Source organism: Rhinolophus hipposideros, assembly GCF_964194185.1.
Source record: "Rhinolophus hipposideros genome assembly, chromosome: 21".
NCBI classification, from domain to species: Eukaryota; Metazoa; Chordata; class Mammalia; order Chiroptera; family Rhinolophidae; genus Rhinolophus; species Rhinolophus hipposideros.
Window position 1 is genome coordinate 39,240,836 of NC_138067.1, and position 63,341 is coordinate 39,304,176.

A 63,341-nucleotide genomic window follows, 5' to 3' on the forward strand; every position below is an offset into this window, starting at 1 on the left:
AGTGTAGAAACAAGAAAAATCACAAACCAGTAGTTTATCCTTATTCTTAAGGGAGCTGGAAAAAGAACAGCAAAATAAGCCCAAAGGGAGTACAGGGAGGAAGTAATACAGATCAGAACAGAAATAAATGAAATAGAGACCAAAAAATAATAATAATGATACAAAAGATCAATGAATCAAAGAGCTGGTTTTTTGAGAAAACAAAATTGACAAACCTTCAGCCAAACTCATCCAAAAAAAAAAAAGGACCCAAATTAATAAAATCAGAAATGAAAGAGGAGAAGTGACAACAGACACCACAGAAATACAAAAACTTTTAATAAATTACTATGAGTAACTATATGCCAACAAATTAGACAATCTGGAAGAAATGGACATTTTTCTAGAAGCATATAACCTTCCAAGCTAACTCAGGAAAAAATGGAAAACCTGAATAGACTGATTACTAACAGGGAAATTGAATCAGTAATCAACAAGCTCCCAACAAACAAAAAGCCCTGGACCAGATGGCTCTACAGGTGAATTTTACAAAACACTCAAAAAAAGAATTATCACCTATTCTCCTCAAATTATTCCAAAAAATCCAGAAGGAGGGAAGGCTCCCAAACACTTTTTACAAGGCCACTATCACCCTGATCCCCAAATCAGACAAAGACATTACAAAAAAAGAAAACTACAAGCTGATATCCTTAATAAACATAGATGCAAAATTCCTCAACAAAATATTAGCAAACAAAATTCAACAATACATTAAAAAGATTATACACCATGATCAATTGGGATTCATTCCTGGTGTGCAAGGCTGGTTCAACATCCGAAAATCAATTAATGTGATACACCACATTAACAAAATGAAAAATAAAAAATCATATGATCATATCAGTAGATGCAGAAAAAGCATTTGACAAAATCCTGCAGCCATTTATGATAAAACTCTTAAGAAAGTGGGAATAGAGGGACCATATCTCAACATAGTAAAGGCCATATATGATAAATCCACAGCTAACATCATACTCAATGGGGAAAAGCTAAAACCATTCCCCTTAAGATCAGGAACAAGGCAAGGTTGCCCACTTTCTCTGCTTCTATTCAACATAGTTCTGGAAGTTCTAGCCATAGCAATCAGACTAGAAAAAGAAATAAAAAGCATCCAAATTTTTAAGGAGGAGGTAAAATTGTCATTATATGCAGATTGACACAATACTATATATAGAGAACCCCAAATACTCCACCAAAAAACTATTAGAACTGATAAATGAATTTAGTAAAGTAGCAGTATACAAAATTAATATTCAGAAATCAGTTGCTTGTATATTTGGGATATTAGTCCTATATCGGAGGCGTTGTCTGCAAAAATCTTCTTCCATTCAGTTGGTCATCTCTTTATTTTGTTGATGGTTTCTTTTGCTGTGCAGAAGCTTTTAAGTTTGATGTAGTCCCATTCATTTATTTTAGCTTTTACTTCCCTTGCCTTTGGAGTCAAATTCATAAAATGCTCTTTGAACCCAAGGTCCATAAGTTTAATACCTATGTTTTCTTCTATGCAGTTCATTGTTTCAGGTCTTATGCTTAGGTCCTTGATTCATTTTGAATTAATTTTGGTACATGGTGACAGATAGCAGTCCAGTTTCATTCTTTTGCACGTGGCTTTCCAATTCTCCCAGCACCATTTATTGAAGAGGCTGTCTTTTCTCCATTGTATGTTTTTTGCTTCTTTGTCAAAAATTATCTGTCCATATTTATGTGTGTTTATAGGTTCTCAATTCTATTCTATTGGTCTGTGTGTCTGTTTTTCTGCCAATACCATGCTCTTTTGATTATTGTTTCCCTGTAGTACAAGCTAAAGTCAGGGAGTGTAATACCTCCAGTATTGTTTTTTTTTTTTCTCCTTAAGATTGCTTTGGCTCTTTGGGGTCTTTTGTGGTTCTATACAAATCTGATGATTTTTTGTTCTATTTCTTTTTTAAAATGCCATTGGGATTTTGATGGGGATTGCATTAAATCTGTATATTGTTTGGGGTAATACGGCCATTTTAACTATATTGACTCTTCCAATCTATGAGCACAGAATGTCTTTCCATTTCTTTGTGTCTTCTTCAATTTCCTTTAAAAATGTTTTATAGTTTTCAGCATATAGGTCTTTTGCATCCTTGGTTAAGTTTATTCCTACGTATTTTATTCTTTTTGTTGCAATTGCAAAAGGAATTTTTTTAAATTTCTTTTTCTGAGATTTCATTGTTAGTATGTAGGAATGCAATGGACTTTTGTACGTTGATTTTGTAGCCAACAACTTTATGGTATTCGTTTATTGTTTCTAATAGCTTTTTGGTGGAGTCTTTAGGGTTTTCTATATATAGCATCATGTCGTCTGCAAAGAGTGACAATTTAACTTCTTCATTCCCAATTTGGATGCCTTTTATTTCTTTCTCTTGCCTGATTGCTCTGGCGAGGACTTCCAACACTGTGTTGAAAAGCAGAGGTGATGGGGGACAGCCCTGTCGTGTTCCTGAACATAGAGCAAAAGGCTTCAGTTTTTCATCATTAATTATGAGATTAGCTGAGGGCTTGTCATATATGGCCTTTAATATGTTAAGGTATTTTCCTTCTATACATATTTTATTAAGTGTTTTAATCATAAATCGATGTTGTATCTTGTCAAACGCTTTTGCTGCATCAATTGATATAAAAAAGTAAAGTACACGTAAACCACAGAATGGTTCATTGAACGAAAAAGTATTTTGTAAACTGTAAAGTACCTGGTCAACTTCAAAGAGCTCTGTCAGTGACAAAGCTTTATTATAAGTTACAAATCTCTACAGGGGTGGATTTTTTTATTTTTCAGACTGATCAGGACAGAGGTTGTTTGTTTTCCACCTGTCACCCAACCACCTTTCATCATGGCCTCAGAGAACCTGGTTCTTCTCTGCCCCCACACACCAGGTGCCCAGTTTACCTAAGAGATCAGGGTTCTTAAGCAGAAGAAACCCATAGTGCAGAGTGGGGCTGGAGGCCTCCCTGCCAGCAAAAAACAGCTGGACCTCCATGTGGATGAGTTTCTTATGGTAGAACACACTCTCAGGCTCAGAGAGCGCCTGGGGACAACAAAGGACAATCCTTAACTATTCCTCTTGCAAAGATTCGAGGTTTTGGGGTCTTTCTTTTTTTTCTTTCCTCCTAACCCCATGTTATTCCAAGCCAGTTATTCTTTTTCCTGATTTCATTTTTTGTCTATTCAAAGCCAAAAGATTGGGGCCTGGAGCCAAACTGCCTGGGTTCAGACTCAGGCCCTACCATTTACTAGATGTGTGCCTTTGGGTAAGGAATTTAACCTCTTTGTGCTATAGTTCACCATCTGGGGTTGTTTTGATATGATGTATGTAAGTGCTCAATAAACGTTAGGACTTAAGACATTTTGTTATTATTATCTCCTTAGGTGTCTTTGCTTTCCTGATTGGCCCTTGCCACTATCATTTGGAGGGTGATATCGAATAGATTTAACTCACTTGATTGGTTACTCAGATCGACCAGAAAGACATCAGCTTCCAACCAACCGGAACTGACATCAAAACAGGCTTGGGCCTCTGACCAATCAGAACATACATAGGTCTTGGACCAATCAGGATGGAAGGGCAAGCATCGTTTCTGAGCCAACCCCCCCACCCCCCGCTGTGAATTCTTTAATAGTTGCTACCTTTTAAAAAGCCATTCCAAAAGGCAGTCCATGGGAGGCTGAGGAAGGACTGAGGGGAAGGGGGTTGGTCCAATGGCTTTCCTATCAACCTTAGGGAAGTATGTCAATATTTAAACAACAAGAACTTTGTGCTCCAAACAGACTAGTTCAATGTCAGTAATGTGTCCATCACTGTGTTTCCCAACACACACCCCAATCCAGCAGTCCTTGCGTAGTCCGTGGGGAGCAGAAAGGAATCAATGAGGTCCTTCGGGGCACTAAGGTCCAGGGTTTTCCAGTGCCTCTCAAGGACCTCAATGACAAAATCTTCCACATTTTAACTAAGGCTGAACAAGTGAATATGGGTGCCAGGGAAGTGTTTCAAGATGCCAGGGAAGAGTTCAAACATCTAGAGAGAAGCAGGAAAGGCCCCAGAACCTGTTCCAGTCGCTGGGCTTGTGCTGTGTTGAGGTTGTACATTGCACACAGCAATGTCTGAAGGGTCCCATTCACCCCAGGACTTGGGGAATGAGCCTCCCACCTGAGAAGACCCAAATGCATACATTCACACCCTCTCTGGTGCACGAACAGCGGCATCCTGTCCCAGTCACTCTTATATCCGCTGAGATTTCTTCTCTCACAGTCCACCCTTGTAGAAGACCTAATTGCTACCTCCAATCTGACTCATCACCTCACCTGACAGGGTGCAGGGGGTGAAGTGTGTGCCTAGAAAACCAACCTCTCGATGCCTTCTTGCTTTGTTGTTCAGGACAGAAAACATGTGATCCCTTCCTGGGGTCCACCCACCCTGGCCACCCTGGAATCTGTAGCCTTACCTGGATGTAGAAAGAGCTGATAGTGGTGAAGATTTCATTCAGCAAATCTAGCAGCTGTAAGAATCTGGAGTCCTGGTAATTAAAGCACACTCCAGAGACATTAGAGCAGACAATATTGGCTGTGATGAAGTTAAGGAGGGAGGTAGGATCCAGAGAGGCCCCTGGGGAGAGAGGATCTGTTAAGGGGGCTTTCCCGCATTTTTTTTCTGGGTTGCTCTGACCTGACTAGTGCAGTCTTAGCGTGTTTGATTGGTTTCTTTCTCTTTCTCTTGGCCAGACTGGCTTTCACTGGCCTCTGCATCTCAGCTTTTCTTTCTGGGAGTCTCCTCCACCGTGACTCTTGTTTTTCTTGGTCTGACGTTCTTGGTGCAGTGGTATCTGATTCTGGTCTTGTCTCGGACTCCTTTGAGAGGCAGCCTCTTCATGCTCTGTCTTTTTAAGCCCCATCTGTCTTTATGCTCCTTCTCCGTGGCCTCACTGACACTCTGTGTTTCCCGACTCTATTTCTATCTTTACCATTTTCAATCTAGATCTTTTCCTTGTAGTCTCTGCTTCTGAATCAATCTATGTCAGTTTGCTCAGTTTTTCTGTCTTGTTTTCCCTCTGTCTCTGTTCTCTGTGTCTGCCTGCTTTTACTGCCTCTCTCTCCTCCCTAGTCTCTGTCTCTCTATCTTCCTCATTCTCTTTTTGTCTCTGTCCCCTTCTCTCAGTCTCTGAATCTGTCTTTGCATCTCTCTGTTTCTGTGTCTGGGTCTGTCCATCAGTCATGTTCTCTCACTCCCTCTCTGTCCCCATCTCACCTCCACCCCCCTGTCCTGGCCCCAGGCTCACCCTGGGATTCCTGCAGTTCCTCCACCAGACACTAAGCCTCCTCCTGGATTTGCTCTCAATGCTCTACTTCCCCATCCCAAAGTCCTGCATGGTGGCCAGAGAGAATCGCCTAAGGGCCTTCCAAGATTTTTCACTGGTGAAGACCACACCCGATTGGTGGGGCGTGGAGGGAAGGTTGGAGAAAGCAAGGGATGTTCCCTGTTCCTATCCCAGTCCCCACACCAGTTCCCTGGAAGATGGGGCCAACAATGGCGATGTGCCCTCGGCCAGAGAAAGCCTCAGCCGATCCCCCAGGGTGTCCTTCAGTGCCTCATACCCACACAGGACAATGACAGGCCAGGGCCCCAGGAATACTGTGAAGACATCCCCATATTTCTCCTGCAGCTGTGGGAAAGGGTCCAGATCTCACTCACTAACTCAAGAGAAGGGTCTCCATGCTCACACCTGGGTTACACTTCCAGTGTGGCTTAAACCCCGCTGGCTGCAGTCCCATCTGGGTGGAACAGAGACTTGAACTTCATGGCCCCCAATTCTCCCACACAGCCCTCACTCCAAGTGTCCTCCTCTCTCAGCTTTTCCAAGAACCTTCCCAGGTTCTTCCTTTTTTTTTTTTTTTTTTTTTTTTTTTAGATTTTATTGGGGAAGGGGAACAGGACTTTATTGGGGAACAGTGTGTACTTCCAGGCCTTTTTTCCAAGTCAAGTTGTTGTCCTTCCAATCTTAGTTGTGGAGGGTGCAGCTCAGCTCCAGGTCCAGTTGCTGTTTTCTAGTTGCAGGGGGCGCAGCCCACCATCCCTTGCGGAAGTCGAACGTGCAACCTTGTGGTTGAGTGGATGCATTCCAACCAACTGAGTCATCTGAAGGCAGCTCAGCTCAAGGTGCCGTGTTCAATCTTAGTTGCAGGGGGCGGAGCCCACCATCCCTTGCAGGACTTGAACCGGAAACCTTGTGGTTGAGAGGACGTGCTCCAAACAACTGAGCCATCTGGGAGCTTAGTGGCAGCTCAGCTCAAAGTGCCATATTCAATCTTAGTTGCAGGGGGCGCTGCCCACCATCCCTTGCGGGACTCGAGTAATTGAACTGGCAACCTTGTGGTTGAGAGCCCACTGGCCCATGTGGGAATTGAACCAGCAGCCTTCGGAGTTAGGAGCATGGAGCTCTAACCGCCTGAGCCACCAGGCCGACCCAATACATTAATATGCCCAGCTTCTATTTTAAGAATTGCAGAGACTCCCCACATCTGAGCTCTAGTCCCTCTCCCTCCCAAATCAGAAAGACCACAGTTCAAAGCCTCAAGTCTATCAGTACTTCTCCCTCCAGTCTCCCTTTCCTCCACTCTTACTCATAGGAAGTCCAAAAGCTTCTCTAGTGGGCACATTGGCCAGATTGTGGCTGAAAGAAGATAATCCCCAAGCCAGCCTGTGAAGTCCCTTCAAAAGTTCGATTTCCAACTGCCTTGCTGCCCATGAACGTTTCCCATCCACACATCTCCTGCTTCCCCTCCTCAACGCCTGGAAGGACTTGAGAAGGCCTTTGCAGTTTATTTGCAAAATGTTCCCCAAGAAGGACAGAGGCTGAGGTCCAGGAGGGAGGCAGCCCCTGGAGGTGGGGTCGCCCCAGAGTCGCAAGAGGCCCTATGAGGACAGTGAGAAGCAGGATGGTTCAAAGCGTCATGGTCCTTGCTGTGTCTGCCTTTCATCCTGCTCTCCCTCTTGAAAGGTAGGCTGCTCTGTTGTTGGTTGTTTTTTTCCTGTAGTTGGTGGGAGACAATACACCAGACATTTACCTTGGCAGAACTTCTTATAACTCTCCAGAGGCAATAGCCAGCTCAAAGTTGGCAGGTGCTGCAGAGGCCAGAAGGTTTCGCATCTCGGTTGGGTCACACAGACGCTTCCGCATTGGCCCCTGGCTGGCCTGAGGTATCTTAGTGGGCAACACCCACGAACAAAGAGTGCCTCCCTCAGAAAATGGGGAGCTGATGGGACATGTGAAGGCTGGTTTCATAGTTTTTGCAAGGGTGGCTTTCAGTCAATTTTGTCAAAGGGTGGCATTGCTTATGAGGAATCTGTCACATCCAGTGCAACTCGGGCAGTGAGAGAACAAGAAGGGGAGACGAAGGGTTAAGAAAGAAACAGAAATAAAGAAAGTTTTGAAACAGGGGCCAAGGGTCTCACAGCCTCAAAGGACTGACAGCTCCAAACCAGGCCACCTTGTGGCTTTTATTGGTGCACATACAAGGAAGTAGCGTTGTTTTCCCTACGGTCTGTGAGTCCCATACACCACACCAGAAAACTGGTTCAAACCAATCACCCTTGCCTGCCGAAAGTCCCATGGTGTATAAATAATTATTGTTTGTACCTCCCCAGGGGACAAAACCTTTATGTTGAAAACTTACTGACATGGAGAACTGATGTTATCACTTCCCAAGCAGGTTGTGGAAGGAATACAGCCACAGAGGCAGAAGCTCTCCTTAGACGGGGGCAGGTGTGGGTCAATGCCCACTTCTATCAACCCTGTGAGTTCTCCTGGTGGTCCCCACATGACTGTGCCTGTCTTGGGTTGTTCCTTTCTTGAGGAATCTTACCTGTCCTTGGCTAGCCAGCCATCCTTTGGGGTCAAACAAGGAGATGGCATAAAGGTGAAGCAATGTCCCTGAAAGGAATAGTCTCACAGACTCTTTTTTCTTTTTAGGGGTAGGTATGAAGGGACAGGCAGGCATGCTGCTGTGTGACAACAGGGATGGAGAACAGGTGGTAGGCAGAATTGGGCATCTGAGGACTAGGATTCTTCAGGGCATTAGAACAGAGAGAGATATGGAGCACGCATGATCTGATGGGGAAACCTAGCTCCATGTTGGTAGTTTTGGGGATTGCTTACTTTAGCCAATCCTCAACTGATGTTTTGAACATTTATTATATGCCACACACTGCTCCATGTACTGACAGAACGGTGATGAAGAATACAACAGGTTTGCCTTCATGGAGCAGGCATTGAGGTGAAGGAGATGTATTCACGTTCTGGAAAGATCCCTTGTGACCTGACAATAAATGGGTCACACGTAAAATGGCACAGATCACCACCTGACCCAGATATGTCAGGCTTTGGATGTTTTTTTGAGTCTCAGAGGACTTCAAGGGGAATATAAGGGAATCCAAGGCACCAGTTTATAATCACACAGATCAGGAAGCCGTGGGCTGAGGACACACTTTCATGTTGGACAGAAAAAGGAGAGGCAGTAAAATGAGGAGGCAGGAGGACTATGCTGGGGCACAACATGGATGAACCTCAAAAATATCACTCTAAGTGAAAGAAGCCAGTCACAAAAGATCACATATTGTGTGATTCCATTATGTTAAAATATGCAGAAAAGGCAAATCCAGAGACACAGAAAGCACTAAATTACGTTCTTTAAAATTCTTGATTTTTTTTGTTCTGTGAATTTCACTTTAATTTAAAAACATATGGGGAGGGAGCTTTAGTAAAGAGTTTGAGTTCCACAACCAGAAAGATAGAGTGTGAATCTTGGTTCTCCACTCACTAGTCATGTGACCTCAGACAATTGACACCTATGCCCGGCCTCTGTTTACTCATCTATACAATAGACATGATCATTGTACCCACCACGTGGGGCCATTGAGAGATTCAAGAGAGATCATATCTGCACAGTTCATGGAGCACGGATTTGATAAATGGAGGCTATGGTTGTTCTGAGAAGGGAGAAGTCACTCAAGGTGAGCTGTGGCCTGGATGGCAGAACTGTAGAGAAATCCTGAGTTGAGTTTCCCCTTTCAGCCTCCAGTTTCTGTATACATACCACTCCTGGAATTCCAGAGGAAAGGAAAAACCTCCTTGAGTGTTTAGAAGAGCTACAGCATGAAGGAAGGCGATGAGATTACATGGAGGAGACAACCAAGGAGGGGGATGGATACTGGCTTGGAGCAGGTCTCTCAGACGCAAGAAAATGTGGAGAGTTAGGGAGCGTTCCCTGCAAAGGTGGGGATACTTCATGACCCTGGAATCCTTTGACCCCTTCCTTTAACCCCCTCGGCGGGACAAGCAGCGGATCTGGTAGTTTGGGGCCACTTTGCCCACTCCGTCCTCCTAGGGTGTGATGTCAATATCCTCAGAGGCCACGGGGCTGTCCAGGGAGAAGTTCTGGAGGATGGTGGGGAAGAAGAGGAATAATTCCATGCGGGCGATGCCTTCGCCAAGACAAATGCGCTTCCCTGTGGGCATAGAGGATCACAAATGTGGATCACCCAGAGTGCATGCACGTTTTTTGCCCAAAGCCCAGACACCTGTGTCCATTGCAACCTATTTGCATGGGACTGGTCTTTAACCTACAATTCAGGTGGACTTTTAGGGGTGTCCCAAACCCTCTGAAACCAGGTGCAAATCTTTGGGTGGATGTGTGTTGCTCATTTTTCCAGGGGAGGGTTTGTAGTTTCTGTCAAGGGTTTTCAAGGGTTCAGTTGGTCCCACAGAGTCTAAAGACCCTCACCTGGTTGGATGTGTGAGTGTGTGTGTCTCCACATGGGGTGTATAGGTGTGTGCTTAGTGCTGACTTAGCATTAGGAGAATGGTACCTATCTCATAGTCCTATTGTGAGGTAAAAGAAGTTAATATTTGTGAAAATTCTTAGACTAATACCTGGTCCATACTAAGGATCCTTTAGGTTAGTTAGTACTTTGTGTTTTGTTCTGGGTGCGTATGGTGGGGAGTGAGAGGTGTGTGTTTGGCACTGCATGTGATTGTCTATCTTCTTATCTCAGTCTGAAAGTCATGGGCTTCAAGAGTTCCCTCCAAACTCCATATTGTCTATAAATCTGTGAATGGGACTTACGCACATGAGATGGGAGTCTATACCCCATCACATTCTCAGAGGTGTAAGGTTTCCACGTGCACACCTCTTGCCCCACCAATAGGTTGTAAACCACTTGCTTGGAGAGAAATGAGGACAAATGGAGCTGAGGCAGACACATGGAGAGCCTCTCCCCTTACTTAGCAGTTCTTCATCTACAAGCTGACAACCTTGGAAAGGCCATTTCAAGGATGGGTTTCCAGGTATTTCTTAGACTTTGCAAGTTGTTAGATATTGTGCATGTGTGGAAGTGCCTGGGGGAGGGTCCACATTATCGGCACATCCAGAAACTAGGAGACATGAGCTCAGAAATCCTGGGGATGGGGTCTGGGCTGGTTCCTCTCTTGTAACCGGCTCCATAATCTACCTCTTTCCAGAACAGCCTGTTAGCTCCCTCCCACTCCATCCTCCCATCCCTGGGCTGTCCTTACAATACCCTGTGGTAGATCTTTGGCTCTCACCTTTGTGGCTAGGTTTGTCTTTCTGCCCATAGCAGTCACCACAGTGTTTTTCTCTGACCTCTTGTCAGGCACTGGTTCTCTGTTCTTCACTTATTCTCTTCTTTTCTTTTTCCCCCCGCTTTCTTCAATCTTGTTTGATTCTTGTTCTCTATTTGAATCTGATTCTGTCTGCAACTCTCTCCCTCTCATGTTTCATCTCTTTCTACAGATCCCTTTTCTCTCCTTCACCGTTTCTTCCTCTCTATTTACTCGTATATCCCTCTCTTTTTTCTATCTCTTATTCTGCTTTTCTCCTTCTTTTTCCTCCTCCTCCTCCTTCTTTTCCCACCTCTGTTGTCTCACTTTCACCCTCTGTCTCTTTCTGCCACTATCTCCCCATATCTCTCTTCTTCTGTGTCTCTCCTTGTCTTTCTCTCTGTTTCTCACTCACTCTATTCTTATTTGTCTGTCTCTGTCCTTATTGCTCTATATTTCTATCTCTCTCTAAACTTAGGACAATCCTATTGAATGAAGGAATTGACCCTCACCCCACCACCCACATATCCCCAGCCTCTCATTTAAGATGAAATGAGAGAGGAGGCCATTGCACTGGGCAGAGCCAAGGGCCCTGGGTCACTGAAGTTGCTGATAGACCTCAAGACTAGGAACTTGATTCTGGGATCTTCCTGTATCCCCCAAAAATGAGGACCCTGGGCTTGGATTTTCTTTGGATGGGGCCAAAGAGTGCAGAATGTGGATAGAGACAAGTCAAGGCATGTCAAGACCCTCCCCAGCTCCTCATGCCAACAGGATAAATCCCAACTCCCCTCAGCTCTCAAGACCCTCCAGCTGAGCTCTTCACCTTTATCCCCTTTTGTAATCTACAACCCAGTATCCCTGGGCTCTTCTAGGTTCTCACATGTGCCATGCTATATCGACCTTCAGGCTTTGCTCTTACCCTTCCCTGTGCTTCTTTTCAGTGGTTGATTGATATTCACCCATGAGGTCTTTAGCATAGAAGCCAGTGCTTCAAGTGAGGTTTTTCTTCACCAACCAAGCAGGCGTAGTAAATACTTCCCATTTTGTGCTCCCAAAACCCCCTTTAGAGTGCTTATCACAGCTATGATTAATAATTATGATCATGATAATTATAGCTCCTATGAGCACTTACTTTGTGCCAAGCAGTTCTAAACACATTTCAGGCATTCAATCTTATAATTAGATATTATTTTGTGGCCATATGATGATTGTCCATCTCCCCTGCTGGACTATAAATTTCCTGAGGCAGGATCTAGGTCTCCATATGACATGTCTGATGCATTTCCTTTGACCCCCAGTAAAGAATTGGGCTCAGATTAATGCTCAACAGGTATTTTATACGGAGGTGCAGAGAGGTTAACACACTTGCCCTCAATCCAGCTTACCAAGATGTGCCATTGGGTTGAGATTTCACTTCTCAGTGGTGGCAGTGAATATGGCATGGGATAATGCAGGTAACACAATTGGAACATACTAACTACTCCATAAACAAAGACCTCTCCTTGATTGTTTTCAGGAGGGGATTACAAGTGCACTTTGGTGTCTGGGGAAGTGAGTATGGATCCAGCTTACCTAGGGAGAAGGGAATAAAAGCTTCATTCTTCTTTAGTGCCCCATTAGCATCCAGAAAGTGGTCAGGGTTGAAGGTGTGTGGGCTTTTAAAGTAACATGGGTCATGGAGAGCGGAGCTCAGGACAGGAAATACTTCAGTGCCCTGAGAGATGATCACAAGATCGAAGCTATTGCCGTTGTCTTCCCCACCCCACCCTGGAAAACAAAACAGAAATGAAACAAAACAAGAAGCCCTAGTGATAAAACAACAAGAGGTCAAACTTGGAGATTAAGAGAACCCAGGATGCCCACACCGGAGAAATGTGATCACCCCAGCTGGCCTCACCTTTGGGATGAAGTACTCTCGGAATTGAGTGTCTTCAGTGACCATGTGGGGCCCGCCCATGGGGATGAGGTCCCCGAATCTCTGGATCTCATGAATGACTGAGTCAGTATATGGCATTTTGGTTTGGTCATCGAGGACGGGAAGCCCATGTGAGCCAATCACTTGATCAATCTCCCTGTGGACTCTCTCTGCACAGAAAAGTGGAACCAGAAAACCTCATTTAAAGAGGCATTTCAGCAGAGACACTGCTTTCTATGGGCCAATGAGCCTGGAAAAAAAACTATAATAAAGGGTTACATCGTTGACATCCCTCAGAGCAACCAGCTTGGGGTGGGGGAGGCAAAGGAGGAAGCAAGAAAAATTCCCACATTGATGTTTAATGAATGTTATGGATTCTCTCCCCATGTGCACAAGTGAACACACACACGTACACACCACACACATGCACAATTTTCCATAGAATTTCAGAGTAAGATCTCAAGGCTAAAAAAAATATAAAAGAAATTCAAAAAGGGAAAATGAAAAGAACTCGAGGCTATGAATCTGTCAAAATTCCCACTCTAATATGAGTAGAAAATCAACTAATATTTATTACGTGTGTATTATAGATGATGCACTATTCTAGGTCCTCAGAAGCATAACGGTGAAATAGATCAATAGATCAACCCAAGAACAACTGGAAAAATAATTGAATACATCAATTAATCAATCAATTCATAAATGAAAAGACTGATGTGTAGAAGAACATTACTATTAGATGTATGTATTTATTTATCAATCAGTAGGTGAGTTAATAAATCATTAATTAATAAATGGTCCCAAGACAAATAAATAAATCAACCTAATTAAACTAATAAATCACATGAATGGATGGATGGCTAGATTTATGCAGGAATAAGTGAACAAATAAATTAGTGGAAAGAATAGGTAAATAAAGTAATAAATGGATGGATGTCTTGATGATAAATGAATAAATCAAAGATATCAATCAATGAGTGAATTATTGAATGAATAAATGAAAGGGGAGAAGGGTATAAGGATTAATTGAAAGACTGACTCATGGAAGGATTAAGGAATGAAATCGAGTTCATAAAAGGACTAGATGGGTGCCTGAATGAATGGATGGATAAATGAGCCAATGGATCAATGATAAATAGTTCATTTAATTAACCACCATTTCAAAGGATCAATAAATGAATCAGTTAATCAAATGAGGAATGGAAGTGTATGCTCTTGGGCGAATCATAGATGAAAGTATCTGAGTATACAGATCAATTAATAGACAAAAGTGCAGACAGATGGATGGATGGATGGATGGATGGATGGATGGATGGATGGATGGATGGATGGATGGATGGATGGATGGATGGGTCAATCTTTAAGTGATTGGCAAAAACAGGGAGAGAACAGATTGACAGATTTTTCATTTGTCCATCCACCAGCAGGGCTGGCTTAGTTCGCCACTCATTCAATCCTTCAGTGTTCCTGATATAAGAGGGGAATGCTACCTCTCTCATTCAAGCAGGACCCTTATCCCACTTCTGCAGCCACAAAGGGTCAGAGATATCCCTTGATTGGCTGTCCCGGCTAGTCCACCTATGATGTGGGGGTATTTGAGCAGGACCAGGAATCCATAGTGAAGACTGGTGCTGATGGTCTCGGTACCCGCGAAGAGGAGTGAGAGAACAGTGATGATGAGGTTCTGTTGGTGGAACTGACTGTTCGGGTCAGATTTCTCCTGGGTCCAGAGGAACAGGGTTGGGTCTGGGGAGGCTGGAGACTTGCTACACTCATGTCTCCAGTCTCCCTCCACTTGTTTCTGGGTCTCTCACACCAGCTGGCCAATTTTACTTTTCTCTCTATCCTCTCCGTGTCCATCCATTATCTCTATCTCTGTCTCTCTCAGTCTCTCTCCAACTCTGTCACTGTTTCAATCCGTCTCTTCATCTCTTCGGTGTGTTTGTCTTGCTTCCTCTCCCAGCGTCTTTCTGCCTCTGTGGGTCTTTTTAGCTGTTGCTGTATTTTTATTCCTTGTCCTGTTCCGTATTCTCTCTCTCTCTCTCTCTCTCTCTCTCTCTCTCTCTCTCTCTCTCTCTCTCTCTCTCTCTCCCCTCCCTACTTTCTCCTTCATTCCATTTTCCCTTCCCTTCCACATCTTCCCCACCTTTTCCTAATCTCCCTTCCTTATCCTCTGTTCTTCCCTCCCCTTCCTCTTTCTCCCTTCTTCTCAACCCCTCATCGTTTTTCTCCCTCTGCTCCCTTTTCCCTTTCCCAAACCCCACTTCGTCCATGCGGAGCAAGTAGGTATTGATGAAGTGCCGTGGGTCGCTGGGTTCCAAGGTCTCCCTGAGCTTCTCCACACTGCGACCAATGAAGACTCTGACTTCTTCCAGGTTACTGTAGATTTGCCTGCGTGCTCCAGGAAAGTACTTCAAGATGTTGGAGAAGAACTCAAATACCTGTGGGAGAGAAGGGGCTGTGAGGTCCTCCTGGGGCTGAGCTAGCGAATCACAGGAAAAGGCAGCCCTCCTGGGCCCTAATACCTCCAAGAGGAATCTCTGTCTCTCTCTCTGTCTCTCTGTCTCTGTCTCTGTCTCTCTCTCTCTGTCTCTCTCTCTCTGTCTCTCTCTCTGTCTCTCTCTCTCTCTCTCTCTCTCTCTCACATACACATTTTCAACTCTATCTCATAGGATCTCTTTATCTCTGCCCTTTTTTGCCTTGTTTTCTTTCTTCTTTCTTTTCTTCTTTCTCTCCCAAGCCCTTGTTTTCTTAGTCTCTCCCTCTAATTCTTTGACTCTCCATTTCTGCCTCCTCCATCACTCCCCTTTCTCTCTCTTGGTCTCTCCGTCCCTGTCTCACCATCTCTCTCTCCCTCCCGGTGCCTGTGACCCTGTCTCCCCCTGTTGTCCCTGCCCCTCTTCCAACCCTAAGCTGAGTTTCTATGGCCCCAAAGTAGATCACCCCTTCCCCACTCCCTGGATGTCCACCTCATCCGACCCTCCCTCACACTCTCCCTGACCTGGCTGGAGAAGGAGCTACAGAGCGAGAAGGACTGGTAGCACATGTCCAGAAGCTTGAGGAACTCAGGATCTCTGTAGGCAAAGCGTTTTCCAAAGACAATGGAGCAGATGATGTTGGCGGTGATGGAGTGGAAGAAGAAAACGGGGTCCTGGAACACTCCTAGGAGGAGGGGGCGGCAGGTCAGGACACAGACTCAAATGCCTAGGGAGAATCTGGCTTCTGCCCCATCTCTGTGTGACTGTCTTCTGTCACTCAGTAAAATGGTAAAGAAAATAGGAATAATAACAGCTAACACTCACTGGCCCGTATGATGTGCCAGGCCCTTAGTCTAAGCACTTCTCATATTATTTGATTTGATTCTCACCTCTACTTTGTGAGGAAGGTGCAGTTCTGTTATTATCTCCATTTCATATAAGGGTAAACAGAGAGGTTAAGTCATTCGACCATGTGACTCACTGCTGGGGCCAGGATTCTGACCCAGGCAACCCAGCTACAGAGACTGTGAGGTTGGGCCCCTCTTAGGCCCCAGAGCTGACCTTGGGAACAGGTACAGTTAATTCCCAGGGTAGGGTGAGCACAGTGCACGTGCTCGATCCATTGCATGTACAAATTAAAACACTCTGCTTTCCCTCGCCCTTTTCTGTCATTCCCCTTCTCTTCTTTTGTTAACTTCTAGAGGCCTCCGGTCTTCAGGAAATCCTTCTATACTTGTTAACTGATGTTTGTATGAGCCAGGCTTGCGGTGTTTGAGGGAGGGTGGGCTGTGAGCCCAGGAATGTCAGTCAAGGTCAGGTCAAGCAGCCCCTCCCTGCCGGTCTCCTCTGCCCATCTTCTCTTGTTCGTCTGCAGATCCTTTCTTGAGCCTGTCTGTCTCTCTAATTTCCTCTGCCTTTGTTTCTTTCTGCCTCTCCAAGTGTCTTCCACAATCTGTGCCTCTGTGTGTCTCTTTGTCCAACTCGGTCTCTTTCTCCTTCTCTGTCTCTCTGTCTGTGTCACTGTGTTTCCTCCTGTATTTCTTCTCAGTCCCTCTCTCTGTCCTTTTCCTGTATCGGGCCTTCTGTCTCCGCCTCTGCCTCTCCCTCCCAGCCTCTGCATATCTCTGGCGAAAGAACCCTGTCACCTTTATAGCTCACAAACACCCATTTATGGAGAATCTAAAAACAACTGAAAGTGCCAAGAGCAGAAAGCCCCAACTGCCTTCCTTGCTCGCTGCCAGCTCGTCAGCAGTGCACCCAGGAGAGGAAAACAGTTTGTACTTTTCAAAATGTCTGTAATTTTCCCTTTTCTCTCTTTGTTTTCCTTTATGTAAGCCCTGTTTTTGCCTTGGATAATTAATAGATAATTAATCCATGAATTGGTTTCCCTGAACACAAGTAAACAGTGTGCTAATGTCTAAGCTTATGTCTTTGAGTTGTTCTCGACATTGCATCTCTTCTGGCTCCCTGTGTCCCTCTCCTACGCGTCTCTGCCCATCTCCACGCCCCTGTCTGTGTCCCCATCCCTCTGTCTGATGATCTCTCAGGCTCTGTCTTTATCTCCACTCTCTTTTTTCCCCTGCCACATAAACCTCCTGTTTTTCTGTTGCTCTGCACCCTGCATCTCTCTGTTTCACTGTCTTTCTTTCCTTCCCATTCCCCAGGCTCACCCTGGGATTTCCACAGTTCCTCCACCAAACACTGAGCCTCCTCCTGAATCAGCTCCTCCACACTCCACCTGCCCATCCCAAAGTGTCTCAAGGTAGCCAAAGAGAATTGCCGAAGTGTCTTCCAGCATTGCCCCATTGGAAAAGATCACACCTGAGGTATAGACAGGCATGGGTTGCAGAAAAAGTTGAAAGGAGACTCTGGGTCCCTCTCCACCCCTTATCCTCCCTTCCCAGACTCACCTTCCCCAACCCCCATCCTCCATTCCCCACCCCCTCCCGGTGCCTACGAAGCTCTTACCATATCCCTGGAAGGTTTGATCAAGAATGGCAATTTTCCCCCGACCAGAGAAGGCCTCAGAATGGCTGAGCAGGGGCTCCTGAATGGTCTCTATCCCACATAGTGTGACCACAGGCCTACGCCCCAGGTACACCGTGGAGACATCCCCGTATTTGTGTTGGAGCTGCCAAGCATACCCACACCCAGGGTTGCCATGAGTATGCACTTCTGTGGTCATCCCAGTTGCTAAACCATTAAAACACTTACGTATAGATTGGTAATTAACCATCACCTCAAACCCTCCACTGCAATCTGTCTTGCACCTTCCCAGGACCCAGAAACTAAAGGGTTAACCCATGACCCACAGTGTCTGCATGATTGGTTGGCACCCCAAGTCGTACAGATGGTTAAATATGTCTAATATCACCCCGGCCCATACCCTGGAGTCTGGTCAGATCTCCCTGGTATCGCAACTAGACAACCATCCTTCTTGTGACCCAACTTCAACTTGCTGTCTGCCTCCCAACGATTTCCCCCAGAGAACTACCCTGAACCACCTACTTGGCTGACACGAAGGGAAAGTGATGGCACTCTTGGGGGTGATCATGAAATCTGAACAATCCTAACACCAGGAAGTCCATTGGGAAACTGCTCAGTAGCGTTTACTGAAGCTGAAAGTTCACGTGTACACTTAGTGATTCATCAACTTCACTCCCAGATACATAAAAAATTGTGTACTTGTTTTCACCAAAATAAAGCACAAGGAGAATCATCAAAACTTTATTAATAAAATGCTCAGCACCACCAATATAGCATATACAGTCACATGTCTGCATAGTGGAATATTACACAGCAATGAAAAAGAACAAACCACTGCTACACCCAACAACATGAATGAAACAAGCAGGCATAATGTTGAACGAAAGGAAGTAGACACAAAAGAGTCCATATGTCATAATTCTATTTATATGAAGTTCAAAAACAGGTAACACGACCTGTTGTGTCAGGATAGTGGGAGGGTAGTGACTGGAAGAGACTTGAGGGACTTTCTGGGGATGGGCCTGTTGTTACTTACCTGTGTGTCAATTACATGAATATTTTTGTTTGAAAAATTCACTGATTTGTGCACTTTTTAGGGCGATGTTAAACTTCAGCAAAAAGTTGACTTACAATCATAAAAACGTTAAGTTTCCTGAAAAATCTCTTACACTGATCTGCAAAGCCTCCTCTCTGGTCTCCCTACTCCCATTCCTGTCCCCTCTGCAATCATTTCACCACCCACCCCACCTTACCCTGAAGCTAGAGTAATCCTATGAAAATGTAAATTTATTAATATCCCTAACCTGCTCCAAACCCTCCAGAGAGCTCCCGCCTCACTGAGAGTAAGGTCTCGAGTCTTTACCACGGTCCACGGGGCCGGGCCGGGCCCTGTGTGACACGACCCCAACACCCCGCTGCTTCTCCTCCCATTCATCCCTTTGCTCACTCACATCCAGCCTCTATGTTCTCCCCCAAACATGCTGAACTTGCCCCTACTTTAGAGTTCTTGCACCAACACCTGCTTCTCTCTGATGCCTTCCTCCTGCATCTTTCAGGGTCTCTGCCCGGAAACAAAGCAGGATCGAGCCTTTCCCTCACCACTCAATCTAAAGTAGCTCCCACCATTTTCTAAAATAGCACACTGCCTTATTGTAATCATAGTTCTTGTCTACCAATATTTACTTCTTAGTTTATTTTGCATGTCCTGTCCAATGCCAATATTCCCTGGCATACAGAAGGGGCCCAGTAAATTACTATTGAATGAGGGAATAAATGAATGAATGGATCAAAGTGGCTGCCATTTAATGAGCATTTACTATACAGCAGGCTTTATGCTGTTAGGGTCCGGAGTCAACCCCTCCTCAAGTGAACAGAAGTCACACGATAATGCAAGTCACACAGCGAGGTTTATTTCCAGCTAGCTGGGGTCCGAGTATCTGCCCGACGCAGCGGGTTTCAACAAGGACCCCAAACACTTAAAACCCAGGGTTAATATAGCATCTTCAAGGCACAGAGTAATTAAACTACAGGATTTACATAGCTTTGAAGAGTATATGACAAACTGCAGGATTTACACAGCTTCAAAGAGTATAAGATAAGCTACAGGGCCGCTTGTCTCCTCGCTGTCACTGCCCACATCTTGGAATTTACAGTCAGGTTGTGTTTACACTTAGGTTGTGTTTCAAGCCAGGGGCCGTTAACCCTGACCTTAAGATAGCAGTTCTCACGCTAACAGTCTCTTACAATGCAATACCCCATCTTATCCTCAAAACAGTCTTATGAGGCATGCATTCTTATTGTCACCATCTTATTTTACAGAACAGTAAAAAGACTGATTGAATGAGTTGAACCTAGAACACGAATCCAAGCCTGTCTGACTCCAGAAGGATTTGGGAGCATATTGGGGAATGGAGGAGGGGTAGTGCCACCCTCCCCAACCTGTCCATAATGAAACCCAGTAGCTCATGTCCTCTCTCTCTGTCTCTCTCTCTCTGTCTCTCTCTCTCTGTCTCTCTCTCTCTCTCTCTCTCTCTGTCTCTCTCTCTCTCTCTCTCTTTCTCTCCCCAAGATGCAATGATAAAGGAGTACATGGACACCTAGAGGATCCTTGGAAGGGCCATGAAAGAACGTTAGGGGCCTGGAACTCTCAAAATTTTATGCAAAAATGTGTGTGGATACTGGGAGGGGCGAGAGCCCACACTTTCATCAGATCCTCAAAGGATTTAGTGATCACCAAACTGTTAGGCAGCTTCAGTCTGTGAGGACGCTAGAGATAAAGAGACCTCCAGGCTGGATCGCAGCTTCCCTTCTGTGAAGTCCCAGCTGTGACTGTGAACTCCTGCCTTCCCAAGGCGGAGCCTCACTGTCTGTACCTCTGAGATGGAGAGAACACCTCACCTAGCCCACAGGGCTGTTGTAAACAAGATTTAAAGAAGTCCCATGACAATATAGGTAAATCCTAGCCACATAATTCTGAATGAAGAAACTAAATCCAAGAATTTCCAGGAAAACATGGTACCCAGTGGTATGGAAGACAATGAGAACTAAATAATATATACTTGTGGCCCCTCCATATATGCAAAGGGATGGCAAGCCCAAGATTCAGGAATGTGGTCACCATGGTGCTTACTGGGAAGCACTCTGTACGCAGCCTCCCGCCCCATTCTCCCCTTCTCCTCTGCAATGTCCTGGCACTGGCATGAGTCAACCTTTGCTCTCTTTTACTAACAGAGGAGTAACCGATTTGATTGCTGCCACTGCTCCTTTTTCTGTCTCTTCCAGTGGCGACAGAACATGTGAACTTCGACACCCTTGGCTCATACCCAGACACCTCCTCATGCCCACTGTCCAGGGACAGTGCCATGCATTTCCAACTGAGCAGGGCGCCTCTGACTATCTGACCGCCATCCACCGAGCTTCAGCTCCATGCTTCTTACTCACCAACCTTCGCACACCCCATGCCTGAGCCTGGAAAGCTCACTCCGGGTGAGTGATCCTTAAGGAGACAAGGAGCCACCCTCAGACCCCGCACATTTGCATCTTACCCTCAGGATATATTTTAGTAGGCCTCTTCTGCCCATGTGCAGAAAGTTCCCAAAGAAGGGCAGAGGACGGGGCCTGGTGGGAGCCGCCATGTGCCTTTGGGTGGTCCCTGGTCAGGAGAAACAAGAGTCCTGTGAGGAGAGCAAGGAGGAGGAGGACACTGAGCATGACGGTCCCTGTCTGACTGCCCGCCAGCCCACTGCAGTTTCAAGCTGAGCCTTTTATCTTAAGCCTGCCTCTTCCCCCTCTTTATCTTGAGCCTGCCTCTTCCCCCACTTATATAACTATCGATTCCCTGCCTCCCATTTCATCATTGGCCAGGAGTGTGAACTTGAAAGAGAGGTGCTAAGGGGCCCATACTTCCCTCTCCGGCAGCCCAGTGACCTGCTCACCCCCTCCCCAAGCACTCCTTCCCTGGATGCCAGCAGAAATCCTGTGGTAATTTCCAAGGTCAACGTGAGTGTGTGTCCACACATGCGTTCTTGATGGAGGAATATTTTCCTGGGAGTCCCCAAATGATGTAGATGATGTTGGATCTGCTGGCAGTTTCTGGGTGTGGGCCGGGATCGTGTCTCGTGAGACCGAAGAATGGAAAGAAACACGGACCCAGGAGAGGCAAAGAGTTTCAAAAAGAGGATAGTTTATTGAAAGCAAAGAGTCAACGCTCCTGAGCGGGTGGGGGTCCTGAATCGAGGTGGCCCCATGCCTGAGGCAAAAGCTCTTACTTTTATACCTTCCTTTGCCTGTTTGGGGAAGGGGAGCTGTTTGAAGAGGGGAACTGTTTGAGGAAGGGAAGTGGTGCTTTCTAATTAAATTCGTCTACCAGGTTTGTTCTGCTTGAGCATCCTAAAGGAATTAGCAAAGTAACCCACTCTTATCTATCAGATCTGCTCCGTTTGTCAGGCCAAAAGGAATTTTATGATTAACCTCAAGGCCTTGTTACATTATGTCCTGGAGCAAAGGAGTGATTTCCAAACCTGGAGTTTTAGGATATGGCTGTCTTTGTTGTTTCCACCAGGGACCTCCCTGTCTACCTAGGGACATGCTAACTATCCTGTATCACTATGTGTTTATTTTTGTGGGTACGGTGAGCACACACTGTCTAGTTGTGGTCTTTGTTGTGTGTTTATGCTTGCATGTTTGTCCATGCCCGATTGCATCTGTGTGTGTGCTTGTAAGATTTTTATACGTGAAGAGGTGTTTGTATTTATGGAACATGCTGATGAGTTTCTGTGTATGAGTCCACATGTGCTTACGTATGTATTTTTGCATGTGTGCAGGCTTATATGGTTTTATACTGATTCATATGTGAAGAGATGTTTGCAGTTGCATGGTGGTGGTGGTGGTGTGTGTCCCTCTGTGTGAGTCTCTGTGTGCTCGTGTATTTGTGCATCTCTCCGTCCTTGTATTTGTAGGGCCTTCAGGGGCTCAGTGTCTATCAAGCTAGTCCCCCTTCCTTCCCCCTCCTTTCTGTGACAGCTACAGATGGGAGAAATAGGAGGAGTGGGGAGAGACACAGAACTGGTTAGACTCAGAGGTGGAGGGGGTCGGGTGGAGAAAGACAGAGAGACTGAGACCTGGCAGGGGGACATTTGATCCTCTGGATCTCTGACTGCTCTCACCAGCAACGGGCAGTTCTCTCACTGCCTCTGGCTCTGCGTTTACAGTGCAGGACATTTCTCCCATCCTCTCTGTATCTATGTGTCTCTCTATCTCTTGCTATCTCTCCCTGTCTCAGTGTCTCTGTTTCCCCTTATAGACTCTGAACGCCAGAAGTGCAGAGACTGGGCCCAGGTTGATTGATGTCCGCTGGGCTAGTGTCTGTCTCCGTCATCGCTCTGAGTCTCCAGCAGGCTCAGTCCCAATTTGCAGAATATGGGAACGATTGTGTCCACATGGACCTGTGTCCACATGGACCTGGGCCTGGCTTTCCACTTCTTTCTGTGAGGGCGATGGTGAGACAGTGAGGGACATAGCAAGCAAACATTCATTCATTCATTCATTCAACAAACATTTGTTGTTCACCTACTCTATGCCCAGCCCTACTGTAGGCACTGGGGATGCAGTGAACAAGGCAGGGAAATACCCGGGCTCTCACAGAGCAACCATCCAGGTGGGAAAGACAGGTGACAATAAAATGGAGATACTCGTAAATATGGTAATTCACATGGTGACAAGGTAATATTCAGGCATCATGCCCTGGTTTGTCCTTCCTCGTTGTTTTTCCTGAAGCTTCCATTTTGATTGGTAGTGCCAAGGTGTACTTTGACCATTACACTGGGTGTGGCAATTATTATTATTAGGGTGGGAGACACAAAGATGGAAATTGTGATATCTGAGACCATGAGAGTAAAGGCGACGCAAAGAGGCCAGCATGGCGAAAAGGGGATGTGAGATGCCAGAGAAGCACTGAAGCCCAGAGACTGAAGAATACATGGAGTAATGAAAACACACTGAGACACAGAAAAGGACAAAAGAGGATGCTGATGGAGCTAGTGGGGGCTGGGGGGGGGGGGTAGTGAGGGGGGGAGGGAGCTAGTAGGGATTGAGGGAGCAGGAAATGAGCTGAGGGGACCACTAGAGCCTGGCTGAGAGTTTAAGAGAAAAGCAGCATGAGGGATCAAAGCTAAACCTGACCAGGCCCTTCCCTGCTCCTCCCCAGTCTCTGGGAGCCTGCATAGATTACTTCCTCTTCCTGCTTCTCCTGGCCTGGACCAGGATCTCAGCACCCAGGCCCCATGGCCCTGCCATTGACGCTTTGTCTTTTCTCCTCCTTCTCCTTCTTGTGGGCCTCACCCTTGGGATCTTGTTCAGGCCACCCATGCTGGCCTTGCCCCCAGGCCCACTGTCCCTCCTGAGGCTGGGAAACTTCCTACAACTGAGGGGAGCACCCTTCCTCCAGGCTCTGCTCAGGGTAAGCGTGCGGGCTCCCTCTGCAGCCCCTGCCTTCTCCCTGGATGCAGAGAGTGGTAGGGATGGGCAGGGACAGGAAGGGGAGAGACGTGAGAATATGGAAGGATTTTCTCATCAGAAATACCCAGAGGCAGAAACATGGAGAAATCCAGAGCCAAGGAAACAACAAGAGACAGAGACAGACAAAAAGAGTCGGAGAGAGGGAGATTGAAAGAGGCACAACGACAGACACTGAGAATCACAGAACGAGACAGGGGAGGGAGAGAGAAAGAGAGAGAGAGAGAGAGAGAGAGAGAGAGAGAGAGAGAGAGAGATTAGAAAAAGAAATGGGAACAAGAGTAGAGACTCAATGAAGAAGAGAATAAGAAGACAAGAGAGTGAGCAGAGAAACCAGAGACAGGAACAGAGTCACAGAGACATAGAAACACACACTCTGAGACCAAGAGATCAAAAGGGACAGAAGCAGAGGTAGGGAGACCACGAGGCAGAGGCCCACAGAGAGGGCCCCTGAAAGAAGCAATGAGGGGGAAAGACGACCAGACTGGGAGAAATGAAGACAGAGATGCTCAGGATCAGACACAAAGAAACAGAAACAGATAGAGATGCCCAGAGAGACGGGAGCAGAGAAAAACACAGTGGAAACGCAGAGATGACTTCCTAGTGAGAGACAGACAGACAGACAGACAGACAGACTGAGTGTCAGGCCCTCAGGGCTCAAGGCCACTGGCCCTGTTGCTACCGCTGAGGGCCCAGTATGGGCCCGTGTTCACGGTGCACCTGGGCACAGCCCCATGGTCGTGGTCATGCTGTGTGGCTAGGAGGCAGTGTGAAGGCTCTGGTAGAGCAGGCAGCTGCCTTTGGAGGGTGTAGACACAGCCATTTCCAAGAGGCTCTGGGTCACCTCACATCTAAGTTGCAGCACAGTGGTTAAGTACCCAGCAGCTGGAGTCAAAGGCCCTAGGTACAAGTTCCAGATCCAGCACTGTCTGTATGATGGCCGGCGTATTATTTAGCCTCTCTGTGCCTCTCTTCCTCATCTGTATAATGGGAATAATTATGCTCACTCCCCATCCCCAGGGATGCTGTGAGATTTCAGTCAATTAATGTATGTGAAGCGCTTAGACCCTGGCACATAATAAGTGCCCAATAAACACTGGTTTTTCTGCTAAAAGCCAGTTCGTGCAATGAGAGGTTTGCTACAGATCCTCTTTTGCCCATTTACATGTTACAGTGCACTATGGTGCCTTGGGCCCCTGCTCAGAATAATATTTTCAACTCTGTAAAATTAAACTCATGAAAGGAGCCAGACATAAAAGGTCACATATTGTATATGATTCCATTAATATGAAATACCTAGAATAAGCAAAACCACAGATGCAGAAAGTAGATGGGTGGTTGCCAAGGGCTGGGGCAGGAGAGAATGGGGAGTGACTGCTTAATGCACAAAGGGTTTTCCTTTGGGCTGATGAAAAAATTCTGGAACTCGATAGTGATGTGGTTGGATAGAGTGATGAGGAGTCTAGATGGAATTTTGAGAGCTACAGCTATAACATGCTATGAAATTATCTGTGGTTTCCATTGGTAACAAAGCTGATTACCACTGCCGAAACCACTGTCACTGTGATCTGCATTCATAACTGAAGGAAAGGCTAAGTTTCAGATAGAGGATAGTGAAAAAAGATGCAATTTTTTTTTCCCATCCAAGTCCACGGGGCTCCTGAATTCTAGGGGCGCCTGGACCCTAGTTAAAGAATTCCTGGTATAGAGGCTTCAAACCTACACCCTGGAGTCCTCTGTGCCTGGATTTAAAAGCTGGCTCTGCCACACGTAAGTTTTGGCAAGTGGCTATCCTCTCTGGTCCTCAGTTTCTTCATCTATACAATAGGGAGCTATAAAAATTTCCCCAAACTTTTCTAAGCATTAAACAGGAGTATGGATGAAATGCACCACAAAACAAACAACAATAAAAAAAAAGGTCTTCGGAAATGGAGGTGAAGAATGAAGGGCAGGAGGCGAAACATTTTAAGATGTGTGAATTCCAGTTTCTATAGGGCAGGGGCCTAATTATTTGGTGTTTTCAGCACCCAGTTCGTTGTTTAGCACACGGTAGGGGCTCAGAAGAATATAGTGGCATGAATGACTGTGTTATAGGTTTTACATGTGTCATCAGAAATTAATAAGTTGAAACCCTAACCTCCAATGCTTCAAAAATGACCTTATTAGGACATAGGTTCTTTACAGAGATAATCAAGTTAAAATGAGGTCTTTAGGGTGGGCCCCAGTCCAATATGACTGGTGTCCTTATAAAAGGGGGAAATTTGGACATAGACGTGCACACAAAAGTCATGTGAAGATGAAGGCAGAGGTCAGGACGACGCTTCTCCAAGCCAGCGACCACTAAAGCTTGACAACAAACCACCAGTGTCTGAGTTCTCTCAGACACTCTCTCCAGGCCTGAGTTGTCACAGAAAAATCAGGCTCCAAGAGCCCGTAAAATCTCCCTAAATCTGAGGGTGCGCCCACATACACGGGGCTTCTGTGATGTGGAATGGGGACTTTTTCATCCCCTTGAAATAGAAAAACTGAGTGGTGCCAGGGAGGAGAGTCTTGCCATGTTTCCGGCATGCATCTACAGTGCCCTTACTTCAGTTCTCTGCAGCCTGAAAATTCCTGAATGCTTTTATGGCTGAATGTTTGCTTATTTGTTTGAATTGACAGAAAAAGTGACCATAGGTGTAAAGTAAATATAATGTGAGTTAGGTGCCCCTTTGTGCCTTTCACTTGTTGCGTCAGGGGAATGCTCTGTCCAGGTGACCGGGTGACACCTGGACATTGACTCCCCCGTCAGCAGGAATAAATTCGGGAAGGCCTTGCCAGCCCCCCTGGTTGAACAAAGCTGACCTGCCGGTGGAACACATGAATAGGATCATGTAGGTTGCCCTGTGGTCATAGTAACCTCATGTACATTGTGGAACTTCCGGAATCATGTCCCCCTGCCTTCTACCCTAGATAATTACCCTGAAATTTGTGATTCATTGTCCCCATGCTTGCTGATTATAATCGCTATGGCCTAGCATTCTTTCCAGACTGGTAATCTATTGGAAAAAACTCTATAAAATTAATGTCCCAGGGAAGCCCTAGTCGGAACTCTCCAAAGGGGACGCTCGCCGGAAACACCTGAAGCCAAGACGCTGTCTTGGTTCCCCAGCGCCTTGGAAACACTCTTCGGGGGGTGAGAACTCACTGTTGCTCTTTGTCTTACTTTGCTTTATTCTGTCTATCTTACTTATTGCCTCACTTAATAAATAGTGCCCTCTAGTTCCATCCATGTTGTCTCAAATGGTAAGATTTCATTCTTTTTTATGGCCATGTAACTTTCCATTGCATATATGTACCATATCTTCTTTATCCAATTGCCTATTGACGGGAACCCTCATGCACTGTTGGTGGGATTGCAAATTGGTGCAGCCACTATGGAAAACAGTATGGAGGTTCCTCAAAAAATAAAACTAGAACTACCTTATGACGTAGCAACTCTACGTCTGGGTATTTATCTGAAGAAATACAAAACATTAATTTGAAAAGATGTATGCACTCCTACGTTCATTGCAGCATTATTTACAATAGCCAAAATATGGAAACATGTGATAGATTTCTTAACCTTGCCACCTACTCTAGCAGAAAGGGGCTACATTTTATGTGGCCACAGAATTTGGGTGTTGAATATGCATTCACCATGCACACTGAGACGGAGTTGAGGCAGCAAAACACAATTTATTAAGTGAAATAAATCAGACAGAAAAAGACCAATACGACTTACATGTGGAATCTAAAGAACAAAGTAAACAAACAAACGAAACAGAAACAGACTCATAGATACAGAGGACAAACTGATGGTTACCAGATGGGAGGGGGTGGGGGAGATGTGGGTGAAAAGGGTGAAGGCATTAAGAAGTACAAATTGGTAATTACAAAATAATCATGGGGATGTAAAGTACAGCACAGGGAATATAGTCAATAATATTGTAATAACTATGTGTACTGCCAGGAGGGTACTAGACTCATCGGGGAATCACTTCATAAATTGCATATAAATGTCTAACCACTATGCTGTACACCTGAAACTAATATAAAGTAATTTAGAATGTGAAAAAAAAAAGAAATCTATAACCTGCAAAGCAGTGGAAATAGCACAAAATGATCTATGAGTAAAATAGGTGAACATTCTCACAAGGGGCTGAAATCTGCTTTTGTGGTCACAAGTGATGTAACTAATACCAGGGTGGCCACTAGCACTCATGGTGCACCTTTTGAGAATAAAAAAAGGCACCTTCTCAAGGCAAGTGGCCTGTTGAATGTACCCTGTGAAGAAAAACGGTCCTTCTCAGATTTCAGTCCCGCTTACACAAGACACGACCTTTGTGGCCTCATGAGGTAGCCCTGAGTAACAACAATAATAACCACATATTGTGTGCTTATTATGTGCCAAGTGATTGTCACTATTTCATGGACTCCTCTGAATTGATACTATTAATATGGCCATTTTGCAGATGGAGATACTGAGGTTCAAAGAGAAGTCACTTGCCCAGTCAGCCAGCTGGGGAGTGACGGAGCTCGAATTCAAGAGCAGGTCTTCTGACCTCAGAGGCCATGTTTCCCCACCCCGCTGTTTCCTAGAGCCAACTAGACAAGGGAGCTTTGGGCCAATGTACCAGAAGCACACCTGTGGGTGCTCCTCTGGGTGGGCAGCCACAAGCGTCTGGACCAACTCCTTCACGGGGCACCATGGTATTCTCACTGCTCCACACTGTCCTCCACCACCCTAACCACTTCCACTTTCACCCGTCTTTTGTATAACTCTCTCAGTCTTTGAGTAGAGCCTGTTATGCAAAGGGAGCTTGCCCAGTGGAACCGACCAACCCCGTTTTGCAATATCGACCTAAAAGCTCGCTCTCTGCTGCCCTCTATGGAGGCGTGAGTTGTAGCAAGGATGACCGTTAGCCAGAATTGTGTGGAGACAGTCAGGTTGGGGACAGCCGGCCAGAGACAGTCGGATTCACGCCCTTTGTCCTGGTTTAATTATTAAGAGCTCCCTTTTCACTCTCAAAACAATCCCCGGGTAGACCATAAATTATATGGTCTCTAGTTTAAATGCTCTTTGATTTTACAGCCCAGTTATCTGAGGAAAAAATAGATTTAGGGGCTTTAAAGAGTAAATAGTTAAGGTTGAATGTGAACATTCTGGCCTCTTCAAACAACCAAAAGAACTGGCCTTTATTAATTGCTTACTCTGTGCCAGGCACTGTTGTAAACATTTTACAATATTTAAGTCACTTAATCCTTACACAACTTTAAGAAGTAGGTACCGTTATCTCTGTTTTACAGTTGAGGAAACTGAGGCACAGAGGGTACCAGCTGGTAGGTAGAGAAGCCAAGACTTGAAATGCCCTGCATCACAACGCCACTGTGCTGTTGCCCTAATCATAGAATCGTGACAATTTACAAATCTATATTAAGAATAATTACAACATGTGTTTATTGAATGCTCATGTGGACCATCTTATTTAAGCTTTACACCAAGCCTATGGAGTAGATATAATGAGTCCCATTTCAGGTTTTTTCCAATTATTGACTTAGTTATTTCTAATTGTAATAAAATATACATACATAAAATGTACCATTCTGACCATTTTCAAGTGGCATTAAGTATATTCACATTGTTATGTAGTCATCACCACCATCTGTCTCCAAGATTTTTCTCATCTTGCAAAACTGAAACGTTATACTCATTAAACAGTAACCCCCCTTTCCTCCTGTCCATACCCCTGGCAACTACCATTGTAGTTTCCATTTCTATGAATCTGACTACACTAGGAACCTCAGAGAAGAAGAATCATACAGCATTTGTCCTTTTGTGAATGGCTGTTTTCATTTAGCATAACGTCCTCAAGGTTCACTCATGGTGTTGCATGTGTCCGAATTTCCTTCTTTTCTAAGGCTGAATAATATTCCATTGTACTAATATAGCATTATTTATTCACTCCTCTCCCATATCAGGTTTATTCATTCATTCATTCATTTACTCAGTCACTCACTCAACAATTTTACTCGATGCTTACTATATACCTAGCACAAAACCTGTGAATAGAACTGACAAAATTCTCTCCCCTGAAAGTGTTTACACTCTGGTGTGTTTGGAAACATATAATAAATAAGCAAGCAAGATATGGTATATCAGATGGTGATAAGTGCTCTGGTCAAAAATAAAGTAGGGAGAAGGCAAAGGAAATGGTAAGGGAGACCTTCCTGAGAAGGATAGTATTTGAGAAAAGAGCTAGAGGAGGTGAGGGTGGAAGCCATTTATATATACTGGGAGAGAGCATTCCAAGCAAAAGAACCAGCCAGTGCAGAGGGCTTCAGGTGGGCGGGCCTGGTGTGTTCTGGAACAGTGAGGGAGCCAGTGCGGCTGAAGTTGAGTGAGCAAGAGGGGGAGAGGTAGGTGAGGGAAGTGAAACTCAGGGAGTTCAAAGGCCTTTGTCAAGGTCACACTACTAATAGACACCAAACCTGCAACGTGAACAGGGTCTGTCTGGCCTCAGACCTCCAGCTCTAACCGAAACACCTGAAACTGACAAAATTCCCTCCCCTGAAAACACCATTTTTCCCGAAACACCATTTTCCCCGAAACACCATTTGCCTCGCAAATAACCCAGCAACAATTCCCATGTATTGATCATTTACTTTGTGCTAATCCTATGCTCACATATTACAGGCATTATGTCATTTTACATGTGGCAAAACAGAGACTCCAAGAACTGAAGGAACTGGTGGGGGCAGAATCGAAAGCAGGTCTGTGTAAATTTTAAGTCCACGCTCTTTCCTTGCTGTTGCTACACTGACACATATAGCTACAGAGTCCTTAAATTATGAACTTCAGCATTTTAGGATCTTGGGGCCAAGATTGACATGGCTGTTATGTTGGTAAAATATTTAAGTACTTCCCAGGCTGGTCCGTCAATAGCCACTACCCTGAGGCTCTCCCCGTACTGCTCCTGCATGGCTTGACCCACCCCAGTATCCCAGACCTCCCCAGAATCCAGCACTTAAAGGGTTAACATGGGCTCAGCAAGGGGCCTTCCCACCCTGCTCCTGCCACAGACCAGGTGTCTGTTCTTATTGCACAGGTGTCAGACACTTGTAATATCACCCCGACTTGGAACCATAATTGACATTTCTGGAAGGAGGCAGGATCTTCAGCTCAAAGATTAATGCCAAGTTAACCCAGCAAAGGTACAGATAAAAGGGCCAAAGCTGGGGGCTGTGTTCTCAGTTGATGTTCTGGAGCACAGACCTCATTAAGGGCACATGGACAGGCGGGGCAACAAGCCTTTGATCTCCGAAGGAATTCCTTTTAGAACTAGTCCCTGGGGTCAGGCCAAGTGCTTCACCCTGTTCAGCATCACCTGAGGCCTACTGATCTCCACTGTGTTGTTTACCAAAATACTGTAGCTATCGGTCCATTCCTTCCAAGGCCCCTGTCCGGCTTCATCTGGCTGATCTTAGTCAACACACTCCCCTCTGAAATTCTCCTTCTGTTTCGTTGAGGCAGAGGCTGTTAATAGACACCAATACCCCGCTTCTCTCCCCCTCCCAGGCCCACAGCTAGACATTTCCCAGCCTCCCTTGCAGTTAGATATGGTCATGTGACCAAGTTCTGGCCAACGCAATGTGAGCAGTAGTGTTCTCTGCCTTTTCCTGACCTGGCCCCACATGCAATTGTTATTCTTTCTCCTTCCCAGTTGCTGGTTTATTAGCAAGGATTCTGTGAACCTAGAGAAGGATGGAACCACAAGATAGAAGGAGCTCGGGTCTCTGAATGATCCCATGAAAGTCTATTCGTCAACTAGATACACCTAATTAGACTTTACATAAGTGAAAAATAAACTTTTATTGAGTCAAGTCAATGAGCTTTGGGAGTCTATTTGTTACAGCAACTCGTGTTACTTCTCCTAACTAATTCAGTAGGGTCAGGAACTTGGGGAAATTACCTCACCATTCTGAGTCTGTTTCCTCATCTACAAAAAGAGAATAATGATATCCATGGGTTCTTGAGAAGATTAAGTGAGGTGATATACGTAACATTTCTGGGACACAGACATTTCAGTTCAATATATGCTCACTGTGTCCATCCTTCCTTTCTCTTCTAACATGCTCACATGAGAGGCTACTGAAAGGAGGGAACTACCATAAAGGGACGTCTCATAGGAGTCAGGATGTAGTGCTCCATGAATGGGCAGGAGGCTGTGAAAGCAGAGGCTTGGCTGAAGTGACTTCTGGGAGATTCCACATCTGATGATGAGAAATTGGAATATCTGTTTTGGGCCAAACTGGGTAGATCCTATACAACCTCAAAATAGAAGCTGACTCCCAAATAGATCTTCCAAGAGTCTGGAAAATTAGCAGCCCAGCTCTAAGAACAAACCTCTACATTCCAGAACAATCAGCAGGAGGAAATGAAAATGGGTGATACATTTGGGATCTGATGAGGACCATGGGTGGCCTAGAAAAGAGATGTCCTGAGGAGAATGTAAGGGTGAAATTCAGGTAATCAATAACGCAGTTAGTCTTAGCCCGTTTGCAGTCTGACTCACTGCATAGCTCGCTATCTAGCCACCGGTAATTAGACGTAGTTTGTTTGTGGTTTGATCCATCCTGATATTCACCTGTTTTCTCTTTGTTTCTCCCCTCACCGATTAACTAAAGAACTCTGTCTGTTCCCTTTCTCAAGGCTACCCGTACCTTGCTAATTAACAACATCCTGACCTGAAAAAGAGCAATTTCTTAATTCTCAGGTGCCCGGACACCGGAATCCAATTTACAACTTCTTGCAGTTTTTACTGGTGATAGTCCCAGGCTTCGATGGCCAAATCGAGTCAGGAATCCAGAGATGACATCGTCTTCAAGCAGATCCAGAGATGACATCGTCTTCCTGACCCCAGGAAGGATGTCAGCCCTCAAACCTGCCTTACTGACTCCCCCTTTCCTATATGAGAAAAAGCTAACCTGAAGTTAGGTGCCGCTGTCCACTCTCAGACTCCGGACTCTGCCCTGACGACACCCCCTTGCCAGTGTTTCTCTCCTTACAACCTGTGGCAGTCGTCATCTTTGGACATTGCCATGAACATTTTCTCTCTTCCTAATTTTAATAAAACCTTTCTTCACTCTCCCACTTTGTAGAGTCTGTGAATGCTTTCACCTTTTGCGAACGACCAGGGGTTAATTCCATACCACGACAGAGAAGACATGGGAGAAAGAGCTGGAGCTGAGGTACGAGGATGATAGCCTTCAATGTCGAGCTTCAGAGTGGATGTTACCCTAAGGACGATGGACAGCCATGGAGGATTTTAAGCAGGGAGTCACGTGGTCTAGCTATACTTTCAAAGGTTCACTGTGGATGGGATCAGTAGATGGTAATACCATGACCCCATCAGGAAGCAGATTCTCCACCCCCCTGTCTACGGGGAATTTGGGAAGGCAGCAAGGGACCAATTAAGGAACATGAGCTCAGTAAACACCCATCTCCCTTTGAAGGCCAGGGGATGTGGTACCCTGAGGAGGAGTAAGAAAGTGTGGATAAGGACAATGGTTGGGTAGTTCATTGTCATCCCCTGAACAAAGAGAGTTACCACCCCGAACAGGTGATTGCCGCTGCATTAGAGGCCTATTGTAGCTCAGGAAGAACTGCATGGCGGCAGTTCAGAGAGGATATAGATGCATGCCATGTTGGGAATAAGCGGTCCCTTTGGATAACTGAGTAGTAGCTCGTGTCCTGGCTTGCCCACATAACCTGGAGAATCGGATGGTTCAGGAGGGGAAAGGCGTTCCTACACAGCCACCTGCTGTTTTTCACATGAGAATCACTATTATAACACCATTTGGTGTTATAGCCCTGACCCCCAACTTCTTGAAGCACAGTGATGGTAGTGATGGTGGGAGAGGAAATATGATGAGAAGTAACTTTTCTTTGTAAGTAGGCAAAGGTTTATGGGGGTGGGAAATATGGTGGTAGAATACCACGTGAGGTGTCTTCCATTTGCCTTCTGGATCCACTCTCCACCTTTCGCAACCTGCTCTGGGTCCCAGGAGGCTTCTCTCTATGACAGTCTCAGATTGCGGTTGGGTCTAGCTAATAAGGAACCAAAGTAGAAAATTAGAGGGAAAGAAGGAAGAGAAGAAGGATTGGGTCTATGAGCTGGATTCTATGTGGAAACCCTAACCCCTAGTATCTCAGAATGTGACTGATTGTATTTGCAGAATGGAGCCTTTAAACAGGTAATTAAGCTAAAATGAGGTCATTATGGTGAGCCCTGATCCAGTCTAACTGGTGTCCTTATGTGAAGAGGATGTTTGGACACGGAAAGACACTCAGTGTGCGCACCCCCAGAGGAATGACCACGTGAGGACACAGCGAGGACGGCCAAGGACAGAGGCCTCAGAAGAAATCTAAGCTGCCCAACAACTTGATCTTGGACTTCCAGCCTCCAGACCTGTGAGAAAATAAGTTTCTGTTGTTCAACCCAGTATCAGTCTGTGGAATTTTGTTATGGAAACAGTAGCAAACAAATACCATTGGGTAATTCTTTCCCTACTTCTCTCCTTGATGGTTGTCAAGAGCTAGCTTTGTCCTTCAATGAAGGCCACGGTGCCTTTTTCACATGCCATCCTTGCACTTGCAAGAGTAGGCGTTCTAACAGCTCCCTGATGCTATCAGCCCTCAGGTACTGGCACACCCTTGTTGCTTCTTCTCAACCCTGTTCTCACCTTTGTAACGGTTTCATTATTAAATTATTTTCAACTACCTAGCTGGAGGGTGCCACTGTTTCCTACCAGAACCCTAAGAGAAATAGTAACTAAGATTTTGTTTCCATCCTAGTTCTTCCTGGGTCTTTAGCTCTTTGCTCATTAGTGCCCGCTACTGAAAAATAATTTCTACCAGGTATTTTGTAACCCAAAAGAATTTATTTGGGAAAAGAAAAGGGTTGCGAGCCAGCACATGCAGACATGGCAAGCCCCGTGCACATTTTTGCCTGCGTGCCAAGATGGAGGGGCCTTTAAGGAAGGGAAAAAGGGAGTTAGAACTACAGAGCTTTATTAAAAGGAAGTTAGAACCATAGAGCTTTATTACAAACAACGACCTTTTCCTGTAGGGTTCTGGCATGAGCTTTCATAAGCCCTAGCTCCTCCCACAGACCCTCCTGACTGACGATGTTCACTTCAAGTTCAGTTGGTCTTTATTAGGCCAACAAGGATATTTTGCAATTCCTGCTTTGTAGAAGGGATGACACGGTAGAAAACAGAGAAAAGAGGAGTGATTCTTTGCTTTTGCGTTTCCAAAATCTAGCCCATGGTAGAAAGAAATCATTCAGGCAGGAAGAATAGATATGGGAGAATACAGTCAACTGTGATCCTGAGGTGGATACAGATTTTCTGGCTTCGAAGTGAGGCGAGAAATGAGTGGGAGAATGTTGTGCATCTCTGAAAAGGGAGACTCTCTTTCCCACACCGTCCTGGACCCGGCTGGTTCTGGGATGGACAGAACTGGACCCACACTGGTCAGGACGCTGGGGGTGTGCCTCTGACTGACCCCCACTGGCTTACATCAGGCCTCTTGTTAGAGGAACTGTGGTTTGGTCCAGAGAGTGGGGAGACCTTAAAACCTAATTCTGATCCAGAAATTCTGATGCAGAGATAAAGCCCAAGGCAATGGCACAACGAAATGACTCACTGGGTTAGAGGTTGACTTGTGTCACCCTCAGAAATTCAGGCATCTTAGCCCCCAGTATCTCAACATGTGACCTTATCTGGGAATGGGGCCTTTGCAAATGTCATTACGTAGTTAAGATGAGGTCGTACTGGAGTCGGGTGGGCCCTAATCGAATATGACTGGTGTCCTTACCAAAAGGAGAAATTTGGACACCAAGACATACACAGGAGAAGCTGTGTGAAGATGAAGGTGACCTGAAGGTTCTGTTATGAGTCATGAAAATACCTGGTGACCAAACACGAAGATGGACACACAGTGACTTGCCATGGCTTAGACTTTTATCCCAAGAGCAGAGGGTGAGGGAGGGCACGATCTGGCCTGCGTTTTGATGAGAAGGCTCTGGCTGCCGAGAGGAGAGGGTATCATCCCAACCTCCAACCTCCTCCCTCCTCTACACGTGACTTCCTCCTTGGATGTATGTCTCGGTGTCCAAAGTTCCCCTTTTGAAAAAGACACATATTGCATTGCAGCCCAATTAATAACCTCACCTTCACTCCATTATCTGCAAAGACCCTATTTCCAAATGAGGTCACATCACAGATACTGGGGGTTAGGATCTCAACATCCTGGGGACACAAGTCAGTCCGTAGCAGTGGTGGAGATGCAGAGAAGTAGACACAGCTGGGAGATATTTTGGAGATAGTATCTGGTGCCTGAAGGGGCCAGGACTCAGATATCTCAAAACATCATCGGATGACAGGTCAGTAAATATTCTCAGAAAATGAAAAATGGACATTCTGAAGGCCAGGCTCTGCTTCAGCTACTGAGCTGGATCTTGGTCACTCAATCAATGCTGATCCTGGTTACACTTCAGGACCTAGACAAACTGCTGACTCCACACTGAATCCTGAACACAGCCTGGCCATGAACGGCATCTCAGGGAGACAGGCTGCCAAGAGCAGAGAGCAGGCGACATGAAACTCCTTGTTGTGTTTGGTTAGAGGTAAGATGGGAAAGTGTATAGGCCAGGGGTCCATCAGGGGCAATTTGGGAAAAATGCACCCAGAGAGGTCCCTGGGCTGTTGGCAAGATCTTTGATGTCCCACTGATAAGTTTTGACTTTTTTCTTAGGGCTTTTGGGAACCATGGAGGATTTTAAGCAGAGAGAGTCACAATCAGATTTGTGCTTTAGAAAATTCACTCTGGTTTGCAGGAGGGATTAGAAAGGGGATAGGACTGGGCTTGGGGGTATGGGAGAAGGAGAAGGCTAGGATGGCTCCTAGTGTAATAGTCAGGATAGCTTAACTAGGAAAGAACCCCAAAATCTCAGTGACTTAGATCAACAAAAATTTCTCATTCAGAACTCATTTGGATGAGGGTTTGATGGGTCTCCCCTAGTGGTGACTTAAGGACACAGGATTTTGGTTTGCTTTTTATTTTTCCATCTTGTGGCTCTTTCATCTTGTTGATAAAAAGAGTGCAGATGATTTCACCCCAGATGCATGATCACTTTGACCTACACGTGGCATGTATCACTTTGTTAACGATCTCAAGGGGTTCGCTACCTGGGGTGCTCTATTCAAGAAGGAGATGTGGTTGGTTGTCTTAGGTAGTTTTATTTACTTGCAGCAAGTAAAGGAGACAAGGCATCCACATTCAAAGCTCTGTCTTCCTGAAGGGAGGCTTTGCCAATACTTATATACACTATTTGGTTAATTGCATGTTGATTTCTTCTTTGCAGTTGGTTAAATTTATCCCTGTTAGGTTCCTGTCAAGCTCATCCTGTTTACAGCTGCAAAATATTATGCTACATTTTAACTTTTGACAAGAATAGCATTTAGTAAGAACCCAGACCTTGAGACCCTCACCCTATTTAACAACTTCTGCTCTCATTGTTGTGGTGAGAACTGACCACGTGGTCTCATCTATAAAATACTAACTAGACAGCCACTTCCCAGTCACAGCTCTGGAAGCTACAACTCTGGAAGGCAGAACACATTCTTGGTGACCAGCTCACTACAGCAGCCACAGCAGGGTGGTGGTCAATAGCCAGGGTTTGCCTATTAACTTAACAAATACTGATTGAGTTAATATGTTTCAGGCACTGGTCTAAGTACTTAGAATTCAACCAGGAACCAAAGTTCCTGCCCCCACGGACCTTGGATGTTTGTTGAGAAGACTGATATTAAACACACAAGTACTATTTCTCTTTCGGTTGCAAATAACAGAAACTCACCTCAAACCAGTTAAGAAAACAACAAGGAAACAAAGGGGCAGTGTGGGGACAGAGTCCCAGAGAGCAGTTTTCAGGCTCTCGGCCTCACGTGGAAAGGTGCTGGCTCAGTTATTAAATGGCCATCAGCTGTAATCAGATGGCCATCCGCTGTGGCTGGGTGGCCATCAGCTGTTACCAGTTAGCCATTGGCCATAGCTACACTGGGGGTTGTTTGGTTGGTTGGTTGGTTGGTTGGTAGAGAGCAGACTGCGGATTGCAGCTAGCAAGTGGGGTTAGCAAGTAGCAAGTGTGGATGGCGGATTGCAGATGGTGTGGTTCTTACTTTGTGTTTCTCGTCTGGCCATCAGTGAGATTGGGGTGCAGGAAGACCCTTCGTTGGGGTACTGGCAGATGTTGGCTTTTGTGTCTCGACCAGCCGCCATCGAGAATATAGTGGTATGAACCCCTTATCCATGGCTCCATTGTTGTTCCCTTTTTGGCCTCACTATATCCTACGTTCTTGTGCGGGGAACAGGAGCTGAGACCCTGCATTGAGAGGCTGTATTTATTAGCACCCAGAATTGGGTATTCCATGAGTGTATCTGGCTTTAGTCTCTCTCTCTCTCTCTCTCTCTGTCTCTCTCTCTCTCTTACTTTCTCTCCCTCCCTCTCTCTCCCCTGCTCCTTCCTCTGCTTCTGTCCCCCTCCCCCCACCACCACTGTGTTATGACTTCATTCTTTGGTGGGAAAGATGGTCATGGACAGCCCCAGTTTCAACTCAGGAGAGACTCTGATTGGCTATGCCTGGGTCACATGCCTATGTTTGGTTCAATCACCATGAGTTTATGATGGTAACAACCAGAGCCATTTACTTGCCCTTGAGAATAGTGGGAGGGGCAAGACAGTGTGATTGATAACCAGGACCAGTTGTGTAAAAACTTCTTCAAATCAGGTAAGGCAGGAAGTGAATAGGTACTTGGATGACAATAAACAGTAGATCCCTCAGTCCTTGTCCACTATAGTCCATATTTAAGAAGACCAGAATTGAGACACACTCACTTGTTCCTACACCTCAGAAATGCCCCCACTCAACACAAAAGCAACTCGCCCACAAATGACCAAAAATTCATATACCTTTCTTCCCAAAATACAGTTAAATTCCAATGCCAACGTCTGTTCAAGGAACTCCGACTGAGGTGTGAGGTATACGGTACAGTGAGGTGTCAGCCATATGTCCAAAATCTACAGCCGAGTGACGATTTAAACGTGTGGTGGAGTTTGTTGATTGCCTACACCACAGACATTTCCATTCTCTTTCTTCTGACTGTAGGGGCCTGTGTTCCACAAAAAAGAGTTTGGAAATACTCATTTTCCCAGCATTGCTTGTGGCAAGGGTATTAAATTTTTGGTCAATGAGACATAAAGATTCTTGTTATGGTGTTCTAAGAAAAGATTATTTCCCCATAGTTAAAAGAGAGTAGAACGTAAGGTCAGTCCTCATAAAGTGCAGGCTGCTCTCTGCTTTCTTTCTCTGGAGACAATGATGCAAGAACATGATTCCTGGAGCAGTGGCAGCTGCCTGTGTCTTCAGATCATAACACCGGTGCATGATCTGAGGACACTGGGAACAGATAACATGCACACCAGGCTCAAGTGGTCGCAGCCTTGACATAGAGCAAGACAGGAGAGAGGGCAGAAGATCCAGCCCCTTGCAATGCGTCAGTCCCCATGAGTAACGGATGAACGCCACAGCCAAAGCCAGCAAGTAACTGCACGTACCCCACTTCATGCTACAGTGGAAAGACCCAGACCCTCCCCCATGGAATCTGAAATTCAGAAATTTGGAGTGTGCTTGAAGGCCACTGATGCATGCCTTTTCACAGAACAAGGGAGTGCTCTGAGTCTGAGACGAGAAGAGAGATTCTCTCACGAGGCAATAAGCCCCACACAGGCTGTGAGCTTCCTTATCTCTTAGTAAGAAAGGGATCCAGGCCCGAGGCACATTCTTATGCAGCCAAGCTGGGATTCCATCTGTGGTCTTTCCAGACCACACGAGACTGCCTTTCTCAACAATTCTGCCACTTGTAGCTGAAAGCATTCTGGCTGCCAACATCTTGGCGGTGGAGCTACTCCCTTTGACAGCCCTCATGGCTGCTGCTGCTCTCCATCTCTGAAAGCTACTTCTCCACCATGTCCTCCTTGTCCAGCCTGAAGGGGGTTTAGAGGAGGACTTCCCTTTTGAGATAGTGCTGCTTTATTTCCTCTGGTTCCTGGAGTCTTACAATTGCCTTGACCAACCACATGCCCCTATTCACCAGACTCAGGGTCTATTTGCACAAATAACTCCCTTACGTTTACATTAGGGAGATGCTTCAATTCTTGAAAATCCCACGGAGGTCGTCTGTACCACCAGAAATCTGGACAACTCTTTGTTCTTGAATCTGAACTCAAGGTCAGTCGGGCACCTTTGTGTGAATCATAAAAAGCTACTCTTTCTAGATGGATGAATTAGAAAAAGGATCTCATCTGGGCAGATTCATTGCTCAGTGTGCAAAGCTTGGTGAGCATCACATTCCTTTTTTTAAAAAAAAGATTTTATTGGGGAAGGAGAACAGGACTTTATTAGGGAACATTGTGTACTTTCAGGATTTTTCCCAAGTCAAATTGTCCTTTCAGTCTTAATTGTGGAGGGCGCAGCTCAGCTCCGGGTCCAGTTGCCGTTGTTAGTTGCAGGGGGCACAGCCCACCATCCTTTGCGGGAGTCAAACAGGCAACCCTGTGGTTGAGAGCCCACAGGACCATGTGGGAATCAAACCGGCAGCCTTCGGAGTTAGGAGCATGGAACTCCAACCGCCTGAGCCACCAGGCCGGCCCCTCGCATTCTTTTAAAAAAACCAAAAGTGTTATCCTGAGGTTGGATGCAGCCCTGCACCAATGTACATGGCTTGGCAGGTGACATGCGAGCAGGATTGCAATGGTTGTTCACTCCGTGTGCAGTGAACAACCTGCACAACTGCACAGCCATTCACTCTTTGGACCCACCCTCGAAAATCTACCTCTCAGCAACAGTCATCAGAGCACTAGAGCCATGAGGGGAGTCAACAGAGCTGAACTTGCCGACAGATGTTGGTCAAATTGCTAACAACTGGTGGAACCAAGGGTATCCATCAGACATCTCCAAGAGGAAGGCCTGGAAAATGTATTCATTAATGTAAAGGCCATCTCACTGTAACCTACAGATCCCAAAACACAATGGCTTTAATAAACTAGAAGGTTCTTTCTTTTGTGACCCTCTTGAGGTAAGCAGATTTTCCAAGAGGGAAGGTGGCTCTGCTCCGTGTGGTCATTCCGGGATCCAGTTTCCTTCAATCTTGTTGCTCTGCCATAGTTGAGTGTTTCTCAAAGTGCAGCTCCCAGCTTAGCAGCTTCAGCATCACTTGGAACTTGTTAACAATGTAATTCTTGAGTCCCTAACGCAGACCTACTGAGTCAGGAACTCTGGGGGTGGGCCCAGCAATCTGTGTTTCAATGAGACCCCCAGGTGACTTGATGGCTGGTCCAGGTAGAGAACCACTATCCTATGGTGTTCTCCTGATCTTCATGGTCAAAAGGCAGGAAGCTTTTTGTCCTTCTTGAATCATCCCTTCCTGTCCAGGAAGTGGCCAGGATGGAAGTCCTCTGGCTGTTCAAAGACCTCAGGCCCAGAAGAAACTTGAATTCTGAGCATGCAACATGGTTTAAGAGTGAGAGGGAGTCTAGTGTAGCATAATAGTTAGTGGTATAGATCCTGGAGACAGGCTGTCTGGGTTCAAATCCCCAAGTTGCCTTGTACCTGCTGTGTGACTTTCAACAAGTGACTTCTCTCCGAGCCTCAGTTCCCTCTCCTACAATATGGGGATCATTACTAGATCCATCGTGGGTGCTCCTATGAGAATTCGCGGTGCTTATGTGCCTGACACATAACGAGCATTTAGAATATTAGCTTAGTCAGTCTTAATAGTTTAATGTTGATGGGAGCCGCTATTTGTTCAAGTCTTATACTAAAAGTTTTACCCACAATAGCACATTGAATGCTCATGGTGATGCTGTCATAGGCGTATTTTATAGAGAGATGCTCATTTTATTAAGAAGGAAACAGAGGCAGACTGATAAGGTCATGTAGGTTATAGGTGATGGAATGGGAATTCTAACTCAGGTCTGATTCACCTAACCTCAAATGTTAATCACCTCTCAAGAAAACTGGATTTCTACGCGTCAAAGTTCCTTGGTCTTCTAGCAATACTGCGCCATCTAGTGGCTGGAGGGCTGACCTGTGATATGAATGGATGGGGCAAGGGGAGGGGAGAAATGTCCTGTGTTTGTAGCCTCTCCCGATTTTCACAATTTCCTGGGCAGGTGGGAGAATCCCCATAAGAAAGATGAGGAACGCTGGACCCAGAGGCAGATCCTGCCCAGAAAGTGATGTACCACATACTGCGTCAGTCAGTCACTTTACATCATGTTATCTGAATCAGCCTAGCAACTCGGAAGTTGTTACTGTCCCCGTTTTAGAAATGAATAAAATGAAGCTCAGAAATAGTAAATGTCCAAGGACTCCGCTAAAAAAAAAAAAAACACGGCAGAGCAGGATTCTAACTCAGGGTTAATCATCATCTATGCCTGGCTCCCTATAGAGCTGGGAGACAGCGCCACCTGGTGGTAACTGGTTTGAACTGCTTCTGGATTAGAAGGGAAACGAAAATAAAAACTAAGAGCTAACACATATAGCATTTACCATATGCCAGGTTCTAAATGCTTTACTTAGATTTAATTTAAATTAACTCGTTTAATCACTCCTACTAACAGCCCGCAAAGGCAAGTAATAATTAATAGCCTCCACTCCTCATTTTTATTGTATTTTACTTTCTGTCTTTCAAAGAAAAAAATTTTTTACCATAGAAGACTTCAAGCATACACAATATATATATATATATGTGTATATATATATAAATATATACACATATATACATATATATATATATATATATATATATATATATATATATATATACCCTATCCATTTTCAACATGATCAACTCATGACCAATCTTGTCTCATCTGTCTTGTTTCATCTACACTCCTGACAACCCCCTACCCCCACCCTCCAAAATAAGGATTATTTTGAAGCCAAGCCCAGACATTGCATCAATTCACCTGTAAATATTTTCAGTTGTTTATCTCTAAAAGTATCCCTATTTTACTGTTGCAGAAACTGAGGCACGGGGAGGCATGATTGAGGTCACTTTGCTGATGGAGTGCAAAGGCTGCATTAAACTTTGTTGGTCTGGTTCCAGGCTTTTGCCTTTATTGTAATGCCTCTGGAGTGTGTCATCACTCAGACAACAATAAAACTCTGCCACTTCTTTTCAAAGTCATCAAGTTACTTCTCAATTTAACAAAATTAGGATACAAACAGTAGAGATGAAAGTATTGTATCAGTGTTATAATAACTTCACTGAAGTTGATAAGTGTACCGCAGCTGTATCACAGAACATCTTTTTTCTTAGGAAATAGACACAGAAGTATTTAGGGGTAAAGTGTCATGTTGTGCGTAATTGTAATTTACCCTAAATGATTCAGATAAAGTATTAGATAGATGTTGGGAAGGGAGAGAAATGATATTGAAAATTGATTAAAATATTAACCTAAAGTGAATCTGGGTAAAGAATATAATTGATGCTATTTATACTATATATATATTCTTGAAACTTTTCTATAGGTTTGAAATTACCTCCCCCAAAAAAGTTTTGAAACTTAAAATTTTTAAATTATTATTTAAAATTTAAATAATATCCCATTGTATGTACCCACAGTGGTACCCACAGTTCATACCATTGTTATGAACTAAAGGTCTGTGTCCCCCACCAAAAGAATTTATATGTTAAAATCCTAACCCCCAATGTGAGGTTATTAGGAAGTGGGGCTTTGGAAACTAATCAGGTCAGGGGGGTGGAGCATACTAAAAAGAATGCATACTATATATGGCATATGATTCCATTATGTGAAGTTTTAAAACAGGCCAAAGTACTCCAGATGACAAAGGTCAGAATAGTGGTTCCATTTGGTGGGTATCAGCTGGAGAAGGGGCAGGACAGAGTCACTCAGAGTACAAAAAAATTATCTCTTATGAACTTGTCTCATTAAGCTGTGTACTTGAAAGCTTTGCACTTTAATGTCCATAGATTATACCCACATAAAAGTGAAGGCGTGAGTAGAGGGGTGTCCACAGTGTAAGGGATATAAATGATGAACGTCTAAGTATTACCTTGTCTTGTACACCTGAAACTAATAAATAAATAAATAAATAAATAAAAATTTTTTTAAAAGTGAAGGCGAAGGAGCAGAACAGATAAATTGTCACATGCTCTTCATACAGTGGATTACTATAAAGCAAGGAAAGTGAATATGCTAGTTTTATACAATAAAAAGGATGGGTCTCAGAAACATAATGTTGAGCAAGGTAGCCAGACACAAAACAATATGTATTACATGTTCCATTTATGTAAAGTCCACAAAAATGGGCATTTAACAATGCACGCTCAGGAGGTAAAATGCTAAACACACACATGAAACACTAAAACGCCATGAAAGTCAGGAAAATGCTTTCCTGTGGGAGGAGAGAGGTGGTGGTAGTCATGGGGTGGGCAGTACCAGGGCTTCCAGAATACAGGCAACATTTTGTCTCTTCGCTGGGGTTTCACTTTGTAATAATTCATTGAGCGATCCTCACTTGCTGTGTGTACTTTTCATATGTATTGAAATGAAATACAAGTACACACAATTTTCCATCATATCTAAATCATTAGATACTATCGGATAAATGTAATTAAATATATACCTACCTCACAGCTAAAGAAGACTCCACCTGGCATCTGGTCATGCACAAGTACTGAAGATGTTCAAATGAAACTGAGTAGGAAGACAAGTAGCTCACACCAGTGTAGACTGCTTCCACTCACGACGCTGGGTCAAGACCTTCTACATTAACTAAACATGAAACCCTTTCTTCTTTTCTTTCTTTCCTTTACTCTGGCATTGGCCTGGAAAGATAATGTCATCATCTGTATCTTCCAGGCCATTGCTAAGGGGGGTAACCTCTGGAATTTAGAACAACTTTTTATTTTAGGTGAGGAGAAAACCTCATGCCCCTTACTTTGAGTGGACAATTGCGCCCCAACAGATTTCTCCCTGTCTGTAGTGGTTATCATTCTCCTTGGGCCTATGAATGCCTAGACCGATGACTAGGCAATGCCTTATAAAGTATCTAACTATACCCCTAACTGTTCTGGAACGGACCTTTCAGGAGGCTTTCCATGATTCAAGGTTGGCTAACTTTGGCATAGCCGTATTTTCCTGATTAGGAATAGATACAAGTGGGAATGTGATGAGAAACCGCTCCTAAACTCATGGAGACGTTGCAGATTCCATTGCTAAGGCATCAGCTGCCCAGCAAAGGCCTTTAGACTCTCTGACCACAGGTGTTCTTGAAAATAGAATAGCTTTTTTTTTGTTTTAGAGGAACAGGACTTTATTGGGGTTTGTATTTCCAGGACTTTTTTCCAAGTCAAATTGTTGTCCTTTCAATCTTTGTTGTGGAGGGTGCCATTCAGCTTCAAGTTGTGTCCTTTCAGTCTTAGTTGTGGAGGTCGCAGCTCAGGTCCAGGTCCAGTTGCAGTTGCTAGTTGCAGGGGGCGCAGCCCACCATCACAGGAGTCAAACCAGCAACCTTGTGGTTGAGAGGACGTGCTCCATCCCGGAGCTCAGTGGCAGCTCAGCTCACGGTGCCGGTGCCGTATTCAATCTTAGTTGCAGGGGACAGAGCCCATCATCACTTGAGGGCCCACCATCTCTTGCAGGACTAGAGGAGTTGAACTGGCAACCTTGTGGTTGAGAGCCCACTGGCCCATGTGGGAATCGAACTGGCAGCCTTCGGAGTTAGGAGCATGGAGCTCTAACCCCTGAGCCACCTGGCCAGCCCCCTAGAATAGCTCTTGATTACCTTTGCTGTGGCCAACACCACCTGCTGTTCCTGCACCAACATTTTAATTACATAAGATCACTGAGCAAGCCGTTTGGACTCCTTCAACGGAGTCTTTCTTTGATTGGTTTGGGTCTTGGGGACTATGTCTCCAAAGTGCACTCCAGACATTGGGAGTTATCCTGCTTATAGTTATGAATATACCAACATTGTATTCTCTTAAAAGCTTGAAAAGCATGTTTGCAGTCACTACCTGCCAAGCAACTGATCTCTCTAAGACTGGAACATCAAAAAGGGAATCAAAAGAATGCTTGATTTAAGGATTATGAACCTAGAACCGTGACCTGTGAATGTCACAGAGGTTAAGCAGCAACGTCATGCCACACCAAGGATCAACAGAGCTGCAGAACCATAACTGAGAGCGACACTAACGCCTTAAAATTTTATCACCTCTCTTCAGCTGAGAGTGCGATCAAAAGGAGGGGATTGTTAAAGAGAAAACCACAGGCCCAAAATGGTGTCAATTGTGCTAAAGGCCAGATACCAAACCTAGATTTAATACCTGATCTAATTGTTGTTTCAACCTCTCCTAGAAACAGAATCTTACTCAACCCGTCTGGAATTTTCTGGTAAACACCAATGAGGAAATCTGTCACGTGTGCCCTGGAAGAGAGTTCAAGGGGGAAAAAAAAGGCAATCTGCATAATAAAAACCCTTCCCTGTTCCCTTCCCCAAAAAAGGTGTCCTGATTTAAAAATTATCCTTTCTTTTCTTTGGTTCATAGCACCCAGCCCCATCCTTCTTCCTATTAACACCTTCCATTTTGTACACCCCCTCGGAGCACCTTTCTAGTTGCTAGGTTGGATGATGCCCCATTCATCAATTACTTAATAAAGCTAATTAGATCTTCAAATTTAATCGGTTGAATTTTGTTCTTTCATAGCAGCAATGGAAAATGAATGTAACCAAGTATCAAGTCCCTGTGAAATGGGAACAAAGGGAGCCCCGTATCTAAATGAGCTCCGACTCAGCATCCTCCCTTCATACCCCTGCAGTGGATTTTGTGGCAACAGAGAGTTGGGGCATCCCTCCAGCTTAAATAGCTCAGTTCCCCTAATCAGAACACATATATCTCTCCTGGTCTTTGCCCAGGCTCTCCCCACTCCCTGGGTTTCTCTCCATGGTTGGATTTAGGGTTCAGTGTAGACCTAGAGTTTAGATTCATTCTGAGGTGTAGGCCAGCAGTCCATTCGTACCTGGGGTCAGGACTCTGCCAATTTGTACTCTTCTGGAATGTCCACTGATTGCGTGAGATTGTCCATCCCCTGCCTATTTGGGACTGGGAGAGAATCTAAGCTGTGGTAGCATCTGGTTTGGGCTTCCCCTGAAGTCATCTTAGCCATGCACCTACCTCCGGGAGAAATTTCTCAAAAGATTAAGGCTGTTGCCATAGACTTTTATCTTCAAAAGAAACTGTGCCAAAGTCCTTGGTATCAGAATTTCAACAGGGAGGGGTTCCCACCCGTCCTCTGCCTTCTTCCCTCAAGCCTTGCACCTGTTAAGCTTAAGCCTGGGTGGATGACATCGTGCAAGCCACTCCCTGACTCTGCCCCAGACCCTCCTTTGCAAAACAAAGGTGACGGATAAGACGGTCTCTAATGGTGGTCTAAGATTAAAATTTTACAGTTCTGAGAGCCTAAGTCCCCAGTGTGGCACAGCCTTTGAATCCAGACACATCCGGGTTCGAGCCGTAGGTCTGCTAGGCCTTGGGAAAGTGAAAGTGACTGAACACTCCTGAGCCTCCGTTTCCTCACCTGTAAAATGGGGACTAAATAAGGCAATGCCTCTCAAGTGCCAGGCACAGCACCTGGCACCACACAAGCTCCATATGTCGTTGCTGTTGAGTTTGTAACGGTTCTTTGTAGTTAGATCTGTGCCCAGCAATTTAGGGCCAAGCATCCATCAGGACATAGTCTAGGCACTCTGGGTTGGGAGACAGTAACTGTGGCCAACTCCTTTACTAACGCAGGACACAGTAGATCCCAGAATGTAAAACAACAAACAGCAACTGCTCTTCAAGTTAGGGACTGGTCCTTAGTCCAGGATATATACATATGGAAGGGTCCATAAAGATTCCCACCAGATAGGCAGGTACAGGAATTAAAGGAAATTAATGCTCAGATCCTCATCTTTCCAATGGACAATTCCCTGAACGAACCTGCCTGAGAATGACCCTGGTTCAGCAGGAGTGAATTACTCGTTTCCCATTTCTACCCTTCACCTACTTTAAAACAAACAAACAAACAAACAACAACAAAAAAAAAAACCTACCTCCATCCATTCTCAATTTATACTCTTAGGGCAGAAAAATCCTCTGGTGACTAAAGAAAGAGACATCTAAAACATTAATATTTGTGTTGAGAAAGGGGGAAACTCTAATGCTTGGATAATGAATCCTTTTGCCAGTCTGTGCTTTTCAAGTTTTTGTTTCCAATACTTTGCATTCAGCAAAACTGAAGAAGCATCTAGGCAACTTGTCAGCTGAGAAATCATGAAACTATTTTTATTTTTATTTTTTGGAGATAGATCACAATTGATTTGGGGCATATAGCTTAGAAGGTGTTCAAAGAATTAAGGAATATTGCTTTACTGTTATTTGTTGGATTCCATCTATTTAATTGTGTGAACACATTTTCTCCATGCTTGCATAAAAAGAGAGAGAAAGGGGACTTACTCATTTTCCTCTGGGTATCTCCTATGTATACATGAGATATACATGTTAATAAACTTCCATTTGTTTTATTCTTATTTAGAGAAAGAGAGAGAGAATGAAAGAGGGAGAGAGAAAGGAATGAAATTTTTTAAACATAAGAGACTACCAGAACTATTTTATGCCAAAAAATTTTTGAAAAATAAATTAAGTGGACAAATTCCTGTTAAAAAATTAATAAAACTTGCCAAAATTGACGCAAGAAGAAATAATGAACATGATTAGTCCTATAATGATTAAGGAAATTGAATCTATAATTAAACACTTTCCCTCCAATGTTTCTGAGAGCTTCTTCACTAGTGACTTTTACCAAACACAGAAGAAATAATGGCAACCTTATACTAACTCTTTTAGGGAATAGAAAAAAGTAGCTTTTATGAAGCCAGCAGAAACTTAATACTAAAACCTGCCTTAGAAAATCAGAGAAAATAAAATTACAGGTCAATCTCACTAATGAACTTAGATGTAAAAATCATAAGTCAAATATTAGCAAAAAGAATCTTGAAAAACATAAAAAGGTTCATATAGTTCAGTGGCATTTATCCCAGGAAGGATGGCATCACATTAGAAAATTATTCAGTGTAATTAACAGATTAAAGGAGAAATTTTATATGATGTTTTCTGTGGATCTGAAGAACGATTTGACAAAATTCAACACCTAATCATTATTTAAAAGGAAAACTCCTAGCAAACTAAAGATAAAATGACTTCATCTGATAAAGTCTCCTACAGCAAACTTCATACCTAATAGTGAAACATAGTTTTCCCTTTGAGATTGGCAACAAGACAAGAATGCCTACCCTCACCACGTTTTTTCAGCATTGTACTGCAGGACTTAGCCTCTGCACTAAGGCAAAGAAAGAAAGAAAGAAATGAAAAAAATAAATAGCATGAGGGTTGGCAAGGAAGAAACAAACCTGCCATTATTTGCAGATGATATAATTTGTGGTTGTAAATACAAAAATGGATAAGTGAGCACAGGAAGATTGCTGGATACAAAATCAATATAGTACAGTTTCTATATAAAAGCAACAATTAGCAGATGGCATTTTAAAATAGCACTTTAAAATACCTAATGCCTAGGAATGAATCTAACAAGAGATATGCAAGAACACTGCAGAGAAAAACAATGAAATCTTATTGACATCAATTTTAAAAGGCAAATAAATGAGGAGAGAAACCATGTTCTTGAATTAGCAGACTTAATATTTTTAACGTGTCAGTTCTCCCCAACTGGATTTATAGACTCACTCTAAACCAAAACAAAATTCCAAAACGTTATTTTGTAGAATTGATAAGCTCATTCTAAAATGTATATGGATAATACACCTTAAACTTACACAATGTTATATTTCAATTATATCTCAATAAAGCTGGAAAATAAAAATGCACATGGAAATGCAAAGCATTAAGAAAAACCAAGACACACCTAAATAGGAACAAGGTGAGAGCATTTCCTCTACTTGATATCAAAATTTATTATGAAGCTGTAGTGAATAGAATGGTGTAGAAGTGCCACAAGCACGAACAGAGACCAATGGAAGAAACGAGGCAGCCCCAAAAAAGGACCTACGTTTGTTTGATGCTAGAGATGGCATTACAGAGCAGTAGGGAGAGGATGGTTTTTCAATAATGGGATTGGAACCATTGAGTCTACAGAGAAAAAGGAAATTTGACACATACCTGACATGACACCAAAAATCAATTCCAGATAGATTGTAGATCTAAAGGCAAAAACATGTCTTTCTTATCCAACCATGTGATGAAGGACACTTAGGTTGTTTCCATGTTTGGTTATTGTGAATAATGCTGCAGTGAACGTAGGGATACATATATCTTTATAAATAAGTGTTTTCAAAAATTTCAGTTAGATGCCCTGAAGTGGAATTGCTGGGTCATATGGTAGCTCTATTCTTAATTTTTTGAAGAATATCCATACTGTTGTCCATAGTGGCTGAACCAATTTACATCCCTACTAGTAGTGCACAAAGGTTCCCTTTTCTCCAGACCCTCTCCAACACTTGTTATTTCCACATACGCAATGGAATATTACTCAGCCATAAAAAAGATGAAATATTGCCATTTACAACAACATGGATGGATCCTGAGAGTATCTTGCTAAATGAAATTATTCAGATAAAAAAGGACAAGAAGCATATGATTTCACTCATATGTGGGATGTGTATTTTAAGTGTTTTAGGTAGTATCATTCAGACTGAGCAGAATTCTACTGGCATAATGCATCATATTTATTCACAGATCCAAGACCTAATTGTGGGACAAAACCCATTCATCTCCTTAAGAAATAAATGCCGAATATAATTTTACTTTTTATGTTTAATCATTGTATATCAAATGATGTAATGATTTACGAGGTCTGACAATTAAGTTCACGAACTTGTTGCAAAGATGTTGCTAAACTTTTTTTGATATCAGAGGGATTATTCATTATGAATTTGTACCAACTGGACAAACAGTTAACCAAGTTTACTATCTGAAACTTCTGAAAAGGCTGCGTGAAAAAGTTAGACAAAACTGACCTGAACTTTTCACCAACAATTCATGGCTCTTGCCTCACAATGCGCCAGCTCACACAGCACTGTCTGTGAGGGAGTTTTTAGGCAGTAAACAAATAACTGTATTGGAACACCTGCCCTACTCACCTGATCTGGCCCCCAGTGATTTCTTTCTTTATCCAAAGATAAAGAAAATATTGAAAGGAAGACATTTTGATGACATTCAGGACATCAAGGGTAATATGACGATAGCTCTGATGGCCATTCCAGAAAAAGAGTTCCAAAATTACTTTGAAGGGTGGACTAGACACTGGCATCAGTACATAGCTTCCCAAGGGGAGTATATCAAAGGTGACCATAATGATATTCAGCAATGAGATATGTAGCACTTTTTTTAGGATGAGTTCACAAACTTAATTGTCAGACCTTGTATTGTTTTCATTACTTGCGTACAAATAAGAGTTGTAATGAAAACCCAGTTCAGCAGGGAAAAATGTTAACTTTCTTAGAGCCTAATGGTCACAAGAAACAAATTTTGTTTAATTTCTACTTCTTTACATATATTTTGTGGGGCAGAAATATGACAGGATGATCATTAAAAGTTATTTAGGGCCGGCCCGGTGGCTCAGGCCATTAGAGCTCCATGCTCCTAATGCTGAAGGCTGCCGGTTCGATTCCCACATGGGCCAGTGGGCTCTCAACCACAAGGTTGCCGGTTCAACTCCTCGAGTCCCGCAAGGGATGGTGGGCAGCGCCCCCTGCAACTAAGATTGAACATGGCACCTTGAGCTGAGCTGCCACTGAGCTCCCAGATGGCTCAGTTGGTTGAAGTGCGTCCTCTCAACCACAAGGTTGCCAGTTTGACTCCCACAGGGGATGGTGGGCTGCGCCCCCTGCAACTAGAAAACGGCAACTGGACCTGGAGCTGAGCTGCGCCCTCCACAACTAAGACTAAAAGGACAACAAACTTGAAGCTGAACAACGCCCTCCACAAGTAAGATTGAAAGGACAACTTGACTTGGAAAAAAAAAGTCCTGGAAGTACACACTGTTCAATAATAAAGTCCTGTTCCCCTTCCCCAATAAAATCTTTTTTTAAAAAAGTTATTTAAACATAAAAATGTATTAGGATAAAATTCTGCAGCAGAGGTAGAACAAATTACAAATTCAAAGAGAAAAAATGTAAAATTAAAGAAAAAGGTACTTATGTCTTTTCATAGATGGTTAAGAGTGGATCTCAGGTCTCAAAAATGCCACTGGATGTATTTTTTTTAAATGGCATAACTAAATAACTAACTAACTAACTAACTAAATAAATAAATAAATAAATAAATTTAAAATGGCATAACTTTTATTTTTAAATGTCAGTATTTATACAACAGAAATCACAATTTAAACTTCTGAAAAAAAGTTTGCAATCAACTTAAAAACGTGTGGCAATACAAAAAAATTTCAAAAAATTTGTATGTGCTATAATACATACACAAAATAATGAAAAAAATTCTGCTCATCAGGAAACAGAAAAGGAACTCAGCCAAAACCGTGGCCCCAAATTCAGGGATTCACAAAGCTGGGACCTTTTTTAAATATTCAACTCTGGTTATAAAATTTACAATGTTGATGAAAACTTCCTAGAAAATAGCAGGTGAAGGTAAAAACATTTCCAGTGATCTCAGTGACTGGCACACAATTCGAAAGAGATCCATTTTAATTCAAAATCAATATTGGCCTCACATAATTTTTGAAAAGCTTTATAAAATACAAATTCTGGTGGGGAGTTGGCTGAGAACTACGCCATCTGCCTGAGGTGGGGGACTTCCTCTCTCCAGAGCCCCTCACCCTCAGACTGTGATTTCCCTTCCTCTTTGATCTTCCTCCAATGCTGGGACCCAGGTCTTCTCCTCACCCTTTCTCCTGGGTGAGTCCGGCCATTCTCAGGGCTTCAAATTCCACAATCTGTCTGCTAAGGACCCCCAAACCTATGCCAGCTGCCCAGATCTGGAGTCATCTGGCCCCTACCTGCCCCCTTCCCACTCTAGTTACAAGGGCCTTACTTGGGTCTCTACTGCTCAGGTCTCAGGACAGGCTGTTTCCCAACCTGGAATGTTTGCTCCCTTCTTTCCTCCCGAGTCCTGCCCCTCATCTGCCCCCAAACAATGTGATGGAACCATCAGCAGCAGCCCTGAGTTCCTCCAATACCTGTGCTATCCTCTGAGCCTCCCAACAGCCCGTTCCCTCTGCCGGGAACACTCTTCCCCATGATCTTCCTACTCACACATTCTTCAGACCCTCCAGGAAGCCCTCCCTGACACCCACCACTCGCAGGCTGGGGCAGACACTTACTCTAGGTTCCCACAGTCCCTGTGCCTCCCCCACCCCATTCCAGACCATGCTGGGAAGTCAGTGGTGACTGATCTGTTTACCCCACTGGGCTGTGAGCCCCAGGAGGACAGGGCTGTCTCTGTCTCCGCTGTGACCCCAGCATCACCCCGCCAAGCCTGGCCACAGAGCTTGCTAGCATCAACTCTGGATGTAAGAAGCTGAGGCCCCGTGCTCTGGAGCCCCCAACACTTGGCACGGGCAGATGGGCCTTCTGCACCTTTGTTTTCTGGATTCTGAGGCAGCCACTCCTTACTCTGGAAGCTGTAGTATGTTGAAACAAAACATAAAATTAGATGCAGAAGGAATTTACATTAGATTTAGAGACACGAGTGCGTAAAGGGGAATGTGACTGCCCCAAAGTAACACCTGGAGCCAGTAATCTTCTGAACCTGGGAAGGGCCTTTTGTCAGCTCTCTAAGGGTGGGTCTCACTTTGTGGCAAAACAGAACCAGTCTGGGCTGGTTCCCGTGGCAGAACTGAGAACATTAGTAACCTTAGAAGTTCCTCCAGATGGAGGTGAAGGGAACCAAAATTTTGCCATCCTGAAGCTGCTTTTTGGGATATTGATTTTAAGCTGTTTATTAAGAAATAAGACTCAAAGAAACTTCTAGGTAGATAGAAATGAGCAGGAGAAAGAGAGACCTAGCCCTGGTTAGAAAGCCACTTGCTGCAGCTCTTACCTGGGTCAAAACTTCCTTGCAGCTGCCCTCACTTAGGGCACCAATGCCTTACTAGCCCAGCAGGATTCCAGGCGTACACATACCCCTAAATCAAAGGGATGTGTTGTTAAAAGCCAGAGAAGGAAGGAAGACATCCCACTTATCAGAGTACACATCCTGCTTATCAGGACCATTTTAGCAAGCTTCTCAAATAAACCTTTAAAAGAAAATTGACAGAAACTACCTTGAGAACCAAAAGGGAGGACTGGGCACCTTAGCAGGAGAGAAAGAGATAAGGAGAAGGGAGAGGGGGAGGCAATTCTACCCACAGAAATAAAAGCCTTCATACAATGTAAGGAGAGGCCTTCCCCTCTGTTGGGATTGCTCCACTCCACATCTTGGAGTGTATCTACCTTTGCTAATAAACTTCTTACTATCCTATACTTGCACAAAACTCTGTCCACTGAATTCTTTCCCTCCAGCCAAGGAAAATCATCACAACCTGGTAACCTTTTGGCTTAATCACCCTAAGAATTTTCACCCTAGCATTAATCATGAAGACTCCAAGCCTGGTAGCTAGAGACTTGGAGGGACACCCTCTGTGTCCCATTGTTTCTGAGTTGCCTAACAAGAATTTTGCTGTCATGTATGTTCCACTCTTCTCAACTACCTGTTAATGCCCCATTCTCACTTCTGAAATCTAATACCCTGTTCCCCTTCTCTTTTCCCCTTTGTCCAAAAATGTCTTACATACCCAGTGTTGCCTCACTACCTTTGAAATATTCATGTTTATGTGAATTCCCCATGCACATGTATTAAAATTTGATTTTCTCCTGTTAATCTGTCTATGTTAATTTGATTATTAGCCCAGCTAGAAGAATTTAGAAGGTGGGAGTGTTACAAAAAAAAAAAGGAAAAACCAAAACAAAACCCAAGTTCAGCTGCTCAAAAGCAAATAATAGAGTCAAATATTGGGTAGAGAAGAAAGTTTGCTTTATCCAGGAAAATGGCAGCCTGGGAAGACGGAAGACTAATGCCCAAAGACCATCTCCAAAGTTCCCGAACAAGCAGAAGCGTTTTAAAGGGGAGGAAAGGGAGAGGGAGTTCCAGGGAATTCAGAGAGAAGTCTGTGCTTCTTTAGTCATAGATAACGCTTTTTCATATCAGACTCCTGGGCGTCAGCTGGTCGCAGCTACCTTGGAGACATTCCCTCCTTCTGCAAAACAAACTCATAAATTCTCCTCAAGACCCTGAAGTTATCTTCTGTTTGACCAAGAAACACCATGTCAGCATATTATAACTCTATTCATGACAACAAAAGGAATTGAGCAGGAAGAGCGGTTAACATGTGAACATGCGAACGAAGGCCTAATTAAGATTTAAATTATTTAATTCTAGCTGCCAAGAGTACAGAGGTATTCAAATATATGGTGATGGAAGGAGAACTGACTCTGGGTGGTGAACACACAATGGGATTTATAGATGATGTAATACAGAATTGTACACCTGAAATCTATGTAAATTTACTAACAATTGTCACCCCAATAAATTTAAGAGTACAGAGGTATTAAAATTGTAAGAGGCTTGGCTACAGGAGGAAAAGTATTAATTATTTTTTTAACTCCCACAGAGGGCTGGGAGTGGGAACCAAAATGGCCAAGACTAGGGAGTGAGGAGTTGAAGGGAGAAAGGGAATTCTTTTTCTATAGTCATTATTTTTTCTTTAAGATTTTATTGGGGAAGGGAATAGGACTTTATTGGGGGAACAGTGTGTACTTCCAGGATTTTTTTCCAAGTCAAGTTGTTGTCCTTTCAATCTTAGTTGTGGAGGGTGCCATTCAGCTTCAAGTTGTTGTCCTTTCAGTATTAGCTGTGGGGGGGCGCAGCTCAGCTCCAGGTCCAGTTGCCCTAGTTGCAGGGGGCGCAGCCCATCATCCCTTGAGGGACTCGAGGAATTGAACCAGCAACCTTGTGGTTGAGAGCCCACTGGCCCATGTGGGAATCAAACCGGCAGCCTTCGGAGTGAGGAGCATGGAGCTCTAACCACCTGAGCCACCCGGCCAGCCCCGTAATCATTTAAATTTTTAATGAACCTATTATCTAATCATGTAATTGAATTTCTATGGAAAACTGTGATGACGATAATGACGCTGACCTGGGAATGTCTGAGGTGTGGGTGCCACGCCTGGCACATAGCGGGCCCCACGCCTGGCACATAGCGGGCCCCACGCCTGGCACATAGCGGGCCCCACGCCTGGCACATAGCGGGCCCCCAGAACACCACCACCCAGAACTGCAGCCTGGCTCCTTGACTCTCTACCAGGACTGGCCATTCGTCATAAGATGCCCGTTAATCCTCCGAGGGAGGTATTACTATACCTACCATCCCATCTTACTGATGAGAAACTGGAATAACTGGAAGGTATTCCAAGGTCACAGGGATCCTCAAGGCCAGTGTGGGATTTGAACCCAGATGGTTCCTGCATACACTTGGCAGATGGAGGGGAGGGAGAGGGTTATCATCTGTTCCTCTCAAGTTCTCCTACCCTTTTGGGATCCTCCAGGTCTCTCCTGCCCCATCTCTCTCATCCCCCACCCCTCCTCTCTCATCCCCCACCCCTCCTCTCTCATCCCCCACCCCAGTGCTAAAGCCCAGTGACCTGTGGAGCAAAGGTCGCCCCCTGGTGGAAGCTGTGTGTGAGCCGCGGAGGGAGCTGGGGGTTGGAGGGTGGCTGCCACCCACGTGGTGGTTCTACCAGGACATGGAAGGGTGGGTGTCAGAGTGGGGCTCACACGTTCACTTCATCACAGCTCAAGGCAACTACTCTATCTGGTAGATTGGGGGGTAGGGATGGAACAAAGCAGCCCCCACAAAAGTGAAAGAGGAGAGGGAGGGAGGGGGAGGAGAGTGAAAAAACAACTCCAGGAGCTGTGTGACCTTGAGCTGGTAACCTTAAGTTTTTTCCTGCCCTAATTTCCTCAACAGAGGCAGCACCTCCCTCAAAGCATTAATGGGAGATGGTATTGATAAGGAGAAAATTCTGGGATGTTCTAAATTAAGTTACAGGGGCCTGGGAATGAGAGAAAGAGACAGAACTTAGTCTGTTAATGGCTGCTGGCCAGATAACAAAAGACTGCCCACATTCCTGTGGATGTCTGTTGGAAGTTTGGATCAATTTCCAGGTGGCTATTTCCACAAATTATCTTAGCCAGGCACTATCGAACTCCAGGAGCCTCCCCTTGTTTACAAGTCTTTATGTGGACTCAGAGCTGGCCGCTCTTCTCCTTCTCCGACTCCTTTGCCTATAGCTAACGTAAATTTCTTTCAAGCTACTTCTTTCTTCCCACTTTCCTACTTGATGTATAAAAATGCTTGCAAAATTCTGGGACAATGGGTATGCTATCTTTTCCGCCTAGCTATGCTGCAGGTGGCTTAGACTCCATGCCCCAAGACCAGTCTTCTTTTGGGCTAGCATTTTTTGGCTCAAAAAAACCTTACTTTAAAAAAGCCTTCAGTGGTGGAAGTTAAATTTTTTTGCTTGTTTCACAGTCTGGTTCATACCTTTTTTAGGGTATGCCCCAAAGGGATTCCCTAACCCAGGCTGGGGTGGGGGGTAAGGGGTCTGGTATTGCTATTTACGGGAGCCTTTAAAGCCTTGGGGGTTCAGAGGGAAACAAAAAACCCAGCACCTGCTCTGATGGGCTGACTGAAAGGTTGTGTGCAGGCCGCAGTGCTGAGCAGCAGCGTTATTGGCATTATTGCATTTGATCGTTACTGTGTCCTGAGAATCAGGTACAGTTATGAGCCCCATTTACAGATGGGTAAAACTGAGAGGTTCGATAACTTGGCCGAAAGCACACGGAGACACGGCGGTGGCAGGGCAAACAGCTGGATTCAGTTAATTCCTATTTCCAAGCCCAAGGCTCCACCCTCCAAGTCTCAAACCAGGGCCTCCCTCCCTCTCCTCTCCATGCCATCTCCCCAAACATTTACAGTTCCTTTTGAATGCAGAACTATTCAACTGTCCTTGTTCCTGCCAACCATTTCCTAAGTTCCTCCACCCTTCTCCCATGCCACCAACCAGCTAAGCCACATATTTTCATTCAACAAGACAGTTCTTGCCCTGTGAGAATTCCAAAGCCAGCTGCTAAGATGGGTACATTTTCACCCCACTTAATATCTGTGTCATTTTGCCCAGATGCTGTGTGGCGCATGGGCTTCCAGAGGTGAGGAAGATGGGCCCTATCCCCGCCCTCATCCAGCTCTAGGCTTAGAGGAATAACGAGCATCAGACAAAGGATCACAGATGTGTAGTTGAAAGACCCCTATGGCTTCCAGTGAGGGTGGATGGGGAAGGTGAGCCTGCAGGCCTGGGGGCCAGGAGTTCTGGGAGGAGATGGTGGGAGAGGACTGGGCTGGACCCCAGGGGAGGGAAGGAGGCAGCCTTAAAGCCAAAAGCTGCAGATAGAAGGAACCAGAGCCCCCATGACTCAGGCATTTGAAATGAGGAAATTCTCAACCAAGAAAAGGATGCAGTGCTGTCTGTAAGAGAAAAAAATAAAAACAACCTAGAGACCCATTCACCGGAGAAGTGGATGGAGATGTAGGGTCAAAGCCATTCCGTGAAATACCTCCCAGGAGTTCAATGAAACGGCCACATGTGTGGGTGTGAACAATCTCAAAAACTGAAGAAAACAGGCCAACTGCAGAAAGATATGCGTATGCTGTGTGCTGCCTTTTGCAGGTATAAAGTTTTTAAACCTGCAAAAGAACGCTTTCCCAAATAGTGTGTGTGGATACACAAATATGTAGGAAAAGAATAAAAAGGTATCTTGGAATATTAACTATAAGGAAGTGGTTGTCCTGGGGGAGGGAGGGAGGAATATGACATCTGGAGGGGACACAGGAGGCCCCAAGTCGGTCAGGAATATTTTATTTTTCTAAAGAAATAAATGGTAAAAACGTTAAAATATAGCAAAGATAGGTGTGCACGCACAACTAATGACAATTCCTCTAAACCTGTCCTGTTTCTGTATTTGAAGTAATTATTTTTAAAACAGAAGGGAGGGATGGAACCAGAGGATGACCACAGTGATGGAAGAGAGGGAGAAGCCATCACAGGGAAGACCTACAGTTTTATTTTTCTCAGTGCTTGGCTGCCTTCCTGATGTGATTTTGAGTGGGCAGTGCCTTCTTTATACCCACACACAGAGTTACAGGGTATGGTACATAGAAAGTACTAGGAAAAAGAGAGCATGGGGTGAAGGGGTGGGTGAGAGGATGGATGAGGGGTGGGATGGGGGGCTGGGATGAGGAGACAGCAAAACAACAAAGAACATTGCTACCTTGTGGTCTGTGACATAGTCAAGTCCCTAAGTCACTCTCAGCCAGGGATGTTCTTAGAATCTGGGGAAGCCACAGGCTCCGGGAAGCAGGACTCATTTTTAACTTCCCTTTTGCCCAGTTCTGGGTGCGGGGTGGGGTAGGGTAGCTTTGAGGGAGGGAAGAGAAAGAGACTAAGATAAGCAAAACTGGGAGAGGGGAAGGCATGGGCTGGAGAACAGACCACCACGGCTCGGACTACAAGTCAGGTTCTAGAACCATAAGGCTGGGAAGATCTCAAGCAAAATAACCCCCACCCTCAGCAACTTCCAGAACCCACCACTCAGCCTGCTGGGTTGGCAGCCTCCAAAATAGTCTAAATTTAAAGACAGTCCCTCTGGCCCCACCCGGGCCAGATCACAGGCTGTCTGATGGGAAGTGCCTGGTGGGGGACAGAGGAGTTCAACTCTCAGCCGCTGAACAAGATGTGTGAGCATCTCCTGGCCAGGCATGAGAGGCCAGGATCCACCAATAATGACTCAGTTTCTGCTGTTAAAGAGAAAACCACAGGCCCAAAATGGCAACACTTGTGCTAAAACCTCGATTTAATGCCTGATCTAATTGCAGTTTCAACCTCCCCCAGAAACAGAGTTTTGGCTAACTCTGTCCCAGCACCAGTAAGGGAATCTGTCACATGGACCCTCTCTACCCACCATAAAAAGAAGAGGCAACCTGCATGACAAAACCCTTCCCGTTCTCTTCCCCCAAAGAAAAGATGTCCCAGCTCAACAAAAACCCTTTCTGTTCTTTTGTCAATAGCTCCCCATCCTTCTTCCTGTAAAAACCTTCTGTGTTGTACAACCCCTTGGTGCACCCTTCTACCATGTTTCCCCGAAAATAAGACCTAGCTGGACAATCAGCTCTAATGTGTCTTTTGGAGCAAAAATTAATACAAGACCTGGTCTTATTTTACTATAATATAAGACCCGGTCTGATATGATATGATATGATATAATATAAAAGTAATACCGGGTCTTCTATTAATTTTTTCTCCAAAAGATGCATTAGATCTGATTGTCTGGCTCAGTCTTATTTTTGGGGAAATATGGTAGTTGCTAGATGGCTTGTTGCCCCCCCACTCATAAATTGATTAATTTAAGCCAATTAAATCTTCAAGTTTACTAGGTTGAATCTTGTTAACACCGTGAACTCTGTGTTGGGAACCTCTGAATCTTTGCTCTTCAGACTCAAGAATTTGAAAACCTTGACTGCTCTTTAGATGAATTGGAGAGACCAGCAAATTGTATTCAAATCATTTTATTCAATAAAATATTTATTGAGCACCTACTATGTGCCAGACACTGGGGAGGATACGTCAGTGAGTCAAACAGACAGTAGTTCCTACCCCCATGGAGAGAACATTCTGGTGGGGAAAGGCAGAATAAAAATGTAAGTCAATACATATGATCATTCCAGGTGGTGATAATAGGCTATGATGAAAATGTTTTATGTATTTAACAAACACACTCAAAGCTTACACTATGCCAGGCACTATTGCAAGTAGTTAAAAATGAAGTTCATTTAATATTTTGTATCTTATTTAATAAATAAAAGCAGGGTCTGGGATGGAGGAAGGAGCTAATTTAACTTAGGTAGTCTCAAATCGTCTCTTCTAGAGGGGACAGGACTTTGAGCTGGGAACAGAAAATAGACCAACCTCAATCTCCAAGCCAAGCATTTTGGGCAAAGGGATAGTGCAAAGGCCCTGAGGCTGGCTTGCTGTTTGAGAAAATGAAAGAAGGCCAGCATGAATGGAGTATAATGTCAAATTCAGCAGCTGGTGGACAGATCGTGAAGGGTTTTATAAGGGCCACCATGAGGGGCTTGAATTTTATTACCAAATTAGTAGGAAGTCTTGTCTTGGAATCTTTAGAATCTTAGGAACTTTTAGGTTTTCTAATCTGTAGGATCTCGCAATCATGGTCATCTTAAAACATTAGACTCTTAGAATCTTTGCAATCTTGTAATTTCTATGCTAGGCTAGAGCCCCGTCCCTCAAAACATGGCCTGCATGTTCCCTACAGTTTCCCTTGGTCTTGATTCCAGCCTCTGACATCCAGGGGTGTGCCCTGAAACAGGGGAGTGAGAGGCATGGAGGCTGGCCTACACTTTGTTACCATGAAGTAGGTACCAGTTCTTAGTCCTCCTTTGCTTTACTCCAGAGGATTCCAGGAGGTCCTGATTCCAAACTCTAGCCTATCAACACATTCCTGGGACAGCTAACAGGCACCTCAGGCTTTATGGGGGCCAAAAGAGAATTCCTGATTCCACTCCCTCCTGCAAATCCCATTCCACTAGCTTCCCACCCCAATTGTTTCCCGCTCCCCCCCCCAATACCTTCCCTCATCTCTTTCCTCTGCCAGGACCTTGCTTGCACTGGTCTCTTCCCCTGCTCCCCATTCCCACAATTCCTTCATCAAAGGGCAGCCAGTACCTTATTAAATAAGGTGCTAAATATTAAATGAATTACTATTTTTTTAATGCAAAGAGAAAACTAATCTATGGGGTAGAGGATTCAGTGCAGTAGTGGGAGCGGGGAAGTTGGGAAGGGCACCAGGGAGATTTCAGGAATGATAACTCTCTATCCTGATAAGAGTTTGGGTCACACAGATGTGTGTGTTTGTTGAAACTCATCTAAAATAGACTTAAGATTTGTGCGTTTCATTATATGTAAAATAACTGGGGGTGAGTGGAGGCGGAGATGAGCTGTAAGCAAATACTGCATTCTAGCAAGTGATGTACATGCTGATGTCAGTAGGAATGAAGTGTACTGGTGTCTGCAACTGTCATTCACATGCAGCCAAAAAACTAACGTGGATCGATGAGGCAAGATAAATAAGATACGTAACAAGGCAAGGATCGGAAAACGTTATTGGCGGAATCTAGGTGGTGAATATCTAGGTATGTTTGGAAGTTTTCATAATGAAATCTTGAATGAGAATGCAAAGCAAACTAAGTAACTGCCCTGCTGGAAACATTTCCACTGCTTCCTTTTGCCGGAGAAATAAAACACAGTCTTTTCCAGGATACTGCAAGATGTCCCTACTGACCTCATCTCCTACATCCAAGCTTTGATGCAGCAAATATTTGTTGAACACCTACTGTGTACCAGGCACTACTCTAGGTGCTGGGGCTACAGCTCTGAACCAAACAGCATGGGCCTGACATCATTGTAACCATCTTCTTCCTGAACAAGTTCATCCCCTGCCAGGCGTTTGCCCTACGTGAAATTATTTTGATTTATCTTAAATTATGCAAATGACTGCAGGAGGATGAGTTCAGGGAGGGGGCAGAGCCTTTCTGTGATACCGGCATCACCAGGTCTAGGGCAACGTCTTGTTTGTAGTTAGACCTCAATAACGATTAGCTGAAAGAATATTAGCTAACATTTATTTAACACTTGTTCTATGTGACCCTGGCCCTGTTTTATATCAACTGGGGACACACATGTACCTATGTAATCCAGAAAACTATCCCCATTTTACAAAAGAGTTCAAAGGGGTACAGAGAAGCTAGGCTGTGATCTCAAGTAGCCTGGCTTCAGACATGATGTTCCTAACCACTACACCATACCGCTAAATAAACGAATGCTTCAAGCAGTCGTTACAACTGGTCTGAGTTCAA

General features: G+C 44.5%; 1 protein-coding gene across 1 annotated transcript; it reads right to left on the reverse strand.

Annotated features, from left to right (window-relative positions):
- Positions 1–9,372: 9,372 nt before the first annotated feature.
- On the reverse strand, positions 9,373–21,267 carry LOC308490252 (cytochrome P450 2B11-like; the record flags this gene model as incomplete). Its single annotated transcript, XM_081032203.1, is given in 12 exon segments — positions 9,373–9,438; positions 9,442–9,563; positions 12,250–12,391; positions 12,575–12,762; positions 14,171–14,312; positions 14,857–15,033; positions 15,594–15,754; positions 17,241–17,373; positions 17,375–17,391; positions 17,539–17,701; positions 21,102–21,186; positions 21,188–21,267. Coding segments are annotated over 12 exon segments (1,476 nt in total).
- Positions 21,268–63,341: the final 42,074 nt, after the last annotated feature.